Source organism: Fundulus heteroclitus, chromosome 3 (genome assembly GCF_011125445.2).
Source record: "Fundulus heteroclitus isolate FHET01 chromosome 3, MU-UCD_Fhet_4.1, whole genome shotgun sequence".
Classification (NCBI taxonomy): Eukaryota; Metazoa; Chordata; class Actinopteri; order Cyprinodontiformes; family Fundulidae; genus Fundulus; species Fundulus heteroclitus.
Window position 1 is genome coordinate 45542325 of NC_046363.1, and position 71635 is coordinate 45613959.

General features: G+C 41.9%; 2 protein-coding genes and 1 long non-coding RNA gene across 4 annotated transcripts; all 3 read left to right on the top strand.

Annotated features, from left to right (window-relative positions):
* The first annotated feature begins 5510 nt into the window (after positions 1–5510).
* On the top strand, positions 5511–15684 carry psmc4 (proteasome 26S subunit, ATPase 4). Its single transcript, XM_036135546.1, has 12 exons — positions 5511–5597; positions 7581–7679; positions 7892–8078; positions 9838–9984; positions 10067–10176; positions 11847–11940; positions 12623–12790; positions 12869–12945; positions 14338–14506; positions 15119–15174; positions 15264–15393; positions 15490–15684. The coding sequence occupies exons 1-11, from the start codon at positions 5565–5567 to the stop codon at positions 15375–15377; spliced, it is 1254 nt and encodes a 417-aa protein (XP_035991439.1). The 5' UTR covers positions 5511–5564; the 3' UTR covers positions 15378–15393; positions 15490–15684.
* A 6533-nt stretch (positions 15685–22217) lies between these two features.
* On the top strand, positions 22218–45368 carry si:dkey-199f5.8 (beta-1,4-galactosyltransferase 3). 2 transcript variants are annotated; one of them, XM_036135548.1, is made up of 8 exons: positions 22218–22381; positions 34128–34954; positions 39931–40166; positions 41212–41399; positions 41487–41609; positions 41692–41796; positions 44102–44250; positions 44323–45368. In XM_036135548.1, the coding sequence occupies exons 2-8, from the start codon at positions 34681–34683 to the stop codon at positions 44406–44408; spliced, it is 1161 nt and encodes a 386-aa protein (XP_035991441.1). In that variant the 5' UTR covers positions 22218–22381; positions 34128–34680; the 3' UTR covers positions 44409–45368. The 2 variants fall into 2 exon arrangements, with proteins under 2 accessions (XP_035991441.1, XP_035991440.1); XM_036135547.1 differs by having other exon boundaries at positions 44102–45368.
* Positions 45369–65271: 19903 nt separating this feature from the next.
* LOC118562723 lies at positions 65272–67297 on the top strand. The gene is made up of 2 exons (XR_004930787.1): positions 65272–65734; positions 67024–67297. It is a non-coding gene; the product is annotated as an uncharacterized LOC118562723 (long non-coding RNA).
* Positions 67298–71635: the final 4338 nt, after the last annotated feature.

Below are 71635 nucleotides of genomic sequence, written 5' to 3' on the forward strand. Positions count from 1 at the left end.
CCCCGTCGTCTGAAAAATTCACATTTTCCATCAGTCGACCTGTCGATGACGTGTTTCCATGTTAACTGCCTAATTACGATTATTTCAGCCCATAGCGCCAATCGCCAGCGGATGAAGCAGACGCTGTTTGACGCGTTGCAGAGGTGTGCAGACCCCACTCCACCCCGCTCACTAAGCTACAAGAAGTTGTTCCTCCATCCTGTTTAACAGTTTGACACTCACACCCACTGGTCTGAAATTCAACAAGTTTACAAGTTCATCTGGTGATAAAATGAAGAAAAATGAATGTGCAAAATCACTGAATGACATGATTTAGTCAGAAGTGTTCAAAAATGAGATATTTAGGTTTTGTTCTGTACAATAAAACAGGCCGACATGTAACTGTTTGTATGCAGGTGCTGCAGCCCCACACCACAATACAGCCTCCACCATGTTTTACTAATATTAAGATTTTCATTTATTTCCAGTAAACTGAGGCAAGGTGAAATCTTGTTATTCATCAGCTTCATGTTATCTGCGATCTCCATCCGTTCCTGCGCTTCAGGCTGAGATACAGACAAAGTTGTGTTCTTCGCTTCATACGGTTTCCAATCCTCTGTCATCTCTTCCAGTTCCAGGTGTAATTTCTGTCCCATTATTTCTGCAAACACATTTGTTTTCTGACGATGTCAATATTAACCAAAGACCAGGACCAAAATGGCTTTGATAACTTGTAAAACCGTCTCAACCGACCTTTAGCTGCCTGACAGGTTGACTCATATAGATAACACAGAAAAAAATTACTCTGAAAAAATATGTTGTAGGGTTAAAAAATTAAATAAAAAAGTGAAGCCAGCCTGATGCGCTCTCAACATTTCCCAATACAAGTTATCCAGATGATTCGTCCAAAAAAAATAAAATCCACGGAGACGTTAATGCATTAAAAAAACTTTTTAAATATACATATATTTAAAAAGTTTACAAATATATATATAGCTAAATATACAAATTCCCATAATTAATATGAATTACTAATACTATCTAATAATTTCAAGAAAAGTAAATTTAGCAAGAAAAACAAACCCAAAACTTTAACCATAATGCATACCAAGAATATCACAAAATATAAACTCAGGCTCCTACAGATGTGTTTGCCAATGTTTCGAAAAGGTCCAGCTACCTGCTGGTTTAGGGCAGACCCAAGCAACAGGACAAGGTAAATGTAAAGTCCACACCTAAAAATACTCCTAACTGGTAGTTAAAATTTATACTAACTGGTTCTTAAAGCAAGGGAGAGCAAGTGCAAAAGAACTCAGGGAACAGAGTTTGCAGACAGGTTCAACAGTTATCACTTTGATTCCAGAAAAAGTAAATAACAGGTGGCACTGTGGTTAGTGCCACACAACCCAAGTAAATGAGGCCTTAGTCCTTTATGCGGCTGACCTGGGTTCAGCTCCCGGGTCAGCCGCATGTCTCTCTCTCGTACCCCTTTCCTCTGAGCCCACTGTACAAAAAACACGCCACTAGTGCTGTAAAATGCTAAAAAAAAAATTTTAAATTAAATATCAACAACAAAATGGACTGGTTTCCTGGTTCCTTCCTCTGAAGAGAACCGTCTCCTTAAAGGAGCTTAGTGTACGTCCCTGAATTTTTGCAGATGTCGCCCCCTCTGGTGAAGAGTTGAAATGACACCAGTGTTGTGTACGTGCGTGGGAGGAGAGGAAAAGCTTCTGCTACTGCAACTGCACAGGTCGTTTGTTTAGAGAAGTAATCAGGTGAGAAAGTTATAAATATTGAGTTTAGCCCGTGTTCTCTCACTAATGCATAATTTAAGGCAGGAGACTCTACAAAGTAGCAGGTGAACGAGAGCGTGCAGTGCATCATGCCCAGAGGATACGACCCGAATCTCTCTCTTAAGAACTGACTAATCCAGCCTATAGATGTAACTGTGGGAAATATAGAGCAATAGAGGAAAACTCATTTTACATGTCGAGCAATTGTATGGGCATGTATGGGAAAGAAAATAAACAATATTTAACTTCAAAACTTGCACTATGCACCTTTAAGAGAAATTCGATCAAAGCAGTTCTCTTGTCTTTGCCAACGTCTAAGATCAATAAAAAATAAAATTAAATCAGAACTTGACAGAAATCAAACACACACCACAAAAAAAAAAAAAAAAAAAAAAACATAATCCACTGTGTGACTTACAGGCAAAGAGAGTTTAAAGGTAAATAAAAAATTTAAAAAAGCTAATCAATGATGCTCACACAGGAGGTCTGGCCTGAATTACAGCAACTAGACCAAATGGCTCCATGGAGGAAGCAGGAGAAACCAGCGAGGAACAGAGAGAAAGTAAGCAGAAGAGAAAACAGGCAGAAGAAGAGCTAATCAACAGGGATGAGGAACGGCTGAAAATGATGTGCAGCAGGCGCCCGAGGAGTTAAATGAACAGAAACTGAAGGGAATTAACAAAATAGTGCATTAAAAAGAAGACATGAAATGTTTCCAACCCTGTCTTCACGTTTCTGGTTTCTAAAGCTCCTTTCTTTAATGTTAAAGAACACCACAAATGGAATGAGTCAAACCCAAATATAAGTTTACATAAACCAGAAAAGGAAACAAAAGAAAACCCCAAAGCACTTCACACTACAGTCATTCACACCCTGATGGTGGTAATAATAATACATTTTATTTCAAGCGCCTTTCAAAACACTCAAGGACACTGCACAGGTAAAAACAATAAATGGTAAAAAGCAACATCATCATAGTTAAAAGACACAACACAAACTACACACAGGAAAGTAACATAAAATCATAATGAAAATGCAATGTTGAACATGTGGGTTTTGAGTTTTGATTTGAACACTGGTAAAAACTCGGTGTTGCAGATGTCAGGGGGAGAGAATTCCAGAAAAAGCTCTGCTCCCCATGGTGCTGAGATGGGCTGAAGGAACAACGAGGTGAGTGGTAGAAGAAGATCTAAGTATGCGGGAGGGAGTAGAAATCTGAAGTAAATCAGAGTAGATTTTTTTCCCACTAGGAGGATTTCGGTCTTGTCATTATTCAGTTTAAGAAAGTTGGAGGTGAACCAGGATTTTATTTCGATTAAGCAGGAGATTAATGAAGGAGGTGGGAGTGAAGAGTTTGGGTTTACAAGAAAGATAGAGCTGGGTGTCATCCGCATAACAGTGAAAACTGATGTTAAATTTCCTAAAGATATTACCAAGGGGGAGAATGTAGATGATAAAGAGTAGGGGTCCTAGAACAGAGCCTTGGAGAACACCGGTGGTAACTGGAGAGGAGTTGGAACGATATGACTTAATCTGAACAAACTGAGTGCAGCCAGAAAGATAGGATTGAAACCAGGCTAGGGGAGAATGAGTGATGCCAATTGTATAAAGTCGATGGAGTAGGGTAGAGTGTGAAACTGTGTCAAAGGCTGCACTTAGATCAAGAATGAGGATGAAATTAGACCAGAGTCAGCTGCTATTAAAAGATCATTGATTATTTTAAGAGGGCGGTTTCAGTGCTATGACGGGGATGGAAGCCAGGACTGGAACTGTTCATAAAGCTTGTTGTGAGTTAAGTGAGAATGAAGTTGAGAACCGACTGTTTTTTTTCCATTATTTTTGAAATAAAAGGTAAATTTGAAATTGCCCTGAGATTATTGTAATTGTTGGGATCTAGTCCAGGTATCTTCAAAATATGAGTGATAATAGCAGTTTGAAAAGAGATGGAACAATTCCAGAACCAAGAGAGGAGTGGAATGATGGCAGTTATGAAGGGGAGGAGAGCGTGAAGGCAGGATTTGACCAGGGCAGACGGGATGGGATCAAGTGGGCAGGTGGAAGATTTAGATTTGTTGATAAAATTAGAGATATTGGAGATACAAAAAACGGCATTTTAGAATTGCAGGTGTCAGTTGAGCATAGGTGGGTAGGAAGAGGAGCTGAAATATTGTTAAACACAAAAACAGAGTCCGATAATTACCTTCATGTGAGCAGATCAGGTTGGAATAGTAAGTGGATTAGTTTTAGTGATTAGTTCTTTATATTGAGTTATGTGAGTTATATAACATTTCGCTGTGAATTGTTAAAACCGGTTTTCTTTTTAAGTCTTTCAAGTTGACGGCACTTAGCCTTCATGGTCCGGAGTTCAGGGGTAAACCAGGGGGCGGAGTGGGAAAAGGTGACAGTCCGGGATTTTGTTGGAGCAAGGAGGTTCAAAATGTCCTTTAAGCAGTAATTGTATTGAGATGTCAGTTCATCCGGTGAGGAGGAAGGATCCAGGATTAAAGTTCTTAGGATGTGTGAAGAGAGAGTGTCCAAGTTAATGTTCTTAATGTTCCGGTATGAAAGGAGCCGTGGGGTCTTTGCTGTGAAGAGACGAGGGGAAATGCTGAATAAAAGAAGGAAATGATCATTTATGTGAAGATCCTCAGCTGAACAGTTAGAGGGGGTGAGACCAGAGCAACAAATTAGGTCAAGAGTATGACCTTTAGAGTGTGTTGGAAAATTTAAAAAATTGATTAAAACCAAAAAATGTCCAGACAACATAGGAAATCTCTGGTGAGGGGAAGGAGTTTGCAGGAGTGATCTATGCCTTTGTGATAAACTGGCTGGATTACTGTAGTACACCATGTAAAGGAGCCAGTGGTTCCTGCTTCTCTCAGCTGCTGCTGCTGCACTTCTTTAAACAGGCACAGAAAAGTTATTCAATATCTCAATATCTCCCCTATTCTAGACTCTCTGCACTGGTTGCATGAACATTTTATGATTTATTTTAAAATCATTTTATTTGCTTTAAAAGCTCTAAGAGGCATTGCATCTATCCATCCCATTTCCTCGGGTCAGCTAATCAGCTGGTTCTAAATCCGCCGAAGACAAAGCACAAGCTAAGAGGAGACCGTGCTTTTCCTAATTTATTATATGGCCGTTTTATTTATTTAGGTCTTATTGATTTAAATATTCGTTTAATGGTATCATATAACTGCTGGTAATGTACTCTGTGTACAATTTTGCATACCAATGCATGCATTGAGTAACAAAATTTAAAAAATAGGCAGACAAGTAACATTGAGCATATTTAATCTTTAATAGAAAATATGTTATTCATTGGAAAAAAGCATTAGAATTCATCCCAAAAGGATGGAACATTGCAAAGACAAAGTTTCCCATTAGTAGGACTATAAAGGAATTGTTATTATTATTATTATTATTATTATTATTATTATTATTATTATTATTATTATTATTATTATTATTATTATTATTATTATTATTATTATTATCATCATCATTATTATTACTGTTATTCTTAATACAGAAATATTGATATTTTAAATGTAAGGTCTGTGTTTAAATTCCAGTATCGATGGGATCAGAGGGTTGATGTTCTATTAATCTAGTCCAGTTTTTATTGTTCCTTAACGATGTGATGCTCGTTTTCTACCACTTGGTGACGCTAAGGGGTTTGGTAGTTGCCTGGAACGCTCAGAGCCGACGCAAAGAACTCCATTACCCATAAACCCTGACTGACGCTGACGCATTACGTCAACGCGTCACACCATAGAGAATTTTAACATGGAGGACTGCGTTGCTGTAGAAAAGAGCCCGGTAAGATCGGTTTTTGCCCTTTCTTTCTGAGTTCAGTTGTAATTACAGACTTTAGTGAATCACCATGTTTGCGAGTTTCTTCTTCGGTGGTCGGTGAAAGTCGTGTTTTCCGTTTTTTTTAGTTCGTTAAAGCTGTTGAAGCAGAAACCTGCCAATTCATTCTCCGCTCGGTGCTGCTGCTGTTAGCTTTAGCATCGCGTTGGGAGAGATAATTAAATGCCATTTCTTTTACGTTTATGACGAACTTATATTTCATCTGTGTTTACATGTTTGTGTTAATATTTTACCTGTGTTAATGTTTATATCTCTGCTAGAAAGCCCTGTTGTTTGGTTCTGTTTGATGCTACCAGCGTTAGCAGCATGCTAACCACCAGGATAGGCGTCCCTGTGAAAACCTGATAAAAACATCGCTGTGAAATTATAAATGCTATAAAACTGGGGGACTTATGTGCAAATAAGGATGTAATTGGGCAGACGTTTCAACTGACTCACCGCAGAAAGTGTAAAACTGTAAGAAAGTCAAAGCAGTAAAGTGTTTTCGAGGTAAATAAATAGCATTTTTATGAAGTAAAAACATAAATAATCACTGTATTGATTGAGTCCAGACTTAAATATCTTCTTTAAGCCCCAACTGACGCTGGATCAGTTTGTAGTTTTAAAGAAAGAATGATAGATAGATAGATAGATAGATAGATGAACTTTATTCCGCACTCATGGTCCAATAAATACATACATAAAAACATGAATAAATGGATAAGAAGAGAAAAAAAGGGAAAAAAACATAAAATGTGCCTTTGTTTTGTAAAGTTCATAAGACATTTGCTGTGAATATTAAAGGGACATTTTACTAAAACTACGTTGTTGAAAATTAGCTTTTCAAATACAAATAATATATTTAATCGTTCTCAATATGTTTGAGTTGTTTTAGTGAAACTATAAAACATTTCAAATACTGAAGTTTTGATTACTTTTTTAAATTTTGTATTATGTGTTTGTGTTTGAAAATACAGTTTTTAGAATAATAATAATATCGGGAAAAATAAAATCTATTCAGAGAGACTCTGGATGTGTTGAGCAGCTTTTTAATGCTTAAGGAATTAACCCAAACTTTATTTGGATTCATTGTTTCTGATATGGTTTCTTGATTTGTCTTGTTAAGTAGCACCAAGAACTCGGTTTAAATCTCCTTATAACAGAACAAATTATTTCAGATGAACCAAAACAGAATAGAAATCTCCTCTGTTGTCGAACGGTGGGGAAACTCAGGTGTAGCAGCAGCAGCAACATAAAAGGCAGATGGAAGCATGCAGATTCACACAAAGTTAAAAAAAACATATAACACATGTGACGCCCCCATCGCTCTCTGGGTCTCTGTACCGGGCGTGAAGGCAGTGAAAGTCCATCCAACATTGCCCACATGTAATCAGGAAGCAGGCTTAATATGTGGTTCCAACTGTAATGTTGCATAACCAAGATTCTGTGCTCCTGCTATAAGTCAACCCCACCCCCCCTCCGCCACACCTCTGTCAGGCAGTCCCCTGTTTGCTGCTGGATCAACGGGGAGCCTTCACTCAGCTGTCGCCTGCTGACGACCAGCGGCTCAGAGAGTTGCTCCCAGTTTATCGTCTGTACCTAAAAGATCATCAAAATTAATGAAATATAAATAACACATTTATTGTTGTAATAACTAAAACAACAAATGGCCTAACATGTTAGCTGTTGCCTGTCTAAACCCATATAGATCCCCTTAGCACAGCTTATTACTCACATGTTGGTGTAATAATCAGAATAGAGAACATGGTACCGTTTGACTCCAGTTAACAAATAACGGGACATTTTAAGACGGTTTTATGTTTGGGAGGTTAATCAAGTTTTAACAACTTAACGGGAGTGATTCAGTACATTCTTCTGATTCAGTAAATTCCAGGTTAGTTTGCTGGGTTTGATCTTAATAACTCAGTGATTGTGTTGTAAATCTTCCAGGAGGAGATTCCCTCGGTGCTCAGCTCCAGACCGCAGACGGCTCTGTCCTTCCTGGCACCAGAACCAGAAGATCTGGAGGACCTTTACACCAGATACAAGGTCTCACGTCGTCTTTATCTGTTTAGTTGTGTGACCAAACTTTACAGCCATCACGTCTGCAGACGCTGAGCTGGAGGAGAAATGCTGATCGTGATTAATAAAATGAAACTAAATCAGATTTCTGCTCTGATTGAAGACATTCCTGTTGAATAAATTGTCACCAGGCTCCATTTTGCCACACATCCTCAGCTCTCTCTGGTGTCTGTGTGCAGAAGCTGCAGCAGGAGCTGGAGTTCCTGGAGGTGCAGGAGGAGTACATCAAGGATGAACAGAAGAACCTGAAGAAGGAGTTCCTGCACGCTCAGGAGGAGGTGAAGAGGATACAGAGCATCCCTCTGGTCATTGGCCAGTTTCTGGAGGCCGTGGACCAGAACACGGCTATCGTTGGCTCCACCACAGGTAACTGGGCCGCGGTTTCTCCCTCACCTCCAGTGTGATGGGCTGCATATAAAAAGCCTTCTCCACCAGTCGAGCAGCTGGTTCCCTGAACATCAAGCTAATTTATGTCAATGAAAAAGATCAGAAAGTCTCCTCTGGTGTTGTTTAATCTGCCCCCCAGTATCAGCCCAGTGAGTTTCTTTTCAAAAGAAACAAACATTCGCTTTAAAGCATTTTTCAGGTAGTTTAACGTCTTTTATGTGGAAATCTAGTTTTCATTCTCCGAGGCTGAAACTTATTTTGTTGCAGTGATGAACTGCAGCAAAATGACAGCAAACGTCTGAAATCAGGCGACATGTAACCAGAATCAGCTTTATTCAGCAGCTTAGTGCGCTAAACAAGGCCAATCTATCCGTACGGCACATTCAGTGCAAAGACGACGCAAACCGCTTTACGTGATTAAAACATAGGAAAATAAAAAGAGAATAAAAGCAAGCTGGAATAAAATGTACAAGGAATGAAACAAAATAAAACATGGGAAAATAGAAACTAAAAGCAAACATTAAAAACAGTTTAACTACAAACTAATGTTTAACTATTTTCTAACGTCTGTAAAGAAAAGGTTTATTTTCTGCTTTTCTTGGTTCAACGACTAGAATCTGGATCATGAAACGCGGTCAGAACACCTTATGGAAACAATAAAATTGACTTTTCTGGCCACATTCACCCAGCCATACTCGTGTTCGTACATCGATAGGATAATAACTAATAAATAGTAAAGCTTCTCACTTTAAAATCTCCAAAAATCTGCTAAATAATCTCAGCAACTCCTTGAATACATTTAAACAGGGAGACGCCAGTAAACTGCTGTTATATCAAGGAGTCGATGACATTCAGTTATATAAAGTGTTGGCTGTTTTACGCAGTTCCATTCTGCCCTGCAGGGGGCGCCAGAGAGGCAACCCTGCATTTACCAACCAAGGAACCACAGCCGAACAGAACATTTAGTATTCAGCTCCTGCTTCTTCCTCCTCGTTCCGCTTTCTAACAGAATAACCTGAATGTGGCGCCGTCCTGCTAAAATATTCAGCTTGTTGTCCGGCTTATGCTAAATCTGACGCAGTGGCTTTAAGTGCTTTAGCTGCTCGCTGCTTTACATTTGATGCACGAAGCAGAAGTTCTTCGCTGTTGGAAAGTGTCTCAGAAACTTGATGCCTTTAAAAAATGGAGAACGTGTCTGTTTTTTTCCTGCTGCAGGCAGGTTTCTGCTACAAATCCATCGTTATGCAGCTTTAGGAACCCGGTGTCCACCAGAAATAAACTCTGAACCTCTAACTCACTGCAGGAGCAGGAAATGTTAATATTTTAACGGCCAACAGACCCAGAGAAGGACGAAGTCTTCTGGCTGGGATGAAATAATTGATGCGTCTCCCTACAGGCCTGTTTTCCTGGAGTTTATTAATTTCCTGAAATCAGACTGCATGTTTATCCGAAACGGTGGTTTTGTCCTGTTTGTTTCTATCATCTCATTAGTTATAAATGTATTATTACTGTAATTTATGAGCTGAACGTATTTAGGAGAGTAAAAACCGGAAGGCTAAAGCTTTTAGAGGTTATAAATAAATGACCGAAGCTTCCTTTTAAGATGTGTTTTTATGTGTTCAGATGTTTTTAGGCTGAACTCGGTGGAGACGGAGCGCCGGGTCTTGAATTATTGAACGTTTGGTAGACGCTGTGAATGTCCGCTGAGATCCGATCCGCTTTTATTCGCTCCCTCCAGGGTCCAACTACTACGTGCGCATCCTGAGCACCATCGACAGAGAGCTGCTGAAGCCCAACGCCTCGGTGGCTCTGCACAAACACAGCAACGCCCTGGTGGACGTCCTTCCTCCGGAGGCCGACAGCAGCATCATGATGCTGACGTCAGGTACGCCGCGTCCTCCCAGCAGGCCGCAGGGTTAGCGCTGAGCGGCGCTAACGCTAGCGGCTCACCGTGTTTGTGCTCACAGACCAGAAGCCGGACGTGATGTACGCCGACATCGGTGGGATGGACATCCAGAAGCAGGAGGTCAGAGAGGCCGTGGAGCTGCCTCTCACGCACTTTGAGCTCTATAAACAGGTCAGACGGTCGGCCTTTTGGCTAAATGCTGGATTAACCTGATATAAACACACAATTTATTAACCTTTTACACTAAAGATCTAATTTAGAGTTTACAAAGCAGCTCTTCGTTTTTGCCTCTAATTAAAACCTGAACGAGTCGCTGCTGGAGCTACAAAGACTTCAGAGCTTCTCCCAAATCTGTTTTCTGTTGCTTTAGTTTCACTGACCTCAGATCAGCCCTGAACACGTTGATCAGCAGGAAGGATCCTCTGAGTTTTATTAAAGGATCTTCTCTGATGCCTTGGGCTCCTTTTTCAGGCCGAGTAAAACCGGCTGCATCAGGTTATCTTAACAGGAAGAAATCTGCTCATAAACACATGAAGCAGCAGAGTCTGTCCTGGTACTGATCCGATCCAAACAGGCTGGAAATAAAACAGAATGGAAAAAGATTCTGTTTCTCTACTGGAAGAACAGAAAAATTAGACTTCCTAAATTGCAAAAAGGGGAACTAAAAGTAACATTTTCTTGAAATTGACCTTGATTTGAGCAGCTAAATAAGATTATTTGCCAGTGGAATAAGATTTTTGCACTTAAAATGAGAACAATTCATCTTCATCATATTTCAAGAGCAAGATATCTATTTTATTTCAAGGGTGAAAATACTCTAATGGCAAACATTCCTATTTAGCGGCTCAAAGCAAGGAAAAAATATGGTAATTTCAACAAAATGTGACTTACTCTTAGTGTAGAAAGTTATTGGTGTGAACAAGCAGAGATCCTGTGAAAAATGACTCTACCTGCAGTGATTAACTTTAATTGGATTTCCCTTTAGTTAACGAGGGGAAATAAACTGAGTTAACTGGGTTACGGTCTGTACCGACTCTCAGGAGCCGCGGTGCAGTCCTTCATGCTCCACCGTGGCTGAGCGACCTCAGCGAGTCCTCCTGGTTCTGCCCGGGCCTGGTACCGGGCCGGTCATTGGGTCCAGGTCTGTTCAAGCAGAGGTGCTGGTTCCTGAGGACTGGAGTTGGCCTTAAATCAGCTGCCAGCACCACTATGGATTATTTTGGGCTGAATCGAATAAATAAACTTGTTCTGTGGCGCTCCACAATGTTAGAGCATTATATTACATTAGCCTGAAAAACGTTCAAGTTACCACCTGAAACATGTCAGCCAGCAATCCTCCAAACTATTAATAATGCGCACACTGAGCATATACCCTGGATATATTGTGCAGGTTTATTGTTCCGCATGACAGACCCAGTTGGACCTCCTGATAAACGGTTATCACTGTAAAACGGGCTCCAACGCTGCAACAAGGGAACTAAAAATAAGAAACATTTTCTTAAAACGATCTTATTTCTTTGATTTGAGCAGCTAAATGAGATTATCTGCCACTAGAATGAGTATTTTTACCTCTAAAATAAGATAATTAGATAAACTGCTCCTGAAATAAGGTTATGAAGATGAGTTGTTCCTATTTTAAGAGCAAAAATCTTATTCCATTGGCAGATTGTCTTATTTAGCTGCTCAAATCAATACAAATACACTAATTTCAGTAAAATGTTGCTTTTAGTTCCCTTTTTGCCGTGACGGTCTCATCATGGCCTCATCAGAACCGGTTCCTGTGATGTCAGAACGCCGCCGCCGTCCGGACGCTTTAACCCGTCGCTTTTATTTCTGCTCAGATCGGCATCGACCCGCCCAGAGGAGTCCTCATGTACGGCCCCCCAGGCTGCGGCAAGACCATGCTGGCCAAGGCTGTGGCTCACCACACCACAGGTGAGAGCTTTGTCCGCTCATCAGAACCAGAACCGTTCTGGTTCCCTGAGCAGGGTGCTTGCACAAGTCTTGAAAGTCTTAATAAGTATGGAATTTTAAAAACACCGTTTTCCAGACCTTGAAAAGTCTTGAATTTTGTGTGAAAGTCTTAAAAATGTATGGTAGAATTTTACAGTATGCTCAAAGGCATTGTGAAATGAGAAATAGGAAGGTAGGCTATAAAACTATAATTTTACTAACTGGTCATGAACTGTATTAGCCTAATGGAATCAAACACTTGTTTTATGTGAAATTCATGTACTTGTGATTTTTATGTTTTGAAATGTTTTCATCAGTAAAAGCATAATTTACTGTGAATAATGCATTTGTTCATTGAATACTAGCCTATAAAAATTAACATTTCTAATAAACAGTTTGTACAATCTCAACCAATGAAGTAGGCACACAAGTATACAAGTACATAAAGTTAAGGTCTTGGGAAAAAAAATATCAGTTTTGAAAAAGTCTGGAATTTTAATTTGGAAAAAGAAGCACCTCAGGGAGTCAGAGGTCCATGAAGAATTCACCAGAGCAGCTGAGCTCATTTCTCCTCCTCGTCTCCAGTGACGATGTTTCCTCAGGAAGTGACTGAAGCCAGACTAGCGGCCTGTTTTACTAACCGACCCTCATCGTGTGTTTGCAGCGGCCTTCATCCGCGTCGTCGGCTCCGAGTTCGTCCAGAAGTACCTGGGCGAAGGGCCTCGGATGGTGCGGGACGTCTTCAGGCTGGCCAAGGAGAACGCCCCGGCCATCATCTTCATCGACGAGATCGACGCCATCGCCACGAAGCGCTTCGACGCTCAGACCGGAGGTGCGGCCGCGTTTCTCTGACCGCTCCTGAAGGCAGCGGGGCGCCGGCTAATCCTCCTCTCTGCTGTTTTCCCCGCAGCTGACAGGGAGGTGCAGCGGATCCTGCTGGAGCTGCTCAACCAGATGGACGGCTTCGACCAGAACGTCAACGTCAAGGTGAGTCCTGGAGCCGCCTGACCCAGTCCGTCTACAGGCTGCCGGGTCAAACGCGTCAAAGCTTCAGACGGACTTCCTGCCTGAAACGGCGGGAGGAACGGGTCAGAAATGACCCACAGCTGCCAGTGAGCCGGGAACCAGAACCGCCCAATTATCTGCTGATTGGCTCTGAGCTGTGATTGGCTGCTCAGATACTGGAACTATAGTTCTTTAAATCCATCCATAATGTTCTATCTAGAAGCGCCTGAACAAACAAGATCTATTTTTATGCTTTTTGTAGTTTAATAAAATCAGATGACGGTTATGAACCGATGCTTTGATGCAGAAACGGTTCATTTGGTTTGTGAAGTGCAGACTTACAACGAATTATGTTTCATTAGTCTTTATGAAAACCCAACGGACCTCATTGATGTAAAGAAACATGATTTAATCCCATCCTACAGATTCAGGCGTATTTTACACATTAAACCATTCAGCCAAGTTCAGCTCTGCAGCAATCTCTCCTCTAAATTCAGTGAATTTATTTATATTGCACATTTCAATACGAGGACAACACAAAGTGCTTCACATGATTAAAATATAGGAAAATAAAAACAAGGTGGAGTAAAATGTAGAAAAAATTAAACAACAAAACGAAAATGGAAACTAAAAGCTAGTTATTAATGATTTTAAAAAACAGTTGGACTACAAAGTTGAACTAATGATGTTTCAGTAAAACAGAAACTAGAACAGTCGAAGGCAATCCTAAACAAATGTGTTTTAATCTTGATTTAAAGGAATTCAAGGTTTTCAGCACTTTTACAGTTTTCGGGCAGCAGGTTCTGGATCAGCTGCAGCGTTCTGATCCACTTTTTAGGCAGACCTGTGAAAACATTGTTGCAGTGATCAGTTCTACTAAAGATAAACATGGATCAGTTTTTCCAGATCCGGCTGAGACATCAGTCCTTTAATCCTTGAAATGCTCTCCAGGTTCTAGAAGGTCCACTTTGTAATTTTCTTTAGATGGAGGTTCAGGTGTGAGTCCATCACTACTCCCAGGTTTCAGGCCTGATCAGTGGTTCCTAGCTGAAGCAGCTGAAGCTGTGAGCTAACTCTGGATCCCTCCTCTATTGGTCCAGAAATTATTGCTTTAATTTTGTTTTTATTCAATTGAAGAACATTTTTGCTCATCTATGCATTGATTTCTTCTGAGCATTTACTCAGAGCTTGAATGGTTATGAGCAGCAGACGATCGGTGGCTTTGCAGCAATCCCTCATACTGAGCATGCATGTGGCGACAGTGGAGGGGAAAACTCACTTTTGCTATTACCAACTTAGCGTTTCATGTAAAAATGAATTCTCTTTAAAACCTTTGTTTCTGAACACCCCCCCCCCCCCCCCCCCCCCCCTCAGGTCATCATGGCCACCAACAGAGCCGACACTCTGGACCCGGCTTTGCTGCGACCCGGCCGTCTGGACAGGAAGATCGAGTTCCCGCTGCCCGACCGCAGGCAGAAGCGTCTCATCTTCTCCACCATCACCAGCAGGATGAACCTCTCTGAGGAGGTCGACCTGGAGGACTGTATCCTTCACGCCGTTTCTTTAACCATTAAAATCAGGATTAAACACCTGGAAGTACGGCTGGAAGATACAGGGGGGAAAAAAGGCATATCAATAAAATAGAAACCATATTGATCAATATTAATAATTATCTACAAATTCAAAACATGTATTTTAATGACTTATTTTTAGATAAAGACACAAACACTTAATTCAAACTCAACCCTTTATTCAACCAACTTTTAACCAAAACTGTAAGTTTTTAAAAAATAAAAAAGAACTTATGCTCTCTGAACTCTTTGAAGGGGGCGGAGCTTGGTTCCTGGTTCTGCGTTGTGATTGGTTGGGAGGAGGTAATGATGTAATATTAACCTACATGGCTAGAATGTAAAAGGAAGGAAAACTGTTATTCTGTTGAACTTTTCTAACATATACGTCTATTGATATTTATTGTGGTTGAATTATCGTCCAGCCTTACCTGGAAGCATAAACTCTGAGCCGTCCAGCCAGCCGTAGCTCTCCCAGCTCTACGCGTTTCCTCTGGATTCGTTCTGGAGTTCCTGCAGGGACTGGCGGACGGTTTCTCTATGTTCTGCCTCTTCTTTGTCGTGTTTGGTCTTTAACTGCGGCTCAGACGTCGCCCGACCCGACAAGATCTCTGGAGCGGACATCAACTCCATCTGCCAGGAGGTGAGCCGGCGCCTCAGTCTGTCCAATCGTTTTTAACTCTGTCAGGTGAAACGTGGGCTTCAGGGCTCGTCTCGCTCCCCTCTCCTCAGGCCGGCATGCTGGCCGTGCGCGAGAACCGCTACATCGTCCTCGCCAAGGACTTCGAGAAGGCGTACAAGACCGTCATCAAGAAGGACGAGCAGGAGCACGAGTTCTACAAGTAGAGAGCAGCCGCCCCCCCAGGTGTCCACACAGACTCGTCTCTGATTGGTCTCTGTAGCTGCGGTGGATGTACTACCTGTACTGATTTATTTCTCTTTCCCTCTGGACTGAATTAGCTCGCCGCAGCGCCGCCATGCCGGATCGGTCTGAACCCAGAGACGGAGGACGGCCAGGGAGACGTTCTCTGAGCAGCAGCTGGTTCCTATAAATGTAGCTAGTAGACGTTTGTATGTGGATGTGCTCACAAGGTGTTACTTTAAAAAAAATACTAAACCCATTAAAGACGTTTTCCATAAAAAGGGAAATTAATGTGGTTGTTTCTCCCTTCCTGCCGCGAATAAAGCTGATCTTTTACCAGCGTTCAGTTTAAAAGGAGATTTAATTGGATGCATTGATTAGATTCATGTTCAGCAGCTGCAGCTCTTTTGTCGACAGTTAAATATCTGCTTTTCACAGGTTGTTTGATCCTTGGGTTTAATTAAGTTTATTCACGTAGAGCCAATTAACTTCAAGGCTCTTTAGAAAGTCCGTTCAGTGGATTTTACTCCTTTTCTCTGTGGGGAGACCCAGCAGGTTGCATCGGGTCGGTGGCAGCATTCACTCTGGGACAGAGCAGGGCCAGGAGTACTTTCTATGTTAGAGAAAAGCAAAAAATGCTCCTTGGTGGTTTCATCTAGGAGAGAAACAGCTGAGCAGATAAACTCTGGTCCAGTTTTCAGGTCTAGAGGATGAAAGGGGAGGAACCGGACAGAAAGACGAGACCGACTGGATCATCTTTAAGTCGCTGACAGCAGGAGCTCAGCTGGTGATCCACCACCGAGCTGGATGGTTTGAGCATAAAACAACAACCAGACTTTAGTTCTTGTAGATTAATTCAGATGAAACAAGGTTTACAAAAAAACAGATAAAACTTTGATTTTACTGTGGGGAGGTTTTTTTTCCCTCTTTGTCAAAAAAACCCAAAAGATTTCTGCTGAAATGGAAGATTAATTAAATCTCCTGTAGAAGCCAATTTAGACAAAGGTCTATATAAGAAAGGAAATGATGGGTGTGTGTTTCACCGTAAAAGTAAATCAGTTTTAACCGCTTGGCGGGGAAAACGCTGTCAACCCACAGCTGGCCGTTCGTATCATTTTTTTGTTTTGTAATCAAGCAAAGTTGGAAATAAATCGGCTTTTTTAACTGCAAGAAGCAAATGCGCGTCAACCATAAGATTCCGGTTTAAAAACACTCCAGTGGCTTTAAGCGTCGGCTTAACCTCTACATCTCCAATAAGAAAATCATCCAAAAGCAGAACACCCAGCAGCTGCAGAGGTTCTGCTCATGATCAGCCGCTGGATCCTCCATCATGGTTCTGTCCATCATGGTTCTGTCCATCATGCTCCATCATCTCTGGTCCTTCCAGCTCTGCTGACCTCAGTCCTGCTGCCATCTTGGTTCTTTCTCCTTCAACCCTTCCAAGCAGCCAGACTGGCTCATGGCCATGACCTTTAACCTGCTAACTGAGGCCTGTAGAGTCTGAGGTGGAGCTCCTGCTCTGACCCAGGAAGGTAAGCAGCTGCTGAGATGTTCTCCTGGAATAATGTTCCTCTCTGCAGAATGATGGAGCTCAGATGGTCTAGACCAGGGGTGTCAAACTCATTTTGGTTGAGGGGCCGCATTCAGCTTAATCTGATCTCAAGAGGGCCACACGAGTAAACTCATTGCAAGATTAAATAGAACTAATAAATGTGGACTTGTTGTTGATTTTTATATTAAATTAATTTCACTTTTACACAATATATTATGAATAACCTCAGCGTTTTTAAGAAAAGTATGTGCAATTTCAACAATACTTTTACTCTGTTAAACATTTACTGCAGTGCATTATGCATAAGAACTGATCACAGTGATTGTACAATGTTGAAAAACATTTATTCACATTTTTTGGAACTTAAAAACACTGTCCTGCATGACAAAATACATCAAACAGATAAAAATTAAGAAATGATATAAATTTTTCCACACCTGAAGCTTAATCTGCTAATTAAAACACAGCGCCCCTCATGGACAATATAGGAACTGCAGATTTTCAATTAAACAAAGTACATGTTTTTTTTCAATAATTGTTTTATCATTCTCTTCCTTTTATCTCCTCTTTCTTTCACCTTTTGTTTTTTTCTTGTTGTTCTTCCTTTCCTCTCCTACTTTCCCATTGTAGTGTCCATATCATTTGAGATATTCCCCGCATGAATCATAATAAAACTATTCACATTCATAAATCAAGCGGAGCACTATGGCAAAAGCAGTACTGCTCCACTTGTGAAAGTCAAATCTGATGAGCTCTTTTTGGCATTAAGACAACAATTCTTATTGACACATTGCCAGACAGGACACTGGGGAAATAAATAAAATTATTTTTTTTTAATAATGATAATGCATATAGCCACCGGGCCGGACTAAATTGTTCGGCGGGCCGGATCCGCCGAACAAGGTCTAAAGGTCTAAAGATCTAGACCTTTAGACCTTCCCCAGGTTGATGGGCAGCAGCATTGCTCTGAGGTCATTGCTGATATCTTTCTACCTTGATGTTGTGCTCCTGCATCTGAAGGACCTGCTGTCACAGAGCAGCCTGACCTGGAAGGTCGCCGGTCCAGGAGGAAGTCCCAGAATCCTCCTCTGACGCTCAACGTGACCACCCAGTTGTCCTGGGTGGGTCTCCTTTACGCCATCATTACAGAACAGAAAGTGTCCTCATATTTAATGTTCAAAGAGACGTTTTATTAACTTGTCTGGCAGAACTGGGAGTTAGCCGCTGTAGTCGTACATCAGGTGCATGAGCGTCTGCGTGGTGATGCTGCCTCCGGTCTGGAGGTCTTGGAGCTGGCACAGTCGGCTCAGGTAGACCCCGGCGTCGGCCTCGCCGCAGCGATGGCGCTCAGCGCTCCTCTGCTTCTCGTTCTGTAAGTCCGCCCAGGACTGGAAGCAGTGCAGCTGCAGGTTGTTCTGCCTTAGAGCCAGGACGGAGGTTGGGTTTGAGCACAAAGAAGCCAGCAGCAAACATCAGAGCTTCCAACAGACGGACCGACCAGGGCGACGCAGCAGGAAGTCTCCAGGTCACCTGGTCGAAGTAGTACGGACAGATCTGCTCCGGGTGTTGGGGCATCTTGGCAAAGACTCGTTCAAACCTGTGGTTGGGCCCGAAGCCCAGGCCGGGGAAGATGCCGTCCCACAAGGCCGACACCAGGCTGTCCATCCTGGTCTGGGCTGCTGAGACCCGGCGAGGAAGTAAGCGGTACGCACGGGTCTGCGCCATTTCTCCAACGTCCCTGCATCAGAAATCCACACAACATCTGGAGCCTGAAATCCTCTGATTTTACAGCAGAACCCGTCGCAGGAGGTCCAGTTCTCAGCTGGACTCTCCTGTGGTCATCAAAGGTTCTCCAGACTTTTGCTGCTTTATCCCTCATATTTAGGCCGGTACCAGAACATTTTCAGATTTAGGTCAGATTTGGGACCTTCAGCGGGTCAAAGGCTCACCCTGGGTCGCCGTCATAAAACTTTACAAAATTTAAGTTTATTTTCTGGTAACAGATGAAGAAATTAGGTTTAATTGAGCATGTTTGTTCAGGACTATAAAGTAAATTTCACTTACGGGTAATTGTGACTTTCAGAGGCGATCATCTGTGTGAAATGTTGACTTTCAACCCGGATTCTGTTCCAGAACTTCAACGGTTTTTAAACAATAACTTCATGCCAGGACCCTGAAACCCACGGGGACCCACTAGCAGCCTCCTCTGTCACCATGTTTGGTTTCAAAATCCAGGCAAAAGAACTCAGAGCTTTCACCAGACACATCAACTCAGCGGACGACAACATCAGGTTCACCAGAGGACGACAACAAGCTGCCTTTACTGGACTGCCTGGTGAGAATGGAGACCACATTATTAACCCTGAGAGTCAGGTTAACTAGGAGCCTAACGACTCTCCATTGTTGGGGCGACCAGTTCCAGGTGACTCTACAGGTGAGTCTAAACTCTGAGGAGGTCTGCGGGTCTATAAAGCCGGGAACGCCACAGTAATCCAGACATTTTGGACAGAGAAAGCTTCCTGGATGGGAAGAGAAACGTCTTCAGCTGCGGAACAGAAGTCCAGTTGTTTTATTTGTAACTTTTTTTGGGGGGGATTTCTCATGACCTGATGACTGAGAATCTTCACCAACATGTGTAACTTTAATCATTTTCAGTTTCAATGCATTAAATGTTGTTCTGAAGATTACCCAGAATCCCTTTTAAATTTTATAACATATCTAAGGGTTAATTTCTAACATATAACATTGGTTTCTAAACACTAGAACGTTTCAGCAGCGGCACACTTTTTAAACTATATAATATTAACAACAATATAAATGGCTTTTAGCCAGCTATGAACCTCATATGGCTAAAATAATATCCGGCCGTAAATAATAAAGACAAACTTAATTTACATAAGTTTTGTACTTTTGTAGGAGTTTATAAATAGTATTCATCATACTACTGACCGCAGGTACAGACCAAACAGCAGGGGGTGCTGTTGTCACTTTTAGGAGGACTATTTGAGAAGCACTGTACTAGAATAATGTGAGCATATGGAGGCCAGTGTTGGGCTAGACTTTCTCTTGATTAAAAAAATAATTAAAAAAAATATTCTGATGTGTTCTACCAGTGGAAAAACTGTTTCCTAACAGAGTCGCTTTGACTTTACTGAAAATGTTTGTGTTTAAAAAGCTGCAGGCAGGCAGGCAGCTGTGGAGCCCTCAGTGGTTCTGGTTGTCTTGCCGTGCTCCGGTGTAACCGACACCAGAACATGTAACGGTTCATGGAACGGATCTGAGGCGGCCCGCTCCTAACGACGGCTATGAAACAGATCCTGGACAGCAGGCAGAGGCGCTCCAGCAACGCCCCCAGCTCCCCTCACTGTCCTCTGCAGGAACCGCCATGTTGCTGCTGGATTACTGTGCAACAGATAAGACATCAAAAGCTGGATGACTTTACATTTCCTGCCTTTAAATTCCTCAAAAAATAAACTTTTTAATCAATCATTTAATCTGGATGGCATTTACTTGGCCTCTGGTAATAAAGTAAAAAATCTTGATGTTATTTTTGACCAAGACATGTCATTTAAATCCCATATTAAACAGGTTTCCAGAGTTTCCTTTTTTCACCTCAGGAATATCGCCAAAATTAGAAACATTCTGTCCAGGAGTGATGCTGAAAAACTAGTCCATGCATTTGTTACTTCAAGGCTGGACTATTGTAATTCTTTACTATCAGGAAGTCCACAAAATGCAGTTCAAAGTCTTCAGCTGATCCAAAATGCTGCAGCAAGAGTTCTGATGAAAATCAACAAGCAGCATCATATTTCTCCTGTTTTAGCTTCCCTTCATTGGCTTCCTGTTAAATCAAGAATAGAGTGAATGCTGCTTGGAGAGACTTGATGCAACCTGCTGGGTTTCCTTAGAGAGGAAACTTTCTGACCAACCTGGAGGATCTGATGGAGTCTGACTTTGGAAAGTGCCTTTAGATTACATGTTTCATGAATTGGCGCTATATAAATAAAATTTAATTGAATTCAGAACACTAACTTTCTTCTATTATTCTCCGTTGTGAATGGATTAGTCAAGATACAGCAGTTCTGATGATGCCATTTCCTTAAAATCTTCAAGGTTCAAACATCTCTAAAAAAATAAATACCGCCACCTTAAAAATGATGCAGAAACTCCAACCCATCTGCAAACTTCACCATCGACAAACCGTTGCAATTATTTATAATCTCTGTGTGAATCCATTTTTACTAATAGGAGCATCAGAAATAAGACTGACTCTGAACCGAGGCGTGAAATAATGCTGAACTCCTGTTCTGGACGTTAAAATGACAAAATATTTAAAACGAAAAACATTCAAGGCTTCTGTGCTTTTAAACAAGACAGAATCTCACCTCATTTCACTAAGATTATTAAGGAGCTAAATACACAAGAAGTGTTGGGTTGTGTAAGAACCTGTTTGATATGTAATTCCATACACATTGAGTCATAGTTTTATTACTTTACGATGTAGGAAGTCATAAAAATAAGGAAAGGTCATTAAATGACAAAGGTGAGTCCAAATCTTAAATTGTTCTTGATCTTATGAAGACATCTAATACTTCTCTGATAGAAACATTTATTGCAATGTGATGGTATAATATTATTACTTGTTTCCAATAGTTGCAATATCCTGTAGTATGTTTTTTTTAATCATACCCTCCTACACTCTAATAACCACATGTTTGCTTTACACATTTTAATTAATCTACCTTTTTTTCTTTGTCGCGCTTGTAACAGATTTGCCTCTGTGCTGCGAAATGTGCAGAAACTGGATCTCGTGTGGTATTTGTTTTTGGGAGTAATTTCTGTTTTATTAATTTTAAATTTCATACAAACTAAGAGCAAAAACAGAAACAAACAACAGTTGTGGTAAAAAAAAAAAGTTTTTTTGGGGGGGGGGGGGGGCAGAATAGTGATGAATTTTGACCAACAGTCTTCAGTTATTCTTTCTAAAAACACAATATAAAAGCAATGTTCTGATAAATTAGGAGTTATGGCATTTTTATCTTATCGTAGATCAGAGTTACAGTGAAATAAAATTATCTTATATTTTCTGGCCTCTGTGTTTATGTAACACATGGAGACAATAAACATGTGGTTAACTCAGCTCCACCAGAACATTTAACCTTTGGTCTCGGTCCATTTTCCCCTGCTTTCGTTTTTATTTTTTATTTTTTCCAGAACCTCCGCGGCAGCTCGGTGGTTCCGTACTCGTTCCCGGGGCAGGGTGGACTTTCTCCCCCTCCGCGGGCAGCTTGTGGGCGGTGTGGGAGTCGCGGTAAAGGGGAGGGGACCTCCGTGTGTCCCTGACTCCACAAACCCGTCGGAAACCCTGCGGAGCGGCAGCGGGAAGCACCGAGGACCGACTGGCCATCCACCCAGGGCCCCTACGCGGTCCTTCCGGTAATTATTACCGTTTTAAAGCTAACGGAAACAAAGTTTAACGTAGTTTTTAACGTTCGGCGTTCCGGTCGCCTTGGCTAGCGCGGCTAAGCTAACTGCAGCGGCCGTTAGCTCGGCTGCTCTCGGCTCGGCTCGCCTCCACATCTGGGGACCTGCCCGGGTTAAAGAGTTCGGTCCGCCGCCGGAACCCGGCCGTGAAGCGGGCCTGTCTGTTCGCCGGGAGAGGAGTGGACGGGTCCGGTACTCCTCGCTCCCGGAACCACCGCTGTTTGCGCTTAAATTGTGATTTTATTTGGGGTTTTTTTTCTTTAGGGTTCAGGTATCCGAGGAGAACCGAACCGATCCGAGGAGAGCCGAACCGACCCGCTCGTTTTCTGCTCGGAATCACCGCGTTTGCGGGTTCGCGTCATTGGACAATGTTTGCGCAACGTTTAGTTGGAAGTTTTCCTCCCGAACTAAGAGACAGAAAGAGGAACAAAGAAAAGTTTAACTCGGATTAATCACCGCCCGAAGTTCGGTTTGTTTCTCCGCAGCTGAACTGGGTCATCGGTGACGGTACCAGTGCCCGTTTACCGTCAGAATGAGCGGATTTTCTCCTGAAACGGGCTCTGACCAAAACGCCCAAAAGTATTCGCTCCCCCCGCCATGGCCCTCAGATGAACGCTAGTGACCTCCCAGCCTGACGTGGTCCATGTTCTGCAGCCAGAACCGCTTCAGCTCCTCTGGGTCCACGAGGTTCTGGAGTTTCTTTATGGAAATGTTTGGTTCTGAAGTTTCTTTGCGAAAATGTTTAGTTCTGGAGTTTCTTTGCGAAAATGTTTGGTTCTGGAGTTTCTTTGTGGAAATGTTTGGTTCTGGAGTTTCTTTATGGTAATTTTTGGTTCTGGAGTTTCTTTGTGGTAATTTTTGGTTCTGGGGTTTCTTTGTGGAAATGTTTGGTTCTGAAGTTTCTTTATGGTAATTTTTGGTTCTGGAGTTTCTTTGTGGGAATGTTTGGTTCTGGAGTTTCTTTGCGAAAATGTGGAGTTTCTTTGTAGAAATGTTGGGTTCTGGAGTTTCTTTGTAGAAATGTTTGGTTCTGGAGATTCTTTATGGTAATTTTTGGTTCTGGAGATTCTTTGTAGAAATGTTTGGTTCTGGAGTTTCTTTGTGGGAATGTTTGGTTCTGGAGTTTCTTTGCGAAAATGTTTGGTTCTGAAGTTTCTTTATGGTAATTTTTGGTTCTGGAGTTTCTTTGTGGAAATGTTTGGTTCTGGAGTTTCTTTATGAACGCTGAAAGTGACACCATACCAATATCCACGTTATAGTCAAAAGTAACAGATGTGCAGATAAAAAAAAAAAAACAGCATTTTGTCTTCCTGCTTCCTTAAGGAACATTTACAGAAGTCAAATAATATCTTAAAATAAATATTTACCAAGTCAAACAAAGCTCCACCTGCTGCTGTCTCTGCAGGCCTGGTCTCTGCCGGACTCCTGGTCTCCTCCTGGTCTACAGATTAAAACTTTTAATAGAGTGGGACTCTAAATATTACATTATTCTGTAACATCTGTGAAAACCCTCCTGATACCTCTTGGTTCCTCCATGCAGATGCATATATTTTACCCAGTAAGTAGTGATCTACTTAGAGCACCACAATCCTCCTGGTTTCCGCTCTCCCTGCTTCAGCTGTCTCTATTGTGTCAATAAAGACGTTTTTTTATATATATAATACGTGGAAAGCCACAATAAGCACACACTCTACACAGAAATTAAATATAGTTGTGCTTCTTCTAGGAACGGATGCAACACAGAGGTAACAATAGTATTCTTGTTAACTAGCTTAACATGAAATGTACGGTACCGAATCATCGTTTAGCTAACATTACCTGCTTCATACGTGCAACAGCATCACCCAATCTACACAATTTATTAAAAAAACAATAATTAAGTTCCTACCTTTGCTGCTCTGGCTGGTTTGTGCGTACACACACACCGTGAAGCGCTGCGAGATGTTTTCAATCGTACTCAGCTGCAGCTCAAACTGTACGATAAAACTTTGGGGTTTAAAAGATATAGGGGTAAAAAAAAAAGCATATCGATAAAATAGAAATCACATTGATCCATATCTATCAACGAATTCAAAACATAAATTTTAAGTGTTGCTTAGCGACCTATTTTTAGATGTAGAAGACAAAAACACTGAATTCAACCAACTTTTTACCAAAACTGCAAGTTTAAAAGAAAAAGGAAAAAATGTGGTAACATTTTCAAGGGGGCGGAGCGTTCCTGGATCTGTGTTGTTATTGGTTGGGAGGATATAATGATGTGATATTAACCTAAATGGCTATTATGCAAAATGAAGGAAAACTGTTCTATTGAACTTTTTTTATTTACCCTTTTTTGTTCTATCAATCGATATATATTGTTATTGAATTATCGTCCAGCCCTATGTAAGACTATTCGGTATCCTTTATCCAGAAGCCAAACGTAAACAACAGCAGAAGAAGAAAAAGTGTAGGAAGTGTCGATGCTCACTGTTAAATATGAGGCTCACTAGCCTTTCTACGAGTTGCTCCTCTGTAGTTTGACTTCATGTCACACGTATCGCCACCATCCTTCCCTCCACTCCTATGTTTTCCTCTGAGAAGAAGAAGAATTTCCTTGTTTGCACATGCTCAGTGCGTGAGGTTGGGGGAAATCGGCTCGTAGGCGTTCGTAGCTCTGCCTCACCAGCAGGAGGCGCTCACCATCACCTCACAAGGGCCGACTGAATTTCAGACACGTTTGATTTTCATCTGACCGTCTGATTGCTGATGCTGATTCCTGAGGTGGTGGTGAGAAGCTGATCGCCCCTCGTAATTCCCTGGATGCTACACGACGCACCATGACGCTGAAACCCGATCCAATGAATTCTTGCACGACTGAAGAGTTGGCCCAAAAAGAGCAAAATAATCTTCCAGTGTATGCTAGGGCTGTGCAAAAAAATCGCTACAAAGATTAATATCAATGTTTTTAGAAATGATTTAATATCGATACTCTGGCTTTCAATGTCGATATACCTCCCAACCCCTAGGGGGCGCTGTTCACAGCGTGCCATTACTGTTCACAGCGAGGAAGTGAGGCGGATTTGCAGAACGGCCGTCAGGATTTCAGAAGCGCCTTCGTCCCTAAAATCAGACGTTTGGCACACTTTTGGTTTCTGTGATGCGTTAAATGCTTTGAACCAAATTAACTTTATTTTCCTGTTTAATGTATCAGTGTTCAATAAATTGAACATAAATATAATATTTGTCTGGTTTTGTTGATTGAATGACTTTGAGCACTAATTTGAAAGTAATATTATTGATATTGGAGTCAAATCAAGCTGAGCTGTATTGAGTCGGCCCTAGTGTATGTCCAGCCTAATGGTGCATTTAAAGACGGCTTGGAAAAATGTGTTACAACATGTAAAATATGGATTAAACGGTTGTAGTGGCTGAAATAGTGGGGGAACATGTCCCACCCGTACCCTCCCCAGTCCATTACACCCGTGGATGTACTGGTCCACATTTTTCACTTCCCGACCCGATACCTGAATTTGGATTCTGTTAATTCTGTTACCAGAGCTCTATTATTGCTATAATTATCGTTGGTTTTGCATGTTGCCATAATAAACTCCTCGGTAACGGCAAGTGTATGTTTGCATGTTTGTCCAGGAGGCAACTTGAAGCAAAGGGTCAGAAAATCATGACAAAAAAAAATCCTGTCCTAAAAAATATACATCTAAGGGTTTCAGATTGACCGTCAGCATTTAATAAATAAAAGACGGACGACCATAAAAGGCTGTAGCTGCAGGCCAGGCCGTCTTTCTCTGGACCTAAAGGTGCTGAACCCGTCATCACGGCTGCTCCTGTGAACTTAAAATATTTCCTCTTTCCTCGCTAAAGTTACCTGAAGGGAATATTTCAGCCGCCGCCGCGTTAATGCCACGTCTAGAGGGAAAAATAACCCAAAATTCTTATTTTATGTGTTAATTTTGGACACTTTCTGACCAGTTTAGATTCATTTTTGTTAATATTTCCTGTGATGGTTTGATTTTTATCAGATGGACAATAAGGTTATGACAGGTACTGATTGCTTTAAGGATAAAATAATCATATTTCTGGACATCATCATCATCATCATAATTTAGTTTTAGATTCTTCAGAAAAATGAGAACAGAAAGTCAGTGAGTAATTGGAGCAGATTAATGCTGCGCTGCTGTAACAGGACCGGATCTCTGGTTCTCCTGCAGCTTTGAGCTGTGGACCGGTTCTGGAAAAGCCCGAAGCAGCAGCTGCTGGTTTTGTTGGGTCAGGGAGTTAAAAGCCTGAATACCTGGGCTGCGTTTAAACTTTATTATTCTAGGTTAGCTGACGCCATGTGGTCCACTTCACAGCGGTTCTGACCCGGTTTGGTTCTGCCTCATCCGTCCAGCTCTGCAGCTTAAAAGCTTCTGATCCTTGACGCCTGCGGCCGGCTCGTCTCCTGATGGTCTGATTAAGCTCGCCGTGTCGCCGCGTTGTGCCAACAGAGCGCCGTCGTCCTCCCTGTCGCTCCGGTTCTGTTTTGGGTCGACCCGTTCCCTGCGGGGTTCCTCATCTCCACGGCTGGTGCTGGATAAACACCTTGGGCCGGAGCTGGGAGCGGATCGGGGGGGAGGAGGAGGGTGACTGGGCCTCAGGAGACCCGGGCGTGATGAACAGCCGGGTTGCCATGGCGAGGAAGCAGGCGCGCGTCGCCATGCTGGCTCTGCTGTTGGGATGGCAGCGGCCCGCTTGGTTCCCCTCAGCGCTCGCTCAGCGTTTCCAGGAAGGCGTCGTGGTTGACGAGTCAACTGCATGAGAGCGCTGAGGTGAAACTAGAACCGTTCTCTCTAAAGTTAGAACCTTAATGGTACCGAGGATCTCCTCAGAACATCCAGCAGCCCAGCCGGACCTCTGCTGCTATCTGAGGAAACCCGGGAGGTTCTGGACGGCTTTGTGGAGATGTTGCTCTGCTGACTAGAGATGGCTTCAGAAGTAACGAGCAATGCATTAATCTCTTTTATTTATTTATATATATTATAGTTTACGTCTCTGCAGAAAACCATCAGCAGCGATGCGTCTGTTTCCCGTAGAAAAAGACTCACGCATGAGCAAAGCTTCCACTAGATTATGAAGCAGGATGTAAATATATTATAAGCATAATGTTGGCGGGTAATGGTCATTTCTTTTTCTCTGGAGCTGTTGCACTTAGTAAACAGATCCTATCTGTGTCTCATTTATTCGCCTCATCCACTGAGCTGCCTCTGATATCTTCTGGTTAAAGCTGATTACCGTATTTTCTGGACTATAAGTCGCACCAGCCATGAAATGCATAATAAAGAAGGAAAAAACATATATAAGTCGCACTGGAGTATAAGTCGCATTTTTGGGGGAAATTTATTTGATAATATCAAACATTAAGAACAGACATGTCATCTTGAAAGGCAATTTTAAATAAAAATAGAACGGAGGCAACAACAGACTGAATAATTGTACGGTTAGTTTACGCTACATGTAAACTGAGAACGTGCCTGGTATGTTAACATGACATATTAAAAGCTATTCAGATAACTAAGTTAACCAAAGCGTCCGTGTCACTCCAAATAACTAAAATCCAGTGAGATCTTCATCCTCGGTGTCACTTTCAAATAACTCCATTAACTCCAGACGTAGAAGCTGCGGCACTTCCGCTTCTACGTCGCTTACGTCTGATTCAACGCAGGCCTAGAGCGCCCTCTGGTGGTTTGGTGTGAAAATAACAGGTGTTATGATATACCGGTAAAAAATGTGTAATAATTTCACACATAAGTCGCTCCGGCCAAACTATGAAAAAAAAACTGCGACTTATAGTCTGGAAAATACGGTAAATAAAAACGTGCTTACATTAAGTTTGGATTCAGGTAAAATATTATTTAATACTTAATTACTTTTATAGAGTTCTTTTTATTAGCATATTTAGAGGCTTTTTAATCATTTTCTGTCTTGTCAGTGTAGATGCGTCTCTTTCCTGCTTCATACTTTTTTATTCAAGATAGTTTTAGCCTTTTGTTTATACATAAAGTTATTTATATAATGTTATTTCTATAAAAACTATTTCTTTTGTAATTTTTATTTCGTTTTTGTTCCAGATGTTTAAAAAAATAAACAACCACAACAGTGATCATTATTTATTCTATGAGTATCCAAAGTGGTACCGGCAGGAAAACCAGGTTCTAAAGAGGACAGGCATGCCGCACTTTTCAGATTTATTTTTGTTCAAACCGTTTACTCGTTCCTTCTCACCGCTTCACAATCCTTTCTAGCATTTTTTTTGTTGTTGATTTATCTCAGTAAAACTCGTGGAAGTTTCTGATTCTAACAAAAATGTTAGAACATTCACTGTTTTAACAGTAATCTGCAGAGAAAAGCTGGACGTGAGGTTTAGCGTCTCTTTTTACGTTAGCAGGCGAACAGGAAGCCTCGGCTCGGCTCCATCTCCTCTGGACGTTAACGTCTAACCATGATGCGTTCACTGCACCCCCAAACGTCGCTGGTTTATGATGTACTGCAGATTATTAAGTGTTTAGGCTTTAGAAAGCAGGTGATGGCGCTTCTCTCAAAGTCTTATCCAACCAGAAAATCTGGCCTGCCCTATTATGAAACAGTCCGGGTCTAAAAAAGCAATAAAAAGCAGAAGTTAATTAGTGACAGAGGAAGCATTAAGTAACCAGCAGTTAATTAACTTTGTGGTGGACTTCCCTGTGAAAGAAGGACTCGTTGGACAGAAAGTCAGTTTATTTGATCAGCCTGTTGACACGCAGACAAACGGGAAAGTTAAAATGTGGCCTGTCAGGTGGAGCTGCTAATGTCTCCGTCCTTCCTGAGCCTCCAGGGTCCAGAAACGTGTCCGGGTTCAACAGGATCGTTTTCTCTAATCACTGATTACTGCTGTGTTGACTCGTTTCGCTTTAATGCCGTTTTTCTCAGCTGGTTGGGTTTGAAACGGTTCTTCAGATAAGAGGAGCTCAGCGTTTGGTCCTTTCTTGGTGTTTAAAGAGAAACCTGATATGTGGGAGGCGTTGGGCTTAGATCCTCTCCTGGCCCGACTTTAAAACATTTCATCTGGAGCTCTGAGCATCGTTTCCTTTCTGGCTTTCATTCATCTCCGCCTCAGGTCTTCCCTCCCGTCTGCCAGCAGAGAAAACTTCCTGCTGAAGGAAAAACCGGCCGATCCAGCAGACGGCCATTAATACCAGGAAGCCAAAGACTTTTAGTGGCACTAAATTCACGCATTAAAGGAGCAATAAGATATTTACTGTAAAATCATCCTAAATTCTCATTTCTCACCCGGGATGTTAGTAACTTTCCCTGTTAACATCAACAATGTTGTAGTTTTCCTCCTTTTAAACCCAGAGGTACTGTCCAGAACTACTTCGGTTCAGAGTGCAGCCACGTTTACTTCCTGGTTCCTCAGCCAATCACAGGAGAGTTCCCAGGGTTCCCGGCACAGAGCGCAGCGTTTTGTATTAGCTCAGCCATGTTTGGTTACTTTATTTAATGCAACATAAAAAGTTTGGGAAGGTAAAGTTGACAAACTGTAGCTGAGTCGTTTTTTTGTCAAAGCGCCATAAAGTCAAACAGAAACAACCTTTAAAACGATGGAAATTATAAATGTTTGTGTTTTTTATCAGCTGAATACTCAACATCTGCGTTCTGTTTGCTATGATCCTAAAGCAGAAAGACATTAATATCATTTATACCAGCGTCGCATATCGCAGCTCTTCCTAATATCGTCCTAATATTAGGGCTGGGAGATAAATCGATTTAATCGATTTAATTCGAGTTTACATTTCTTAAGAATACATTTTTGGAAAATCTGGATTTTATTTTTCCAAATTAATAATTGGGCTTCCGTGAAGAAATCAGCATGCAATGCTGATTATATGTTTAGGAAAATATACTGTCAAAATATTGTAAAAGGAAACTTTTTTTTTTTTTTACCGTAATGCGAGGCATTTTAATTTACTTATTTACTTATTTTTTTTAAACTTAGTTTGAAGTTACACAAGTGATGTGAAGCCTGCTCTTAAAAGCAAGTTTTTAAATTAATTTCTTTCATTTTTATTTTATGAAAAGAAAAGGAGGAAAAAAGAAATCGATTAATCGGATTTGGCAAAGTAAAATCTGAGATTTTATTTTAAAGCCATATCGCCCAGCCCTACCTAATATCGTTCATTAATGTGCATTATGCTGAATAAACAGATTTTAACGCAGCGTGGTGGTTCTGCTCTCTGGATGGATCAGATCAGTCTGTGGTTCTGCTGATACTTCCTGAGGCGTTCAGGTTGCTTTGATTAATGTGCTGAAGGTCCACATACTAACTGTACAGCAGAACCACATTTCTGGATTTAAATCTGTTTTTATAGACCACCAGAAGTCCGGTAGAACCACCGTTAGATTTCAGTAAAGTCTGACCCGTTCAAAGCGGTTTCTAAAGAACTTCAGTTTCTGTTCTAAACCCAAATCTGCTTATTAAAAGCAGGCAGCTGCAGGATGTTCTGGTACTTCCTCCACGGTTTCCTGTCTGTCTTTGTTCTGTTCGGCTCTGTCACACGTTTCGCTCCTGGTGGGTGTTTTTTTTTTTTTTTTTCACAGCTATAATTTAAGCATCATGTGACCGACGCTGTCGCCCCTAACCGGGCTGGCATCAACCAGAACCGGAGCTCCACGCGTCGATTATGTCCGGTTTGTTACGTTAACATGTTCATAAAGACGTGTTTTTAGTTAGAAGTCAGTAAATGTTCATTTGTTTCAGATCTTTGGAGAGAATCCAGGGTCGTAACTCAGTTTAATGGACTCTGCGTTACAAAGATGACGAGAAGATCAAAGTTAAACTCCTCCTGTTTTTAATTATAGTCCAGACTCTGTGGTCCCATTTTCAAAATGCCTCAATGTTTATTTCTGGTTAGGAGCCGAAAATCTGAACTTAACTGTAACTTCCTTAATTGTGGTGAAACCAAAGTGTCCTAATTATCGGTCTCTCATTTAGGGAAATATTTAAGTTTCACTTTCAGTATCTGTTGATAATAATCATGGAAGAATGCACCTTTGATTTAGTCGAGAAACTATTTTAATTATAATTGCTTGTCTTTACTAGGTCACTGTTTCCTTATGCCTGTTAATTTGCTGATGATACAATTAAATGTTACTGATGGACAAACTAAGGACCATAAACCAACACGGATCCAGCTAATGTAGAAAAGGTGTTTTTACAGCGTAAACAAAGTTCTGGTCCATGCAAATATATCAGGAGCAGCTCTGGACTATTTTCCATCATAGTTTCCTCAGTGATCCACGGCTAGAATGGCTGAATACTAAATGCTTGTTATACACAGACATCTTATTAATGATTCAACAAATACCAAACAAGAAGCTCTGAGCTGAAACCACAGAAAACCTCCATTAGAGCCTCAGCTTTGTCATCAGTATTAATGTTTCACTTATTAATACTGTATGCATAAAATTGTGTTTTATTTGGAATAAAACTGCTAATTAATGCTAATTTGTTATCAGTTGCTATGATTATTTCTATTTAAAGCTGCACATTTAAACAACCCAGAGCTGAATGTTTAGAATCAGCGCAGAAATATGGAAGCAGGAGGTTTACTACAGTTTCTATGGTAGTTTCTACCTGTAGCTCAGGTGAACGTCCCTCTGCTGCTCATCACAGGAAACCTCCACCTCACGTCTTCCTGGATGAATATAAGTCGTTAACTGTAACTTAATGTATTTTTTGGACTATAAGTTGCACTTTTTTTTAATAGTTTGGCCGATCCTGCTACAGGTGCAACTTGTATATCAATTTTAAATGGTAAATTATACTGACCAGCATGAACCAAGGAGTAAACATTACCATCTAATAGCCACTAGAAGGCGCTCTAGGCCTGTGAAAACTATGCTTCTCCTGTACAACTTAAAAATGAATTAAAACATTAACTTATAAACAACAAAGACTGAACATGTTTATGTTGTCACTGTTTCAGTATGCATTCACGCAGCAGAGCGTTTGTCCAAGACAGAGCCGTTTTATTGGGCTGTCGGTGAAGCTAATAGCAGCTAGCGCTAGCTTACAGGTCTGTTGTTGGATGTTTTATAACTTCACTGATGCACGTGAGCTTTGTGTTGCTCTGAAACATCCGTGTCGTACTGTTAGCTTAGCATGTAGCTCCGTTACGCACTAATTAGACCGAAATGTTCTGACGAGAACTTTCCTGGTTGGAGTTGCTGGCCTGTTGTGCTAATTTAACCCATTCAACCTATCAGGTATGTTCCATGTTACTCAGTGTGTGGTGGATGCAGCTGTGTGATTGAATAAGTTACCTCACTAGAATAAATGTCTGTTTTTAGTATTGGATTGTGTGAAATTTCTAAATAAATGCAACTTATAGTCAGGATAAAAATACAGTAAAATCAGCATTCATGTTTTACTGCCTGGGTTTTACTGTTCTGCTTCCACCTCTTCCTGTGCACCAGGCTCACAAAAAGAGTTGGAGCAGTTGTAGTGTGGTGAAGACACCTCTAGGGGCGCTGCTCAGTGTTTCTGCTGAATAATCTGGCAGTCGTTTAAACGTGTTTAAACTAAAAGCCGCATAAAATCATCAGTTTTACAAACGTTGCACGTTTATTCGCGTTGAGGCGGTCTGAACTCTGAATGGGTCGTAGCTGACGGCTGACGGTGAAATATGGAGGATGTGAAGGAGCGCCGCTGAGCCCATGAGCAGCGCTCCGTCTCAGACGCTCTGAGTAAAGCCCGGCGGCTCAGATATTCTGGGATTAGCTGCAGTTTTATCTGCGTCTCCTCAGAAACCGTATCCGTGGTCTCCGGGTTATCAGCGGCGGTTCTGCTGCAGCAGCGAGCCGAGACGCGGGCCGGTTCTGATTGACCCAAACATCTCAGGAGAACGCTGTGATGTCCGCGGCTCATCGAGGATTAAGACTAATCAGAGCGCCGTGCGGGTTTATAGATTTAGAAACGTCACAAACGTTACAGCAGAGGTCCGGTTCCACCGTTATTAATAATAACGGGTCAGTACTTTCCCCTTTTATAAAACAGTTGGGATGAAACTCTGCAGAAATGAAGTTTAATAAGGCAGAAGAAGAAGAAGAACCCGGGACGCGTTGTTCTGATGCCCGGTTCTTCCTCGTCTGATGAAGACGATGTTCTCTAAGTGCTTCCTGCCGTTACTGAGCTGCAGATCCATTTGCTGGTTCCGGTAGTTTCACCAGAATTTAGATCTTTATCTCATTTCCTGTTTTGCGTCAGAACCAGGCCGACTGAAATATTCTCCTGTTAGAGCCCATTTCTGCGTCGACCCGGTTCTGCTCGTGTTGAGCTTTGATAACCCGGATCCTTCCTCGGGTCAGAGGATCAGCTGCATCCAGAACTCTGCTCACATGTTAGTGTTGAGGCGCCGGCCCGGTTACTCCTCAGACAGGACTAACCGGGCCGGCCTTCAGTGGGGTCCGGATCAGCGCCGTCAGGCTTCAGCAAACACAAATTAATTTGGGTTTTCTTCTGTAAGGCAGCAGGAGCAGAGGTCACTCTGGCTCTGACTGCGGCGGTGGGGGCGGTGAGGGGGGGGGGGCTGGAGCCCACGCTGCCTGTGATTGGTCCAGAGTTTCAGGCGGCGCTGGTGGGGCTCCATGTGGACCGCCTCTGACCCATTCTTCTCCTGTCTTTCAGACTCCCTGGTTCCGGTCCATCGTCTGGGCGTGCTGGCAGCGGGTTCCCTGAGCCGCGGCCGCATTGTTGTGGGACAAAAACACCCCCCCCCCCACCCCCCCCTCGTCTGAGGCGGCCCCGGCTGCACATGCTGGCCTTTGTCCGGGCGGCCGTTGTTCCTGCAGAGGCCCGCGGCGGCCATGATGGATCAGACTGACGCTGACGGCAGCAGAATGAGCCGCCCAGGCCGGGCGACGGGGGGCGGAGCTACGTGAGGCGGCCATTGTTACCCCACGGCAACAAGCCGGACCCGCGGCCCACCTGGGACCCGTTGGCCTCCTGCTGACCTGCGGCAGGACCCCGGCCCAGCAGCTGGTGCCGGTTCTGGTGCCGGTTCTGGTGGACGTTAACCGGACCTCCTGCCAAAAGTGCCTTTCTCTGACTCTTTGGTCCAAACCTGCACACATCCTTCACTTTTTCACCTGAACCAGAACAACCAGAGACCTTTCCACACACTTTAGTTCTGGACTTTCGGTTCTGATCGACGGGCGTCGGTCCGAGCGGACCCGTCGCCATGGTTACGCTGCAGTCTAAGTGGCGCTTCCTGTTCATGTTCCTGGGCATCCAGCTGGTTGTCATGGCGCTGCTGTCCCGCGAGGGCTACCACAAGCGGGTCAGCTACTTCATCCGGATCTTCCGCAAGGGCGAGGCGGCGGGTCCGCAGCTCCGGAACCGCACCGGCGCCGTCCTCAGCGGCGGGGACGTCTACGCCAACCTGTCCCGTCTGCCCCGCGGACCCGGCCACGCCGACGAGATGCCCTACTGCCCCAAGACGTCCCCCCTGATAGGTGAGCGGCGCCGGGCCGACCCGGTAGAACGTGCTGCCCTTTGGTCTCAGGTGGTGACGGTCCTACGGCAGCTAGAACTGGAGAATAGGGCTGAACGATCTAATTGGGAAAATAATCTATTTTTTTTTTTTTTTTTTCTCTTTAATATTGCGATTTGATGCGTTTTTTCCCCAGTTTAATTTATCATGTCTTTTTAAACATATACAAACAACAAATCATTTTGTTTCCTCGCTGTGCAGATTAGTTGCTAAAAGACCCACAGCATCTAAACTCAGAGCAGAAATGATTGATTTCTGCCTACAATATATTTCAACCAAAATTGCAATTTTGACTTTTCTCTGCGTTAACCACAAGCAACAAAAATGGCCTCTAAATAAAGATGTTTGTAAACAAGGACTATTTAAATAAAGAACTTTTAATGTTTCTATTAATCAGAATATTATTCAAGAGAACAGCTTTTAGTTGATTTGGACGTCAATCCTTGTTGAACATAAAGTGCAACCAACAAGTAAGTCTATGTATTAAACTGATTGACCAGTACTTAATGCTATGTATGATTATATAAACTCTAAAACAAGTAATAAAATTAGATTATCTCACTGCTGCAACTGTCTTCCCTTCCATGTGGAGGCAAACCCACTTTAAACATTTTACCAACACCTAATGGACGCGTCTAATTCACTAATTGTTACTTAGACAAAAGTTGCAGACTCTGTGATTTGGAAATTGTGTTTTTTTAAAATCGCGATTATATTGAAAATGCGATTAATTCTTCAGCCCTACTGGAGAAACCCAAACGGATCTTTACCCGTTTGGAATGATCCAGGACCCGTTAGTAATTGATGCCTTGCTGTGGGATACGGCAGGACACACAGTTGGTACCGCCCACTGTGGGAGGGTCAGTGGGTCGGACCGGCCATTGGGTGGGAAACGGACCTGTGGTTAAGTCAAGCCCAGGGAACCTTGGAGAACCTTGGAGAACCTGGCCTCTGGTCTTTACTGGGCCTTCAGCAGAACTCTGACCATATTTCTGTGTTTTTAATGCAGCTGGTTGTAGATCTTGGTTTATTCCAGCCTTTAATTGTCAGTTTTAGCCTCTTTTTCTGCCCTGAGCAGCTCTGGTGCCGTTCAGATAAACAAAACCCGGTTCTGGTATCTGCTGCTGTGAGGAGGAGGAGGATGAGTTCATCGTGTGGATCATCCGGCTCCCAGGAGGCTCTCATCCATCGATCTGTGTTTGTTTCTCGGCGCTGATTGATTTGGGTTTTAGCAGAACCAGCCGGGCCTCGGCTTCACGCTGACGGATGCCGCCTGACTTTTATTTGCGTCTCTGGTTGCCTTCTTTGCATGTGGTGCAGCTGCAGCTTGCTGGTTCTGCCCGGCTCGGCTTATGTAAGCGCTCTGGGCCCGCAGTCGGCGCCGCGCTGCCTCGCTCCAGCAGTTCACGTCTTAAAGTCACAGCGACGCTAATTTGGCTAAACTGGAGTGAACGCAGCTTAATGAGAGCAGCCCTGCGGCGCGTTGGGCTGTTCAGGGATTTGGGATTAATTATGTGGGTGAAAGTGGGTCTTCTGAAGCAGGAAACGGCTTAATGAGGACGAAGAGCGTTTGCTGCTGCTTTCACCTCCTGACCAGCTGCACAGACGCAAACCTCTCCTTATGTTTGCACAAATCCCATAAATTCTCCAGTTCTAAGATGGGTTCTGTCAGATTTAGTTTAGTACATGTCTGACAAATATAAGCCTGGTTAATCTGTGATGATTAATTAGGGCTGTATGGCATGAAAACATGCAGTAATACTGAATGCTGTGATGGCGCTATAACTCTTTAATTAAATGAACGTCTCTCTGAGAAAATAGCATTTATTGTTTCTATGCAGCATTAAACCAACGTCACCAACAATACTTCAGGCATAGAGAGTTTGGCTTTACTATTTTACTCATGTTAACGTTTTGGAGAAAATAAACCTCAACTAGACAAATTATAAATAATCCCATAAAAACCATCTGATGTTGAAAATTTAGTCTGAGGAAGTGTGTAAATGTTATACAGAAACTCATAATTTTAGTTGTAGACTCGATTATACAAACTTTGCTAAGTTTATTGTCCTGTAAAAAGTTTTACTGCCTGCTAAAAACCGGCCATGTTTGATTTTTAGTTGTATTTTACATCCTTAATGCTTAAATACTGCAGAATGACTTTGCTGCACCGTTCCAAAGAGCCGTTACTTTTTTTTTCACAAAACGGATCAAAGCTAGAAATTAAAGTTAAAATTTAGTTTTTGAACAACTGTTCAACACTTTTTTTTTATGATGCAGTGTTTTAAAATACAGTTAAATACAAAAAAACAACAACTATAAACCGTATAGTTCCAGGAGTTTTTAGATCTTGCTTCATAATCTAGGAGGACCCGATAGCTCAGCTTCATTTGATTTGACTCCCAAACGTCTGATTTTAGGGACAAAGGCGCTTCTAAAATCCTCTCGGCCGTTCAGCAAATTCATCTCACTTGATGTTCACTTGGCTGTAAACAGTAACGGCGCTCTGTGATGACGCCCCCTAGGGGTATGGAGGTATATCGATATTGACAGCCAGAATATCGATATTGACAGCCAGAATATCGATATTAAAGGTATACTATGCAATCGGGGTTGATTTTCCAGAGAGGCTCCCCCCAGAGGGCGAAAGTAAAAGTGCACTGTCATAAAGATGCTCAGCTGTTCTGGTTTCTCCGACAAGCCAGGCGTGGTTGTTTTGAGCTTAGCAGACAGGCCAACGCAACAAAAAGTGGAAAAAACGGCAGTACAAACAATGACTAACACAGTGAAAGTATGAACATCAGGGTTTCCCGCAGCGCTATCTGCAAGAGGCGGCCGCCTCACCAAACTTAAGCTACCGCCTCGCCAACATTCAAAAAAAAAAAGAAAAAGAAAAAAAAAATGAAATAAATAATAATAATAATAAATTTAAAAAACTCTATATGCTTGCATGTTTATTTGCCGCGGCCGCCTCGCCAGTTTTATTATTATTATTATTATTATTATTATTATTATTATTATTATTATTATTATTTATTATTATTTTTTTTTATGTTGGCGAGACGCTTTTGTTCGACCTGAAATGACTCATTTAATCATCCAAATCGGTATGGAACACATTAATTAACTGAAAAATGTTGCATAGTATGCCTTTAAATCATTTTTAAAAATGTCAATATTATTTATCTATTTTTTTTTTTATGCACAGCCCTATTCACGATAGTGTATTTGGGTATATAAATAATTATTTAGTGATAAATTGTTTTCATAATCTTCAGTGATTAACCGATTCAATGTTGCGTAAAGCAATAATTTACGCATAATTAAAAATTTCTATAACTATACCCAAGCCACATTACTAATTAATATAAACTTCACCCCAGCCTTAAAATAGCTTTAAACTAAAAATCAGAAATAAGAATTTTGGTGACATTGTATCTTTCTATTTCACAACCTAACGAGCTCATCTGCTCTGATGGCTAATAGTCAAAGTCGTGTTCAGTTCACCCTCCAGGCCACTAGGTGGCATCAAAGCACCTCTGATGGCACCCTCAGTACAAGAAGCGTCAGATCAACCAGAGTTTCCGGTATTCATCCGTCACCTTGGCTTCAGATTGGAACAGGTATGATGCTAATTAGCATCACCCGTCCTTAGAGGGCCAAGGCACAGAGACCTCTATAATGTGTGAGTTCCCGCGTGGGGAGGGGGATGGCGCCGCTTCCCCCGAGCCCGTTCACGACCTGCTGAAGGAACCAGAACCATCTGGGCCGAGCAGCAAGTGGAAGCGACCTAAACATGAATGTGGAGCAAACATTTTAACCGGTGTACGTACCAGATTGACTCGGGTCCTGCGCCTTCTGATGACGTCACTATACATGGTTGGTTTAACGTTTGCTCAATTGCGCAAAATATTGTAATTGGTCTGGACAACTTACTAAAGTAATTATAGCGGGGTGTAGGTTTTATTCGAGATCGCGATTGCGGTTTGTAAACGGACAATTTTACGTAGTAATTCTCCACGGTCCCTGCGCCTCCTGATGACGTCACCTTATGGCATCGCCACTCAAACAAACTACATAGAGCCCGCGGTCTGCATTTGTAATGAATCAATTTTATTATGTTAATTTTGCGGTTTCTTTTTTCTCAAAAGTTGGAACAAATATTCAAGCCATTTTACAAAAAAAAAGAAATCAACAAATATTGGACAATTGGCTCAATGTTTGTAAGAATATTGTTAACAAAAATGGAAGGGCTAGCCAGACTAATTTATCCAGCATATATCTTAAATGTACCAAATACCACAAAAAAAAATCTAATTCATCACAATTTCATCTGGAATAATAAAAAAAAAACATGTTATCAGAAAGAACAACATCAGTACAAAAAGGAGGAATGAACGTTATTGATTTTAAAATGATGAATGTGGTGATCAAATTAAATTTGGCTGCTGACTTTTAGTAAAAAATGAAACGAGTTTATGGTTTAGTTTCCCTTCACAACTTAAAAAAAATTGGAGGAATTAAATTTCTCTAAGGTTGTAACTTTGATCCTGCAAAATCACCGATTAAATTGTCAGACTACCACACAAGTATTCCAAAATGATGTTAAAAGTTTTCATGCCTCGACTAATTTACAGGAAAATAACCGTAAATTAACTAAATAAATTTGATTTGTAACAAATGGAGACGGTTTGAGTTGAGTTGCCATATATAGACGTCATCGGGTAGCGCCTGAGACGATCTGGCAGCCTGAGGCAATCTGGTAGCTACACCGGCAGCAGCTTTACACTCTCAGCGTCAGCGCCGTTTATCCATCTGCCTCCGTTTCTCATCCGGGGGAAACGTGACTCTGGTGCTGCATTCAAATCAGCGCCTCTCGGTCTCTGACCAGAACATTTGCCTTGGCTCCACTAACCCGGACCGGCTCTGTGTCTGCAGGGGGGCCGATCCACGTCACCTTCCCGTCGGGCCTCACCCTGGCCCAGGTCCAGAGGAAGAACCCGCTGGTGGTGCGCGGCGGGCGCTACAGGCCGCCCGACTGCGAGGCCCGACACAAGACGGCCATCATCATCCCCCACCGGCACCGCGAGCATCACCTCAAGTTCCTGCTCTACTACCTGCACCCGTTCCTGCAGCGGCAGCAGCTCAGCTACGGCATCTACATCATCCACCAGGTGAGGCCCACAGAACCCGGTTCTGGTTCAACTGGAACTAAAACCGGGCTTGAAAAATACCGAAGAAGAGCGCTGAGCAGGTTAGCCGCTTTAATGATGCGTGTTTGTAGGGAACCCAGTTTTAAAAACAGAAACTGGGAACAGTCTGCAGGTTCTGGGAGGTTCTGGGAGAACCCGGTCAGTCAGAGCTCAGCAGGTTTCTTACTTAGGCCATAAAATCAAGAAGCTCGTTTTTTTTCTGATTCCATGTAGGGCTGAACGATTTTGGCAAATCTAATTGCGATTTTTTTTTTTTTTTCTTATTTATTTATTTTTTCCAGTTTAATTTATCATGTCTTTTTAAACATATACAAACAACAAATCATTTTGTTTCCTCGCTGTGCAGATTAGTTGCTAAAAGACCCGCAGCATCTAAACTCAGAGCAGAAATGATTGCGTTCTGCCTACAATATATTTCAACCAAAATTGCAATTTTGACTTTTCTCTGCATTAACCACAAGCAACAAAAATGGCGTCTAAATAAAGATGTTTGTAAACAAGGACTATTTAAAACAAGAACTTTTAATGTTTCTATTAATCAGAATATTGTTCAAGAGAACAGCTTTTAGTTGATTTGGACATCAATCCTTGTTGAACATAAAGTCCAACCAACAAGCAAGTCTATGTATTAAACTGATTGACCTGTACTTAATGCTATGTATAATTATATAAACTCTAAAACAAGTAATAAAATTAGATTACCTCACTGCTGCAACTGTCTTCCCTTCCATGTGGAGGCAAACCCACTTTAAACATTTTACTGACACCTAATGGACGCGTCTAATTCCCTAATTGTTAAATAGCCAAAAATTGCAGACTCTGCAATTTGGAAATTGCGTTTTTCTAAATTGCGATTATATTGAAAATGCGATTAATTGTTCAGCCCTAATTCCAGGTGAAACTTAAACATTTATTCGTCTGTTTGGGATTTGGAGAAACAGATGAATCTGATTTTTCCTATTTTTAGCTAAATCTTTGTTCTGGTTTGTTTTCTCTCCCTGTGCAGGCGGGAAACTACACGTTCAACCGGGCCAAGCTGATGAACGTGGGTTTCCGGGAGGCCATGCGGGAGGAAGACTGGGACTGCCTGTTCTTCCACGACGTCGACCTGATCCCAGAGGACGACCGCAACCTTTACGTCTGCGACGCCAACCCCAAGCACGCCGCCATCGCCATGGACAAGTTCGGCTACAAGTACGCGGCTCAGGTTCTCGTTTAAAGGTCCCGCAGAACTTCCCGAGCAGAACTCACCTGTGTGGTTCTGCTCGTTGTCCTCTCCAGGCTTCCGTACAAGATGTACTTTGGAGGAGTGTCTGCTCTGTCGCCGCTGCACTACCTGAAGATGAACGGCTTCCCCAACAACTACTGGGGCTGGGGCGGCGAGGACGACGACATCGGCGTCAGGTGGGACCGGTTCTGAGGTTCTGCGCCGCGGACCGGCCTGCGAGCGGCGCCGTTTATCTGCGTTCTGTTTTGTTCTCCTCAGGGTCTCTCTGGCCGGGATGTACATCAGCCGGCCGTCTCTGAAGGTCGGCCGCTACAAGATGATCAAACACAAGCTGGACAAAGGCAACGACGTGAACCCAAAGAGGTAGAGTCCACCGCCGGTTCCTGCCGAGACGGCGGTTCTGGGAAGGTTAAAAGGTCCAATTAGAAGTCAAACCCGGCGGTTCTGGTTGCTTTGCAGTTATTGGTTAACAGGAGATTATGGTCTAGTCTAGCCTCGTGAGACCATCCTGATCTCGCGAGTTTTCAAGGTTTCACTCGCAGATCAGTCTGGCTACTCTCCGTTGAAGAAAATTTGGAGCCGTTCACCAAACGAACGTCCAATCAGCGTTGGCTTTGAGGCGGGTTGAGGTGTGACGCAACGGGAAGCGCGACAGTTCAGTCTAAAGAACATGGCGGCTTCAGCCGATGAAACTAGCGTTAGCGTGGCTATCGAGCAAGTTTTATCGGAATTACAGAGTATTTCTCTGCTGAGCTAACGAGCCTTTACCTGCAGCAGCAAGAGCAGCTTGGCTTGTGGTTGTGTTTTCGTCGTTGCTCTGTTACGAGCGACGACGAATCTGATTGGTTTATTTGGCCCGTCTATCACCAACATAGGCCAATCAGCTAACCAGTATTTTCGCCCCTTCCCAAAATTACTTCAACGGAAGGTTTCCAGATGGATATGCGGAGCAAATCTATCTGGCGGAGTCAGGTAAGGTCTAGTCCAGGGGGGTCCAAACCTTTTCTCACGTCAAAGACTCGAGGGCCAAAAAATGGATAACTGCGATAAAAAATAACACAAAAATGATGTGAATTATTTTTTACCTGCTTTCCTAAAATGTGATCATTTTCATTAAACAAGTTATTCAGATTTGATCAAGGAAAAGGATTATAAATCACCGTAGATCCAAAGTTAAAAAAACGTGTTTTGCACACTCGCTTTATTAAAATCCAGTTTGCAAATTATATTAGACCCGATTGGGGGGACTGAATTAATTTTGGTTCAGCAATACGAGACCAGGATCTGGGCCGCCGGTATTTCTTTGAACACACTCGCTGTGTTTAGCTAATTTTTTATAAATTATTTGAAAAAAACAGCTTTTAATGCACAAAAGTTTGCATTTGAGTTAAAGTCCTCAGACAGAAGTGGTCGTATTTACTGTGCAATTAAATAGAATGTAAAAAGTGGTTATTAAAAGATGAATACACGGTGAAGTGCCCAACATCTTAACTTAATCTGTATTAATTGTACCCTTATAAATAGAAAACGTTTCCATCTCCATCAGCCAAATCTTTCCTGAAATGCAGTTGGGGGGGGGGGGGGGGACCCTTTGGGCATGCCTGGTCTAGTCAAAGTATTCTGGTTTAAATTCAATTCAATTAAATTTTATTTATATAGCGCCAAATCATGAAACATGTCATCTCAAGGCACTTTACAAAGTCAAGTTCAATCATATTATACAGATTGGGTCAGATTATCCAGATTGGTCAAAAATGTCCTATATAAGGAAACCAGTTGATTGCATCAAAGTCCCGACAAGCAGCATTCACTCCTGGGGAACCGTAGAGCCACAGGGAGAGTCGTCTGCATTGTACATGGCTTTGCTGCAATCCCTCATACTGAGCAAGCATGAAGCGACAGTGGGAAGAAAAACCACCCATTAACGGGAAGGAAAAACCTCCGGCAGAACCGGGCTCAGTATGAACGGTCATCTGCCTCGACCGACTGGGGTTACAGAAGACAGAACAGAGACACAACAAGACAGACAAAAAGCACAGAAGCACACATTGATCTAGTAATCTGTTCTACATTAGATGGTAGTAGCGGGTGAGCCGTCTTCTCTGGATGATGTCACAGTTAACAGAACACCAGACCAGGTGTACCTACTATGAAGAGAAAAGAGAGAGAGCAAAAAGTTAAAGCAAAAATGACAACACGTAATGCATAATTGAAGAACAGTAGAACTCAATATAGTGAGAAAATTAGATCCTGATGTCCTCCAGCAGCCTAAGCCTATAGCAGTAAAACTATAGAGGTAGCTGAGAGTAACATGAGCCACTCTGACTATAAGCTTTGTCACAAAGGAAAGTTTTAGGATTAGTCTTAAAAGTAGACGGGGTGTCTGCCTCACGGACCAAAACTGGGAGTTGGTTCCACAGGAGAGGAGCCTGATAGCTAAAGGATCTGCCTCCCATTCTACTTTTAGAATGTGGGTCCAACCAGCATAATGATCCCAAACGAGATCCACCAAGAACAGCTGAAAACAAAATGAGCCTAATGGCCTAGTCAAAGCTCACAGCATGGCTGCTGGTCCTGCTGGTGAAGCTGGTTCTTCTACATCTGTACTCGGCTTCAGTGGACCCAACAGTGTCGATCAGAACCAGACTCTCGTCTTCTCTGTCCTCAGGTTCAACATGTTGGCAAAGACTCGTCAGACCTGGAAGATGGACGGCATGAACACGGTGGAGTACGAGATCGTGTCCCGCGAGTACCTGCCGCTCTACACCAACATCACCGTCAACATCGGCACCGAGTCGGGCCTGCGGTCGCCCAAGGCTGCAGAGAAACCCGCAGAGAAGCCTGCAGAGAAACCTGCAGAGAAACCCGCAGAGAAACCCGCAGAGAAACCTGCAGAGAAACCCGCAGAGAAACCTGCAGAGAAACCTGCAGCCAACTCGTCCAGCGGCCTCCAGGACAAAGCTGCGGTGAAATAGTCGGTGTTCGGCTTCTTCTGTCTGGCGAGGAGCACCGCCACAGGACTGTAGACGTGAAGCGGTGGCTCCCCCTGGTGGCTCCTGTACTCCTTCACATCTTATCGTTTCACAGGAGCTGCAGAACGGAGGAGCTCAGTTGGACTCTGTGAGTTTGTGTGTTTGGCGCCGTAGCCGCTGTATAAACCGCGCGAGGCCTTAGAACAGCGTATTATTATTTTTATTTTTTTCACTTTGACCTTACTGTGTGCAGAGCGAGTTTAACGCAGGACTTCCTGAGAAGCCGTGCTCCTGATGTGGAGCTGCTGCTGCCGGCCGTCCGTTCAGCAGCAGCAGCTCCGAACATCCGGTTCTGATTCCTGAGGTCGACCCGGAACCCTGAGCAGCTGGTTCTGTGAACGCTGGACAGCTTCCGGGTTTTCCTCATCCTTTTTTTTCCTGTGGATGATAAACGAGTTGCTCCACCCACCTACCTGCCTTCTTCTTCTTCTTCCTGCGTTTTCTTCACTCCGACAGCTGATTGTGTGAAAAAGTCTCTCCATCCTGTGAGTTTGGCAGAAGAAACCAAAGACGACGGCGTGGAGATCTGCTCCGGATCAGGAGCTTGAATCCTCCTCTGGTGACGGACTTTTTATCCTTCATATCAGTCGGTGTTCGCTCGCCAACGCGGCGCTCCGGGAATGCGTCCGGACGGCGACCGCTGAAATGGGACGTGGCCTTAGAAGCTCCAGGATCATCAGCAGTTTGTTGTTGGAATAAAAACGACTGTTTGGGTCAGAGGAACTGAGACTTTGTCCCAGGAGGCGGACAGGTGTCTCCAGGTGTCTGACTCAGGTTTGGGCTCAGCGGCACCATGGCTCATCACAGGGTTCTGGTGTCGGTTTCTTTTCTCCTTTCCAACTTCTGCACAGTCCACAGTGGCCTTATAATCCTGAATAAACTGATTCAAAGTACAAAAAAAAAGTTCTGTTGGGTTTTTCTTCTGCTGCTGGTTTCATCAGCTTTTATGTTTTTTTGTTTATATTAAAGTTTATTATAAAACGGGCCTGAAAAAAATGGTACCACAGCAGTCTGTGACCCAATGGGCCAGGCCCGCTAAAGGGGAACCAACACACCATCAGGTGGTCATAATGTTATGCTAAATGGACCGAACACTTGGTGACTGGCGCCACCTGCTGGACACCAGAGGAAGTTTCAGCATGACTTTAATATCCTCTTCACCCTAAATAACCTTTAGGGATTAAACCAGCCCAGCAGGTGGCGCTATGGCATGAACGCTCATCAGCCGGACTCTGAACTGGACCTCATGCTGAGGACCCATTCAGCCACCAGAACCAGGCGGGTTGGTCTGTCAGTAATTTACAGAGTCTGTAACGTTTTCTGACTCTAACTGAAATCTCACCAGACGCTGAGGACTGTTTGCACAGTTTTAGCTTCTCTGGTGTTTTTGGTGCCTTCAGCTTGAACATTACGTCTAGTTTTGCATAATGAGTGTTAAGTGTGTTCTAGGCAAGGCAGGTTTATAGCACATTTCAGCACAAGGACAATGCAAAGTGCTTTACATGATTAAGATATAGCAAAACAAAAGCAAGCAAAAAAAAAAAAAAAAGGTGCAGCTGATAACCCAGAGATTTATAGTACTGTGGAAATAATGAGATAATTAACAAACACAAAAGTGGTAATGTTATCAGAAAAACGTCATATTGTGAGAATTAAGAGGGAACATTTCCAGAATAATCACAGTTTGCAGAATTATTTCACTCCTGGAGTAATAGAGCCAGGTTAGATTATTTTAATTATTTTTATTCTTTACCGGAATAAATTCAGGAGAATGAAGCTAAAGGGATACGAAAATAAACTTGTAATATTACAAAAACAAAAAATACTACGAATACAAAGTATATTCAGAGATTAAAGTCCCTCTGATGCTGTTTAAGTGACTGAGTAACTTCAGATTTGCCACATTTAAGATGGCGGACGCTCTGACGCATCGCAGCATAGGCAGAACCCGCCCAATGACGCGTCTACGTGTATATTGTCTATGCTCCACCTGGTCTTCTCCTTCACTATTACAGTTCCCACAGTAGAATTGTTCATGTTTAATAAGTGACGGGCTCATATTTCACTAAACAACTTAAAACCTCAGCTGCAGTCCATCAGTCTCTCCACCTTTCATTGATTCTGCTGCTTCAGTCTCTCTGGTTCTCCTGATGGGACGTTATTGCGCATAATATCTAATTATGCGTGTTGATAGTCGGTGTGATCTGGTGTTGCCCTTGTGTTGAACCGTTAAACTGACGGTGTTTAAAAAAGAAAAGAAAAAGAAAAGCTAGTCCTGCTGAAGTCTGAGCCTCTTCTTTGGTGCTGAAATGAGTTGAAACCTTTTGGCTGGAGTTGACGTCATTTAGGACAAAGTCAGCAGTTAAATAATAGCGGCATAAGTTCATAGTGGGACAGATGTGCCCGTCTACACCTATGTAGCCATCTAATGCGACACGACAAATGTAAATCATACTGGATAAAGTCATAGACAGACCAACAAAAAAACAGTTAAATATATTCTGTTTAGATTTAAAAAAGAAACAAACTCTGTGAAAAAGTTTTAATAAATTTTTCTTTTACTTTCCTATCAAACTTAAATGTTTCAGATCATCAAATATATCAAAGATCACCAGAGTGAATAAAACCAGTTTTAAAATATGGTTTTATTCATAAAAGGAATCAATAAATTAACTGGTTAAATAGTGAAGTTCAGTGGCCAGACATTATTACTGGTAGACCTGAAAAATAAAGAAATTACTCAGAGAACCTGTCTGACAACACGAAGCAGGCTGTGACAATAGATGAGAAACTGAACACTGTTCCAAAGACGTTCTTAAGGCTTTGGTCCTCCAGAGAACCATGATGAGAACCCTGATCCAGACCTGGAGAGAACATAGAACAGTGGAGAACCTTCCCAGGAGACTGATGCACAGATCCACCCATTGCTCTTTAACATGTGGAGGTCCTGGTTCCTCCTGGTCCAAATTTGACTTCCAGTCCTGTCTACAGAGATTTATTTAGACAATTGAAAGTATTGGAGGAAGCATGGAGGTTTATTAAAACCGGCTTTATTGCTTCCCTAGTTCACAAGCAACAAATCAACTGTGCAAAAACATTATTTTGTAATCATCACAATACCCAATGGTCAAAATTTATGAGGTCATCACTTTGGGGGAATCTTCCCGTTATTACCTATATTATAGAGACCGACCGCAGAGAGGTCGGCTATGGCAGTTTCTTTGGTGAAAGTGGAGATATATGCTGATGATGTGATCCTCTGCCTTAAACACTCTGCCATATGTCCATTTGAATGAATCAGATGAAATTATCTGGACAGTTCTTGGGATATAATAAAAAAAGAGAAAGAAAAGAAAAGTCTCCAATACATTTATTTACAGCATAAAGCTTCAACGCTCAACAAACAAAAACTCAAGACACACAGTCCCCGTTTATTTAAAGAGAAAATTATAATCAGATCAGTTCAATCGTGCACACAGGTTCAAATTGTAAAAAAATAAGTCAATTGGGCCCTAATGAGAATATACGGTTCAGACATGTTGAGTATATTTTGCCAATTAGGTTAAACAGGTTTGTATCTAAGCAGCCCAGCTGATGGCCTCAAGACGCTTTATTTGTAGAACTCAGTCATAGAATGAGTCCTGCAATAAGAACCCCTTTTATTAATGCAAAGGAAGAATTTAACATTGTTGGTGTCATAATATCCCCTGAATTTAAAATAGTTGTGCCAGCAGCACACAACCAGTCCAATAAAGATAAAGAAACACCAGCAGGCTGAAGGATGACATTATCAGTATCCTAAATATGACCTAAACTATCGTATTAGCTAAAATCCCATACCGCTCCCAGTTGCTAACTTTAGTTTTTAATGAGTTCAGCCGGACTAACAAAACTCTGACCCTCCAGGCATCGTAGCGGCAACATGAAAGACGGCGACTCCAGATAACGTCCAGCCAACACCAACACAATATAAATCCCTCTGGTGAAGTAAACCAGACAGAATCCTGTAACATCCCGTCGCTGTTTGGTACAACCTGTGCATGAAATCATTTTAAAACAATAAAAACATGAGAGCAGGAAACACAACAAAATGAATGTGGTTGCAGCATTATCATGGTAACCCAGAAGTCTATTTCACGCTGAGGTTTAGAGAAGAAGAGCAGCCAGAGACACCAGCAGGACGCTGAAGATCTGGGATCCAGTTGTTGATCTGCAGCCGTTGTTGGCGTTCAGAAGGCCGAACCGGCCTCTGTTGGGCCTCTGCAGGGAAATAACACGGAACATCAATTCAGTCTGGTGAGGTTTCTGTTTAAACAGCAGATAAACACAAGATGAGCTTTGTCTGTAAAGCAGAGGCGTCCAGAGAGCAGCTGCGCCCCCTGTCTGTGAGAATGAGCAGCTGATTGGATGCAGGAAACCTGATCCTTTGCAGTTTTAAAGAGACTCTACTACACTGTTGATTTTTGTCTCTAAAAGATAATATTTCTCATTGGAAGTTGGCTGAAATGCTTCACTAGTTTCAAAAACTTTAAACTAAGATGTGAAATTTTTTTTTGAGAAACTTTTTCTGTAATTTCTTAAATTTTTACCGGAGCAGAAAACTATGTGAAAGGCTTGTGTCAAAAATAAAATGATGTAATAAATACAATATAAGAATTGAAATGTAATGGAGAAAAAAAACTTATGGTATTTTTATTAATTTTTACATGTACCTCAATGGATGATTCTTCATCAGCAGGGAGCTGAAAGAGAAAGAAGAGAGTAAATCTTTTTTTTTTTTAAACTTGGCCATCTGAATAAAACCTGTACATTTTGTATTTATCAAGGTTTTATTTTATTTTTTTAAACCAAACAAAATATTTTAAATAAGCTATCTTGCAGGAGTTGCGATCAAATTTATTTTAAACATACAAGTCATTGAAAGTTTGATGTAGATAGCCTTATTTGTTTTTTAACAGAGCTGAAAACTGTGTGAAAGGCTTGTGTCAAAAATAAAATGATGTAATAAATACAATGTAAAAATGGAAATGTAATGGAGGAAAAAAACCTATGGTAACTTTATTAATTTTAACATGTACCTTAGTGGATGATTCTGCATCAGCAGAGAGCTGAAAGAGAAAGATGAGAGTAAATATTTTTATTTTAAACTGGACCATCTGGAGAAAACATGAAGATTAAAGGTCCAAAGGCTGGATTTAAATCCTGGACTCTTCAGATGTTTGATAACAGTTCTAACCAATCCGAACCTTGCTGACCACATTATACTCCAACATAATCCACTTAATAGCTCCATACCACAACATTATTCAACCTGTCTGTGAAAACACAGGAGTCAGCCAGCATCAGGCTATGATTGTTAGAGTCTGTGAGCTTAATTAAAGGCACCTTTGTTTACAGAATAACCCGTATGTTCCTAACAGAGCACTTCGCTCTCAGACTGCAGGTCTGCTGGTGGTTCCTAGAGTCTCTAAAAGTAGAATGGGAGGCAGATCCTTTAGCTATCAGGCTCCTCTCCTGTGGAACCAACTCCCAGTTTTACTCCGCCAGGCAGACACCCCGTCTACTTTTAAGACTAATCTTAAAACTTTCCTTTGTGACAAAGCTTCTAGTCAGAGTGGCTCATGTTACCATGAGCTATCTCTGTAGTTATGCTGCTATAGGCTTAGGCTGCTGGAGGACATCAGGGCCTATTTCTCTCACTCTGCTGACTTCTCCTACTGCTCTCCAATCTGTATTGTTTGTTGTTATTTCAGCTTTTAACTTTTTGTTCTCTGTCATTTTTCTCTTCATAGAAGGTACACCTGGTCTGGCGTTCTGTTAGCTATGACATCATCAGGGGAGGCAGATCATCCACTATTACCATCTAACATAGAAAGTACTCCTGGGTCAATGTGAGCTTCTGTGCTTTCTGTGTCTCTGCTCTGTCTTCTCTAACATAGAAAGTACTCCTGGGTCAATATGAGCTTCTGAGCTTTCTGTGTCTCTGCTCTGTCTTCTCTAACATAGAAAGTACTCCTGGGTCAATGTGAGCTTCTGTGCTTTCTGTGTCTCTGCTCTGTCTTCTCTAAGCCCCAGTGGGTGGAGGCAGATGAGCGTTCACACTGAGCCTGGTTCTGGTTCTGCTGGAGGTTCTCCTCCCTGTTAAAGGGGACTTTTCCTCTCCACTGTCGCTTCATGCATGCTCAGTATGAGGGATTGCTGCAAAGCCATCAACAATGCAGACGACTGTCCACTGTGGCTCTACGCTCTTTCAGGAGGAGTGAATGCTGCTTGGAGAGACTTGATGCAACCTGCTGGGTTTCCTTAGAGAGGAAACTTTCTCACCAACCTGGAGGATCTGATGGAGTCTGACTTTGACGTGTTTCATGAATTGGCGGTATATAAATAAAATTTAATTGAATTAATTAAAGGCACCTTTGTTTACAGAATAAGACTTATGGAGCTATTTGTTTTAGAAAGGCAGACTGGTGTTTCACAACTTTATGTTAAAAAACAAAATCCAAATAGATGCCAGGACCTCATTTAATTTTTTAAGTTGTGTTTTATAAAGTTCCATTGTTCAATAAAATAATTTAGTATTTATCAAGTTTTGATTTTATTTTTTAAACCAAAAATAAAATTCAAAATAAGATGACTTGCAGGAGTGGCGATTTAATAATTTTTAAATATAGAAGTAATTGAAAGTTTGATGTCAATTCCAGCTTTGGCCATTGCCTTATTTAGTTTTTCCCAGCGCTGAAAACTATGTGAAAGGCTAGCATCAAAAATAAAATTATGTAATAAATACAATGTAAGAATTAAAATGTAATGGAGAAAAAAAACTACAGTAATTTTATTAATTTTTACATGTACCGTTGTGGATGATTCTGGATCAGCAGAGAGCTGAAAGAGAAAGAAGAGAGTAAATCTTTTTTTTTAAACTGAACCATCTGGATAAAACCTGTACATTTTGTATTTATCAAGTCTTTATTTTCTTTTTTCAAACCAAACAAAAAATAGAAAATAAGATTTCTTGCAGGAGTTGCAATTTAATTATTTTAAATATAGAATCAATTGAAAGTTTGATGTCAATAGCCTTATTTTTGTTTACCGGAGCTGAAAACTGAATGAAAGGCTTGTGTCAAAAAATAAAATAATGTAATAAATACAATGTAAAAATGGAAATGTAATGGAAAAAAAGTATAGAAATGTATTAATTTTTACATGTACCGTAGTGGATGATTCTGGATCAGCAGAGAGCTGAAAGAGAAAGAAGAGAGTAAATCATTTTATTTAAACTTGGCCATCTGGATAAAACCTGTAAATTTTGTATTTATCAAGTTTTTATTTTCTTTTTTTAAACCAAACAAAAAATTAAAAATAACCTGTCTTGCAGGAGTTGCGATCAAATTTAATTTAAACATACAAGTCATTGAAAGTTTGATGTCAATAGCCTTATTTTTGTTTACCGGAGCTGAAAACTGTGTGAAAGGCTTGTGTCAAAAATAAAATGATGTAATAAATACAACGTAAAAATGGAAATGTAATGGAAAAAAAGTATAAAAACTTAATTAATTTTTACATGTACCGTAGTGGATGATTCTGGATCAGCAGAGAGCTGAAAGAGAAAGAAGAGAGTAAATCTTTTTTTTTAAAACTGGACCATCTGGATAAAACCTGTACATTTTGTATTTATCAAGTTTTTATTTTCTTTTTTTTAAACCAAACAAAAAATAAGATGACTTGCAGGAATTGCGATTCAATTAATTTTAAATATAGAAATCAATGAAAGTTTGATGTCAATTCCAGCTCTATCCAGTAGGTGACGCAATTGAATTTTTTTTTAAAAAGCAGCTATACTTGTCATAAAATAAACTTTATAGAAACACTGAAATAATATTTGATATTTATTTTTTTTAGTAGGAAAATGAAGAGAATACACATGAATAAAGAGATGGTCATGTCTATTCAACAACTATGTTTAAACAATATTTTGACATTAGAAATTATAAATCAGTTGAAAAACAGAACTGTTACCTGAATAGAATAGTTCCCGGTCACTAGAAAGACAGAGAAAAGGCACCAGATGTTCTGTCAGTACTTAAAATATTATTAATAATGATGCTACCAGTACTGGATCTGTGTTTGTTACCGTAATAATAATCAAAGGTGGCATCATAGTCGTATTCTGCCGTCGGAGTTACACTTGAGTCATAGACGATTGTGCTCACTTCTTCACTATCGTCACTTCCTACAGTTCCTGTCAGGAAAAAGAAAGAATACATATATATATATATATATATATATATATATATATATATATATATATATATATATATATATATATATATATATATATATATACACACATATATATATATATATATATATACACACACATATATATATACATACAGCTGCAGCACTTGGTTGTTAAGTTCTGTCGTGAGGCTGGAAATTCAGCGAAGGGGAAAATTGTCATGAAATATTTGTGTAGGCAGAGTTATCATTCGTGTTTTGGGATGCTCATATGGGATGCCTTTAGTAAAGTTACACAGTAAAAATTTGACAGCAATATCTTGGGATATTTAGGCAATGCAAGTTTATTTATAAACCTTTCAGTAACAAGACAATTCAAAGTGCTGTACAAGAACAAAACTAAAAACAGAGGAGGGGAAAACATTGCAGAGGAAAGCACATTACGTTGGAACAGTAGCAGCAGGTCAGATAAAACAAGATAGACAACAAACTAAAACATTAACAATTAAAGGCAACTCTAAATAAATGTGTTTTAATCTTGATTTAAAGGAACTCAGGCTTTCAGCACTTTTACAGTTTTCTGGGAGTTTGTTCTAGATCAGTGGAGCATAGGAACTAAATGCTGCTTCTCCATGTCTGGTTCTGGTTCTGGTTCTGGTTCTGCAGAGCAGGATGGAGCCAGAAGACCTGAGTGGTCTGGAGGGTTGATGCCCTGATAACAAGTCTGTGATGGATTTAGGTGCTAATTCAGAACCGGGTCCATGTTCTCTACGTTCTTAGTCTTAGTGAGGACTTCAGAACCGGGTCCATGTTCTCTACGTTCTTAGTCTTAGTGGAAGGACTTTAGAACCGGGTCCATGTTCTCTACGTTCTTAGTCTTAGTGAGGACTTCAGAACCGGGTCCATGTTCTCTACGTTCTTAGTCTTAGTGGAAGGACTTTAGAACCGGGTCCATGTTCTCTACGTTCTTAGTCTTAGTGAGGACTTCAGAACCGGGTCCATGTTCTCTACGTTCTTAGTCTTAGTGGAAGGACTTCAGAACCGGGTCCATGTTCTCTACGTTCTTAGTCTTAGTGGAAGGACTTCAGAACCGGGTCCATGTTCTCTACGTTCTTAGTCTCAGTGGAAGGACTTCAGAACCGGGTCCATGTTCTCTACGTTCTTAGTCTTAGTGAGGACTTCAGAACCGGGTCCATGTTCTCTACGTTCCTAGTCTTAGTGAGGACTTCAGAACCGGGTCCATGATCTCTACGTTCTTAGTCTTAGTGAGGACTTCAGAACCGGGTCCATGTTCTCTACGTTCTTAGTCTTAGTGAGGACTTCAGAACCGGGTCCATGTTCTCTACGTTCTTAGTCTTAGTGGAAGGACTTCAGAACCGGGTCCATGTTCTCTACCTTCTTAGTTTTAGTGAGGACTTCAGAACCGGGTCCATGTTCTCTACGTTCTTAGTCTTAGTGGAAGGACTTCAGAACCGGGTCCATGTTCTCTACGTTCTTAGTCTTAGTGGAAGGACTTCAGAACCGGGTCCATGTTCTCTACATTCTTAGTCTTAGTGAGGACTTCAGAACCGGGTCCATGTTCTCTACGTTCTTAGTCTTAGTGAGGACTTCAGAACCGGGTCCATGTTCTCTACGTTCTTAGTCTTAGTGGAAGGACTTCAGAACCGGGTCCATGTTCTCTACGTTCTTAGTCTCAGTGAGGACTTCAGAACCGGGTCCATGTTCTCTACGTTCTTAGTCTTAGTGAGGACTTCAGAACCGGGTCCATGTTCTCTACGTTCTTAGTCTTAGTGGAAGGACTTCAGAACCGGGTCCATGTTCTCTACGTTCTTAGTCTTAGTGGAAGGACTTCAGAACCGGGTCCATGTTCTCTACGTTCTTAGTCTTAGTGGAAGGACTTCAGAACCGGGTCCATGTTCTCTACGTTCTTAGTCTTAGTGAGGACTTCAGAACCGGGTCCATGTTCTCTACATTCTTAGTCTTAGTGGAAGGACTTCAGAACCGGATCCATGTTCTCTACGTTCTTAGTCTTAGTGAGGACTTCAGAACCGGGTCCATGTTCTCTACGTTCTTAGTCTCAGTGAGGACTTCAGAACCGGGTCCATGTTCTCTACGTTCTTAGTCTTAGTGGAAGGACTTTAGAACCGGGTCCATGTTCTCTACGTTCTTAGTCTTAGTGAGGACTTCAGAACCGGGTCCATGTTCTCTACGTTCTTAGTCTTAGTGAGGACTTCAGAACCGGGTCCATGTTCTCTACGTTCTTAGTCTTAGTGGAAGGACTTCAGAACCGGGTCCATGTTCTCTACGTTCTTAGTCTTAGTGGAAGGACTTCAGAACCGGGTCCATGTTCTCTACGTTCTTAGTCTTAGTGGAAGGACTTCAGAACCGGGTCCATGTTCTCTACGTTCTTAGTCTTAGTGAGGACTTCAGAACCGGGTCCATGTTCTCTACATTCTTAGTCTTAGTGGAAGGACTTCAGAACCGGATCCATGTTCTCTACGTTCTTAGTCTTAGTGGAAGGACTTCAGAACCGGGTCCATGTTCTCTACGTTCTTAGTCTTAGTGAGGACTTCAGAACCGGGTCCATGTTCTCTACGTTCTTAGTCTTAGTGAGGACTTCAGAACCGGGTCCATGTTCTCTACGTTCTTAGTCTTAGTGGAAGGACTTCAGAACCGGGTCCATGTTCTCTACGTTCTTAGTCTTAGTGAGGACTTCAGAACCGGGTCCATGTTCTCTACGTTCTTAGTCTTAGTGAGGACTTCAGAACCGGGTCCATGTTCTCTACGTTCTTAGTCTTAGTGAGGACTTCAGAACCGGGTCCATGTTCTCTACGTTCTTAGTCTTAGTGGAAGGACATCAGAACCGGGTCCATGTTCTCTACATTCTTAGTCTTAGTGGAAGGACTTCAGAACCGGGTCCATGTTCTCTACGTTCTTAGTCTTAGTGAGGACTTCAGAACCGGGTCCATGTTCTCTACGTTCTTAGTCTTAATGAGGACTTCAGAACCGGGTCCATGTTCTCTACGTTCTTAGTCTTAGTGGAAGGACTTCAGAACCGGGTCCATGTTCTCTACGTTCTTAGTCTTAATGAGGACTTCAGAACCGGGTCCATGTTCTCTACGTTCTTAGTCTTAGTGAAAGGACTTCAGAACCGGGTCCATGTTCTCTACGTTCTTAGTCTTAGTGAGGACTTCAGAACCGGGTCCATGTTCTCTATGTTCTTAGTCTTAGTGAGGACTTCAGAACCGGGTCCATGTTCTCTACGTTCTTAGTCTTAGTGAGGACTTCAGAACCGGGTCCATGTTCTCTACGTTCTTAGTCTTAGTGAGGACTTCAGAACCGGGTCCATGTTCTCTACGTTCTTAGTCTTAGTGAGGACTTCAGAACCGGGTCCATGTTCTCTACGTTCTTAGTCTTAGTGGAAGGACTTCAGAACCGGGTCCATGTTCTCTACGTTCTTAGTCTCAGTGGAAGGACTTCAGAACCGGGTCCATGTTCTCTACGTTCTTAGTCTTAGTGAGGACTTCAGAACCGGGTCCATGTTCTCTACGTTCCTAGTCTTAGTGAGGACTTCAGAACCGGGTCCATGATCTCTACGTTCTTAGTCTTAGTGAGGACTTCAGAACCGGGTCCATGTTCTCTACGTTCTTAGTCTTAGTGAGGACTTCAGAACCGGGTCCATGTTCTCTACGTTCTTAGTCTCAGTGGAAGGACTTCAGAACCGGGTCCATGTTCTCTACGTTCTTAGTCTTAGTGAGGACTTCAGAACCGGGTCCATGTTCTCTACGTTCCTAGTCTTAGTGAGGACTTCAGAACCGGGTCCATGTTCTCTATGTTCTTAGTCTTAGTGAGGACTTCAGAACCGGGTCCATGTTCTCTACGTTCTTAGTCTTAGTGAGGACTTCAGAACCGGGTCCATGTTCTCTACGTTCTTAGTCTTAGTGAGGACTTCAGAACCGGGTCCATGTTCTCTACGTTCTTAGTCTTAGTGAGGACTTCAGAACCGGGTCCATGTTCTCTACGTTCTTAGTCTTAGTGGAAGGACTTCAGAACCGGGTCCATGTTCTCTACGTTCTTAGTCTCAGTGGAAGGACTTCAGAACCGGGTCCATGTTCTCTACGTTCTTAGTCTTAGTGAGGACTTCAGAACCGGGTCCATGTTCTCTACGTTCCTAGTCTTAGTGAGGACTTCAGAACCGGGTCCATGATCTCTACGTTCTTAGTCTTAGTGAGGACTTCAGAACCGGGTCCATGTTCTCTACGTTCTTAGTCTTAGTGAGGACTTCAGAACCGGGTCCATGTTCTCTACGTTCTTAGTCTTAGTGGAAGGACTTCAGAACCGGGTCCATGTTCTCTACCTTCTTAGTTTTAGTGAGGACTTCAGAACCGGGTCCATGTTCTCTACGTTCTTAGTCTTAGTGGAAGGACTTCAGAACCGGGTCCATGTTCTCTACGTTCTTAGTCTTAGTGGAAGGACTTCAGAACCGGGTCCATGTTCTCTACATTCTTAGTCTTAGTGAGGACTTCAGAACCGGGTCCATGTTCTCTACGTTCTTAGTCTTAGTGAGGACTTCAGAACCGGGTCCATGTTCTCTACGTTCTTAGTCTTAGTGGAAGGACTTCAGAACCGGGTCCATGTTCTCTACGTTCTTAGTCTCAGTGAGGACTTCAGAACCGGGTCCATGTTCTCTACGTTCTTAGTCTTAGTGAGGACTTCAGAACCGGGTCCATGTTCTCTACGTTCTTAGTCTTAGTGGAAGGACTTCAGAACCGGGTCCATGTTCTCTACGTTCTTAGTCTTAGTGGAAGGACTTCAGAACCGGGTCCATGTTCTCTACGTTCTTAGTCTTAGTGGAAGGACTTCAGAACCGGGTCCATGTTCTCTACGTTCTTAGTCTTAGTGAGGACTTCAGAACCGGGTCCATGTTCTCTACATTCTTAGTCTTAGTGGAAGGACTTCAGAACCGGATCCATGTTCTCTACGTTCTTAGTCTTAGTGAGGACTTCAGAACCGGGTCCATGTTCTCTACGTTCTTAGTCTCAGTGAGGACTTCAGAACCGGGTCCATGTTCTCTACGTTCTTAGTCTTAGTGGAAGGACTTTAGAACCGGGTCCATGTTCTCTACGTTCTTAGTCTTAGTGAGGACTTCAGAACCGGGTCCATGTTCTCTACGTTCTTAGTCTTAGTGAGGACTTCAGAACCGGGTCCATGTTCTCTACGTTCTTAGTCTTAGTGGAAGGACTTCAGAACCGGGTCCATGTTCTCTACGTTCTTAGTCTTAGTGGAAGGACTTCAGAACCGGGTCCATGTTCTCTACGTTCTTAGTCTTAGTGGAAGGACTTCAGAACCGGGTCCATGTTCTCTACGTTCTTAGTCTTAGTGAGGACTTCAGAACCGGGTCCATGTTCTCTACATTCTTAGTCTTAGTGGAAGGACTTCAGAACCGGATCCATGTTCTCTACGTTCTTAGTCTTAGTGGAAGGACTTCAGAACCGGGTCCATGTTCTCTACGTTCTTAGTCTTAGTGAGGACTTCAGAACCGGGTCCATGTTCTCTACGTTCTTAGTCTTAGTGAGGACTTCAGAACCGGGTCCATGTTCTCTACGTTCTTAGTCTTAGTGGAAGGACTTCAGAACCGGGTCCATGTTCTCTACGTTCTTAGTCTTAGTGAGGACTTCAGAACCGGGTCCATGTTCTCTACGTTCTTAGTCTTAGTGAGGACTTCAGAACCGGGTCCATGTTCTCTACGTTCTTAGTCTTAGTGAGGACTTCAGAACCGGGTCCATGTTCTCTACGTTCTTAGTCTTAGTGGAAGGACATCAGAACCGGGTCCATGTTCTCTACATTCTTAGTCTTAGTGGAAGGACTTCAGAACCGGGTCCATGTTCTCTACGTTCTTAGTCTTAGTGAGGACTTCAGAACCGGGTCCATGTTCTCTACGTTCTTAGTCTTAATGAGGACTTCAGAACCGGGTCCATGTTCTCTACGTTCTTAGTCTTAGTGGAAGGACTTCAGAACCGGGTCCATGTTCTCTACGTTCTTAGTCTTAATGAGGACTTCAGAACCGGGTCCATGTTCTCTACGTTCTTAGTCTTAGTGAAAGGACTTCAGAACCGGGTCCATGTTCTCTACGTTCTTAGTCTTAGTGAGGACTTCAGAACCGGGTCCATGTTCTCTATGTTCTTAGTCTTAGTGAGGACTTCAGAACCGGGTCCATGTTCTCTACGTTCTTAGTCTTAGTGAGGACTTCAGAACCGGGTCCATGTTCTCTACGTTCTTAGTCTTAGTGAGGACTTCAGAACCGGGTCCATGTTCTCTACGTTCTTAGTCTTAGTGAGGACTTCAGAACCGGGTCCATGTTCTCTACGTTCTTAGTCTTAGTGGAAGGACTTCAGAACCGGGTCCATGTTCTCTACGTTCTTAGTCTTAGTGAGGACTTCAGAACCGGGTCCATGTTCTCTACGTTCTTAGTCTTAGTGAGGACTTCAGAACCGGGTCCATGTTCATAGTCACCTGGTGACATGGTGATGTAGAGCTGTGTGTCGTCTGCATAGTGATGGTAGCTGATGATGTTTTATGATCTGAGCTAGAGGAGCATGTAGATCTAGAACAGGAGGAACCCAGGATGGACCCCACATGTGATTGATGTCATCTCTGATGTAAAGTTACCTGCTGACACTAAAAGTCCTTTAAGTAGGATTTAAACCAGTGGAGAGCTGTAGCAGAGAGGCCGACCCAGTTCTCCAGATGTTCTAACAGTATCAAATGCTGCAGTGTAACTATCATTTTATTTATTTACTTTTTACTTTATATATATATATATATATATATATATATATATATATATATATATATATATATATATATATATATATATGTATGTATATATATGTACAGTATGTATGTAAAATAAAACCCAAAAAACATGGAGTTCCATTTTTAAAGTCATATTTTTACCAGGTCATCTATAGATTTATAAATGTCACAGCTCCAAACAAAATATATAATTTGCAAGCAACATATTTAATTAGCAAAGTAAAGAAAATTCCCAGTGTGTGAATTTTGCAATAATCACAAAGAACTTTAGTTCTTGTCCGTTGTGCTGGATGACTACTGACTGCTTTAAATTGGTTTTTATTTGTTTTATGGATGCACTTCATATTTCCCAGCTTGCTTTACAGATTTCATGCTGTGCAGAGATCCCAGCAGCTGGAATGTGTGTTGATTGGCCCTCAGCCAGAACCAACAGCCATCCATCCAAGCAGAGAGTTGAGAAGATAAAGTGACAGAAAGGCCATGCAATGCGTAAATAGGAAGTTTTCCGTTATGATTTACCACAGTGCCCACGGAGAGAAAGCTTTAAATAAAGTCTTAAGTTCTCAACTTAGTAAAGTTAATCCTGTTACAATGTTTGGTAAAAAAAAAAAAAAAAAGAGACCGTAATGAATAAAAAAGTGTGTCTCTGTTTGTGTTTACTTGTACATTTGTTAGATATCATATGAACCTATAGACTGCTGGAGCGGCTGAAAGCAGTTAGTGTTAAATAACAGATAAATCACTGACACTCAGGACCTCACAGATGTAGCATACATAAACAAATGGACAGTTATCTCAAGACAGCATGTACATGTGGATAAACCTTAGAGTCAATGCTATTTCACAGTCTGACAGCGACACGTGTACGACAGACAACATGAGATCGATAGAAAAAATACCTTTTTCCAGGGTTAAAGGATCTGGAATGTACGCATTTTACTAGTAAAGTGAGGATTTTAATGCAAAGTGTGGACCTTCTTTTGGTCCTTACTTCTTTCTGGGCCAGGTTTAGGTCTAATTCTCAGGGGAATTATGAGCGAATATTCAAAATATCGCATATCGTCATATGTTGACGTTGGCGGTAATAAACAAGAAATAACAGTTGCTAACTGGCACGGACCACAGATCAGTAATGGAGTGAGGCTTTAATTAATATGTAATGAGTTTTTTTTTATGCATGAAACTTAGAAATAGTCGGCTCTTTTCGTCGGTCCACATGTATCTGTTGTTGCTTCCAGACCTGTTTTCAAGCATTATAGGAATTTCTGAGAAAACGGCAGCAACAGAAACAGAAGATCAGTCATGTGAGGTCAACGTTCGCTGCGTCAGAACTGATTCGTCAAATGTGTTTCCTCTAGCGCATTTACTGCTTTTTGAAAAACATTAAAAAAAACTGAGTAAAGTCAGCGTGAAAACTTTTTTTTCAAAATTTAGGGTGTTAATTTGAATTTGGCCATTTTCATCAACCCCTTCTAATGCAATACTTCAAAATGTGCATTAAAAACGTCGATGGAAACACAATTAATCAGGGTTAGGCAGCATCAGGCTGATGTCAGATTCCAGAGCTCAGGTCAAAAACAGGGATGACAGGGATTTGAACCTCGGACCTGCCTGCTGTAACAGTCCTAACCACCAATTCCACCTTGTGTTCTGATTCTTTACGCATACGTCACTAATTCAGACAGCTGCTGTGAGAAGCAAGAGGTCTGTTCCAGCCTCGTGCAGCAAGGTGTGGTAACCAGGTTTATATCAATAATCATCTTTTATGTCATTGCAACATGAAATTTGTTCTCTGCATTTAACTCAACCCTTTGGGGAGCAGTGGGCTGCCACTGTACAGCAATCTGGGGTTAATGGTCTTGCTCAGGGACCCAGAGCTGCAGTCTGCGGGAGCTGAACCTACAACCTCCGGGACGCATGTGCGATGCTTTACCCACTAGGCCACCACTCCCCAGCCTGGGAACCAGCCTGTGTTCGCTTAACAGATTTTCAAAACAAACATTACTCAGATTCTTGATTTCCACATCCCACAGCTGGTCAGAGCAATATTTTAGAGGGAAAGACAGAGAGAGCTGGGAGCCAGGTAGAAAGGAAAATCTGTCATGATGTGTTGTGGACCGAAGTGTAGATGGGGAGCTGGCAAGGGCAAAGACTGTCAGAATGAGGAAATGGTAAACCAACACAAACAAACAGGAGGCCCAGAGAAGAGGAGGATCTGACAAGGAGTGAAGGGAAACTGACAGGCTTACGGTGATGGGGAAGGTGACTGGTAGACAAACCAAAAAGTAATCACTCAAAACATCCACACTACAAAACCTAAACCCACAGGATCACAACAAATGCAGTAGGAAAATATAGAGAGATATCAGAGGAAAGAGTTGTCATCAGATATGGTCAAGAGGACAATTAAGCTCTAATGAAACACTCAGAATCAGTCTGACTAAAGATAATACAGGCTGATGCCAAGAGGCGCTATGGATTCATAGAGGTGCACTAAGGACAAGTTTTATTGATATAAACACAGCCTAGAATTAATACTCCTTTATATGCTATTATTCCAAAGCTGCTCCTCCAGCAGTGACCTTCTTCTTCTGGCCAGACAGCACAGCGTCTCAGTCTAACAGGCGGCCAGCAGCAGCCAGCCCAACAGAGAGGGACGCTGCTGAGGCTACACACACACAGCAACCAGCCGGCAACAGGCATCACTCCACTGTCTTTTACAAGGAAAATGTTAAACTGACATTGTGTCAAAGACGGCAAAGCTCTCAGCTGCTCAGTGAAGAAAGAAGAAAAGAAGAGGAGACAAAACAGGACAAACACAAAGAGGTAATCAGGTGTTTACAGTAAATCAATGCATGTTTGGGTGCTAGCTAGCTTGTGCAGCATGCAGCAAGTGGACTGTTGGCTACAGCTAGTTTACGTTGGCGAATAACAGGGTAAACATCGCTGATTAAAGAAGAGCAGCAGGGTTACAATCAGTGAGTCCCACATCAGAGGAAGCTGGAAAGTATTCAGGTATAGAAATTTACACCTGAATTCAATTCAATTTTATTTCTATAGCAGCAATTCCCATCACGTCTCAAGCCTCTTTCCAAAGTCAGCTTCCATCAGATCCTCCAGGTTGGTGAGAAAGTTTCCTCTCCAAGGAAACCCAGCAGGTTGCATCAAGTCTCTCCAAGCAGCATTCACTCCTCCTGAAAGAGCGTAGAGCCACAGTGGACAGTCGTCTGCATTGTTGATGGCTTTGCAGCAATCCCTCATACTGAGCATGCATTGAAGCGACAGTGGAGAGGAAAACTCCCCTTTAACAGGGAGGAGAACCTCCAGCAGAACCAGAACCAGGCTCAGTGTGAACGCTCATCTGCCTCCACCCACTGGGGCTTAGAGAAGACAGAGCAGAGACACAGAAAGCTCAGAAGCTCACATTGACCCAGGAGTACTTTCTATGTTAGAGAAGACAGAGCAGAGACACAGAAAGCTCAGAAGCTCACATTGACCCAGGAGTACTTTCTATGTTAAATGGTAATAGCGGATGATCTTAAATTAAAAAATAATTTTTTTTTTTTTTTCAAAGGCTAATGGTGATTTTGCAGCATATTTACATTTTTGATAAATATTTATCAGCTTAGGCCTATGCAATATCACAATATTATCACAATCAACATCTAATACTACGGCTAGTCCTAAATCCCAATTTCAACATAATATTGCACCAGCCCCACTTGTAACAGTCAATGAAAATGCGTACATTTAAAAATTAAACGGCAATGTTAGTTGTTATAATTTACCGCAATCTACTGTTGCTGTTTGTGTTTAGAGTGGCTCTGGGGAAGCTTAATGTTGCTCATTAGTACTTATATCAATTCACCTCTTTTCAGATGCACTTCTTAAATATCTAAGATCTGCATCTTCAGAACCGCTTGCAGAAACCTCAGACTCAGTGACGTTGGCTCCGCTTCCTCAGCACAGCACAGTGAGATAAAAGCTGCACCATAAGATCTGCTGCCCAGCCGTCTGTTATAACCCATAAAGTCACAACAGTTTGTTCTTAGAGGGGCAGATCAAATCTAAAACCATTTCTACAATTTACAGATCCAATGTTTAATGTAAGACTACATTATGCATGCTATGTTACACATAGTTTTTTGAGCAATCCTCTTGTTTTAACTATATCGACATTTTGTTCTGTCTGCACTGGGTTCTGTTATATTTTATTTTGTGCAATCAGGATGTTTCATATGCTGGAGCTCGTTTTGTGTACATTTGTGCACAAGGAGTTGGTCGGACATTTTGAACGGTCAAACGTAGAGTTTATGGGACAGAGAGAGACTGGATGGGGTTAATATGAAACTATATTTAATCAGCAGCCGACAGAACCAGCGTTTCTTCAGAGGAACGGCTGCAGCCCAGGTGGAAGGAGGCTTTGCTTCACTTTCATGTTGGGCAGACATTTTGGTTTAGAGGTTCCTCTTTCTGAGAACAATCGTTGTTTTATATACAAATGAATGAACTTCACCGGTCCTCTTCCCAGAAGTGTTTTTTGACGGTTAGAAGAAAAACAAAGACGTGCCGTTACATGTTTGCAGTTTGAGCCGCAGGGAGACAAAACAGAGCATTTCAGAAACTCTGCTGTCAGCAGTTTATCTTCCTCAGGCTCAAAGGATCAGTCTGCTCATATTACTTTTTGGGCCTTTAGTCAATAAGCCCGTGGAAGAGCTGACATCATAACAAAGAGTGGCAAAAGTAGACATAGTGAGGGAAGTAACCAGGCAGACCTGGACTTAACCTGAGCGGTTAACATGAAGTCTTAACCAGGAACCAGAAAGCTGGACTCAGATTTTATCAGCAGATAGTTTGAATAGTTTCTAAGAAAAACATGGAAACTTTAAAATGATTCAACAGGCAGGACTTTGGGGTCCTGGGAGGCACCAGGCTTCCCCTGCAGCTCCCAGCTGCATCTCTGACATGAACTCTGTTGCTAACCCTGGTTTGGTTTCTGCACGGACTCGACCTGCCTGTTGGCTGTGACTGAATGCAGAGATCTTCCACTGTGTCCTCATTAACCTTACAGATACTGAACCGAAACACTGAAAACCCAACACAGATTCCTCCTCCAGCTGCCTTAGGACCTCCTTTAGTCCTGTTCGCAAAGAGTTACAGTTAAAAGTAGCACCTCTGCAGTTTTTATGTAGCCTTGATTTTCTCCAGTTTTCTTTTTCCGGCTTGCATTTAGAAGTCAAAGGTATACATGACATCACATGTTCTCGTTAAAGTTCTTCCATGTTGTCGTCTACACTGGCGTTAAACTCACGTTAAACGGTGCTGCGGATAAAACCTGCCTGTGCGCAACACCTGACAGCAGAAGAAGAGTCTAAACAGGAAGTGTTTTCCTGATTCAGCTCTAATTATTATAATACAAATAATTGTCCTCACAGTAGTTAGTTAATAGTTTTTAGGTGATGGAGTCATTAATAAAGAGAATACTGGGCACCACCTCACCCGTTGTCATGGTGAGTAAAATAATAACAATGAGAAGAGAAAATCAACTTGTCCTCTTAACTGGTCAATAAATCTGTTTTATGTTTTAATTCAACATCTTTATGACCAAAATCACCAAATTTACGCATATCCTCTTCTACTATGTGGTAGAAGGGTGACGGTGCCATGCAGGCAGTTAGCCCTCATTGCCGTTGCTCTTTCTATCGCCAGTAAACGTTAGATTGCACGTGTAATACACCTGCTTATCCCACAGTCTGTCTAATATATTTAATGAATGTGTGTGACGTGTTTAGTCTCGCTGATTGTCCATGAATGCGCAGAAAGTACCGCGTCACGCTAATAGGGGGCAGTGCTGAGCCCATGAGAACAACAGGTAACAGGTGAGTGTTGCTGTGTGTTCTTCTTCTACCCAGAGGCTCTGCTTTGCTTTCCATGCTCTTTTATTTTCAAAATATGAGCATGTCTGGACTAACGCGAGATATTCTGACATCATTTAAGGAGTGTCAGCAAACAGAATGGATCAGCTCCTCACAGTCAAAGTCAGACATGTATGATCCACTTCTCTCCTGGCTGCCACTAACCAGGCCTGCTGTCTCTCATCGACTTGGCGATGAATGAGCCGCTCTGAACATCACCGCCACGGTGAAGGAGAGCCTGATGATATTAAAAAGACCTGATTAATGCGACCTGCGTCCATGGGCTTCATCTAAATACAGGTAAGATTGCGCGTAATTTTCTTAAAACAAGAGAGACAACATTTAAATCTGAAAAACATCTGAGTTGACGTTATATTAAGTATTTTGTTTTTCCAGCTATCATACTGTTGAACCATATTGAATTGATCAAAGCATAATTAAAAGCTACATGTTTCAATTTAGGTCAAAATTGAAATATAAGCTTCTGTTTTACGTTCATATATTTAGGTGGGAATGAAAGGCTCCAGCCAAAAATGTCTAATAATAGCTCAGCTCCTGTTCCTCGACCCTTCATGGGGTCCACAGTCAGAAATTGTGGGGAGGAAAGGAGCTTTGGACTGCTGTGCCGATTTCAGACAGCCTTTAACTCTGACATCGTGGAATGATACTACATCCTCCTGAAAAAGAAGTACAAAGTATGTGCACTCTTTTTTTTCTGACATTTTCATTAATTTCTGTGAGGTGGACAGCGGTTGATACATCATGTCACTTAAAGGATTGTGGTATTCCTTACAGCTCCTCAGCGCTGGTAGGGAACACCACGAGGTTCCGAGGCTAAAGGAGCTGTGAGAGGACGTTTACAGGCCGCTTTCGTGCATTGATTAGTGTAATGCTCTCCTCTCTGGGTTACCAAGGAATAGTTTTGGAGACCTGCAGATGTTTCAGATCACGGCTGCTCACGTCTTGACCAGGACTGGGAAATATGAGCATGTTACTCCAGTGCTGACATCTCTTCACTGGTTGCCTTGTCAGATTCAAGCTGATTTTAAGATCTTGCTGCTCAGTTAAAAGGCACTAAATGGTCTGGCACCTTCTTATTTATTATTATTATTTATTTATTATTCCAACCTTTGCACCTGTATGTTCCACCGCGTGCTCTTTGATCACAGGGCACAGGTCTTTTAAAAGTTCCTTAGACTAAAAGGAAAACTGTAAGGGTGCTTTTTCTGTTTGTGCGGCATCTTTGTGGAACAATTTATTCTTGCTTCTCGGTGAAGGCAGACGCTTTACTGTCCTCTCTTTCCTCCCCCGTTTCCCTGCCTGCTTCTATCAATCTTTTTTGGAGCCTCTTTTAACATATCCTCCAAACTATAAATAATGGATCTGGTCAGCTGGACTCTCAACACAATTGATAAAATGTTCTCATGAGAAGACTGGGCGAAGGAGAGCCCCTGTGCTCGACAGGACATGTGCAGCTGAAGACACGGTGGGATGAGTGAGGATTGTGTGTCTGTCCATTTTGTCAGTCGAGGATGTTAAAAATGTGTTCAAAACTGGATTTATGATAACAGGATTTCTGCTTTTTGCAGCTGGCAGTTATCTGGAGTATCCAGAAATTGTGAAAACGTCGGCAGCCTTTTCAGCCCATGTCAATGCAGCCTGAACTAAGGATCGGTCCGCTACCAGCACTCAGAGTGAAATGCAGTGTGCTGTGCAGTGCAGACCAGCTACGGTTCCTGAACTTGCTGGCAGGATGGGAACAACCTCGGAGAAAGTTGGAAGCTGGACCCTGGTAGAATGACAACAATTTTGGCTGATAGGAATCACCATTGAGAAGAACCAGTGAGACTTTAAGGCAGACAGAAAAACAAGAGTCTGCCTGCCCAAAACAAATGTTGTTATCCAAACTGGCTCCCCTGCGATCCTAATTTCTCCTGGATGTGATGTAAACAAGATGCTCTGTGACATCTGTGACCTTTACATTGCGCACTGAACTGCCTGATAATGTTCCATCACTATCAAAGACTGATGGCTGCAATTGCTATGTGGGACAGTTCACAGACAAACACACACATGATTATACTAAAACACACAAATACCGCCTCTACAGTGCTTTCTTCCCTTACTCTGCTGCTTTCTGTTTTAGCTGTAGTGTCAGAAAAGTCAGATCAAAGAACTCAAGCTTTAACTTTATGAATATAAACAATTAAGCTTTGAATTGAATGTATGAAAGAAGTCTAGGCAATGATTTACTTAGCTTGTTCCTTTGTTTTTCCTATGTCTGTGATGTTTTTCTGTTCATGCACAGCACTTTGAATCGACTTGTTACTGAAAAGTGCTTCAGAAATAAACTTGCCTTGCCTTTAGACATTCGGCAGGCATGCTCTGTGGAGGTTTTTAAAGTCAAGTTAAAGACCCACTTATTAACCTTACCTTATGCAGCTAATTTGATGCCTAAGCTGTATGTTTTAACATTGGCATTTCCTTTTGTTTTAATGTTTTTACCTGTTTTTAAATTGTATTGTTTTACTATTTTTATCACCCACTGTTCAGCACTTTGAATGAATGTGCTTTATAAATAGTTATTATTTTCCTACGTCCTTCCTCACTGACTGCACTATTCAGACAGCACTTATCATGGCGACCACTGACGCACATCCGCTTTAACTAAAGAGTCCTGACCCAAAACGAGGAATTCGGATGAAGCCAGTGCGTCACCGGTCATCAACCTAACCCCTATGGTGGCTGTTTTTCTTCAACAAGCTCCCAGCAAAACTGATTCAGGTTTTTATCACCAGAGGTGGAGTTTTCCAGCAGGCAGGCTGAATATGAGCAGTTTTGGTTTTATTCATCATCTAAAAGACAAATCCTGCAAATAGTTTTCTTTTCATACCATCCATATGACAAATTTTTGCAATAGGCCTGTGGTGATTAAAAATTATCCATTAACTTGCAGGTTTTCTATTTTTTGTGTTTTTACATTTTACAACAGTTATTTTAGTGCAGCTTGTGTCATAACCAGTGTTTTTTCCTTTTCCTCCACAGACAGATGCAAAATGAAAATAAAAACGTGTCTGTACTGTTAAAGTTTCCATCTCTGACTGTGACCGCCATGCTTCTTTACGCCGATGAAACATTGGCTGCGATCCTGCTGGGCTCAGAGGAATCCGTCTTAAGCAATGAACCTGAGCGATGCTGGTGGTTTGCTAATACAGCAAAAGCAGAGCAGCTTCTTCTCCTGTCTGATCACATCCTGAGGATAAAGTTTCCCAACTAAAGAAACTCTGCCTTAAAGGTACAGAAAGAAAGATCTTTTGTTGCAGCCAAATATTTTCTTTATTAATCACTCCATTATCTGAAAACACTAAATCATGAAAGACAAGAGATTAAGATTAGAAACAAAACACCTGGAGGAAGTCAGGCTAACAGTTTGCTATGCTGAGCCAAGTATAACAAGAGATATTTCACTTTACTAAAGTGCTTTAATATTTATCTTTAATATACAGATATTTAAAGCTGGATGGGTCATTTGAATAGCTGGTTATGCCAATGTGCATAACTATTAATTTGCATTTTGAGTTTAACTTTTAGATATCTATGCCGTATAAACAACATCCCGAGCAGCTTATTTATATATTTTAGTAAAGAGACAGACACTCTTGTCTCATCTGTTGTAGCTAAAGGACAATAAAAGCAATAATGAAAAATACAAACTTTATTAAGTGAGTCTAATTAATCTGATTTAAACTAGTTAGCTTGCTGGATCCTTTAGCTAAAGCGTTAGTTTGTATGCAGATAGGAACATCTCATTGTTCAAAGGCAGCAGTCAGGACAAGAACATAAAAAGTTTTATTTATACTCCAAGGAACAATGAAGACGGTCATCAATAACTGGGCTGAACAGCGGCACATAAAAGCTGGACATTCCTCCACAGTTATCAAAAGAAAACCGGTCAGAGACAACAACCCAGGAAAGCCGAGTATTCGCTCAAATCCTCAACTGAACAGCAGAATCCAGAGCTGAGTATCACATCTCTGCATGGTCCACCAGAAGACAGGCTAACGTCTAGAGACCTGAAGGCAGCAAATGTTTTCACAATCTGAGGGATCTGGAACATTTTTCCAGGCGGTTGGCAAACAACTTATTGGTGCATTACTGCCACCAACCAGCCAGGAGTGTGGATCAGGATAGCAATTTACTTAAATGATCTTAAAAAAACCTATAATCGTCTAAATATACCCATTTCTATTAGATATTGTTACAAGTATTGATAACCTTCCCTTCTTGAATTCTTTTGCAAAATATCAACCAAGTCAAGTTTTACTTTGACCCTGTTAAAGGCCATATTCTACTGACAATATTCACAATATTCACAATGTTGACATCTACCTGACATGTGTCTTCCCAGAATGAACAATTTGTGCTTCATCACAGCTGATTCAGATATCAGATCATTAACAGAACACATCTAAAGTTTGCAGGATAACATTTCTTAAGGACTTCATGCAGATAAAGGTTTTTAAATGCAATGTTAACTCGTAAACTGATAAGGTCAAATTGTGCTGATTTACAAACCACAGGAAAGAAAATATAAAGTACAAAAACTAAAGAGCAATGGGTCAGTCAGAGGATGAGCTCAGGCTGACTTATGTTCCCACAACATTTTTTCTTCGTTAGTCAACTGAAGTTGTGTTTTAAACAAGGAAACCTCAACTCTAAACCTCTGGTTTCACTTCTGTTCACCAGTGTTTGCTAACAGCCTCTTTTGGCTCATATGCGTGCAAACTCCTCCGCAGCTCACTGACAGCCTTTCCACATTAAATCACCATGTGCTTTCAGTCATTTCTTCATTTGTTCTTTTGGTTCCTGCAGCAACACACAGGTTCCCACAATCAGCAATTCCCCCGGCGAGTGTAAAGATAATAACTGCTGTAACTGCCTTCAAGGTTGTTTTGTGGAAACTGGTTCTGCAAGACGTACAGTGTCACCAGGTGAAATCATCCTCGGCTGATTTCCTCCTGAAGTTATGGGAACGCTGACATCAAAACAGAAGTCCTGCTTTGCTTTCAGCAAGCCAACCTTTGCAATGTTGTCCGAATGCATAAGTCAGTAAATCTTCAAAGTATTTTAATTCAGAAAAGTAATATTCATGCATAGATTTGTTACATACAGAGAATATAAATATTTATTTCTGTTTATATTAAGTTATTCTGGCTCACAGCCCATAAATACACAAAATGCAGTTTCTCAGAAATCTGCAACATAACATCAGGCAAATAAAAAATTACCTTTTCTGTTCTGCACAATAATAACGAGGCTGCTGGCTGCAGTTTTCTAGCAGACAGCCACTGACAACCTCCATGTGAAGAATAGAGCACAAAGGAAAAGAACCTGGCTGTTCACGGCGTGCTGTCTCCCAGCTAGTTTATGGAAAGTTAAGTGGAAGGAAAAAGTAACGCACCACCAGCGGGAGTAAATGCAGCTCTGAGAGGATTGTAAAGCAAAGAGAGTTTGGGTTCACAAGGTGTGGCCAGAACCACTCCTGGACCAGAGACAACATCAGAACCATCTGACCAGAGCTGAGGAGAACCAGAATCTGACTATTTCTCAATGGTCCAAACTCCTCTTTTTAGATGAAAGAAAAGTTTTCATTGCATGTAGAAATCAAGGTTCCAGAGATAGGAGGAAGAATGGAAAGGCCCAGAACCTTAGCTGCTTTAGGTCCAGAGTGAAGTTTTTACATTCAGGGATGGTTAAGGGAGTCATGTCATCTGCTGGTTCTGGTCCAGACTTGGTACTGATCCAATCAGTAACACAAGAATCCTGGCCTGATCTAAACCCCACAGAGTCCCAGTAATTCATGCAAAAGGAGCCCAGACCGATTACTGAGACCAAATACTGAACAGAACCTGGGCAAAATGTTCAGCAGGTCCATGGTTCTGGATTAAAATATTTTTATTGGTCTGCTTTAATATTCTAATTTTCAGAGAAATTGATTTTTGTGTTTTCATGAACAACATAGTACCAAAATTACTAAACTTCCTGATGATGATCTACTGTATGGAAAGTTTTTCAGCAAACGGTTCTTAGACAATCAGCCTTCATGCAAAAAAAAGTGCGTCTCACTGCTGAGTTTTCTGTCACTTGTCAACAGAACTCTGGTTCAACTCTGGAAACTCAAAAAACAGCCAAAGTCCAGAA

Bases quoted from the DNA above. Each gene is read 5' to 3' on its own strand.
- psmc4 (XM_036135546.1), top strand. From the start codon at position 5,565: ATGGAGGACTGCGTTGCTGTAGAAAAGAGCCCG. The intron at 12,791-12,868 runs GTGCGGCCGCGT...TTTTCCCCGCAG, and splicing joins CTTCGACGCTCAGACCGGAG to CTGACAGGGAGGTGCAGCGG. The intron at 14,507-15,118 runs GTATCCTTCACG...ACTGCGGCTCAG, and splicing joins GGAGGTCGACCTGGAGGACT to ACGTCGCCCGACCCGACAAG.
- si:dkey-199f5.8 (XM_036135547.1), top strand. From the start codon at position 34,681: ATGGTTACGCTGCAGTCTAAGTGGCGCTTCCTGTTCATGTTCCTGGGC. The intron at 41,400-41,486 runs GTACGCGGCTCA...TGTCCTCTCCAG, and splicing joins ATGGACAAGTTCGGCTACAA to GCTTCCGTACAAGATGTACT. The intron at 41,610-41,691 runs GTGGGACCGGTT...TGTTCTCCTCAG, and splicing joins GACGACGACATCGGCGTCAG to GGTCTCTCTGGCCGGGATGT.